Source organism: Zingiber officinale, chromosome 2B, assembly GCF_018446385.1.
Source record: "Zingiber officinale cultivar Zhangliang chromosome 2B, Zo_v1.1, whole genome shotgun sequence".
Lineage (NCBI taxonomy): Eukaryota > Viridiplantae > Streptophyta > Magnoliopsida > Zingiberales > Zingiberaceae > Zingiber > Zingiber officinale.
In genome coordinates, this window is record NC_055989.1 from 79,522,118 (window position 1) to 79,594,000 (window position 71,883).

Here is a 71,883-nt window from a genome sequence, read left to right on the forward strand (position 1 = left end):
TTTCTAAGTCAAATATATGGGTTTCAAATGAAATTGAACATGTTAAAGTTAGAAAATAAATTGAATTAGCTGAAATTGTTAAAGTTACAAATTAACGTCAGAGAGCTCAGAATGACATAAACTTAGTTTTTACGTGTCATATAGTTGTCTTGATTATATGCATGTTTTTAAAAATTAATTTGACTCAATGTATTTGAATCTGTAATTTTTTTAAACCTAAATTATATTTTACGAACACATTAGTGTTTGAAAAATCACTGTAAAACATATATAGAGTAAAAAATATATTTGAGGATATTTATATAATCAGAAAAAATAGACAAACATATAGGAACTATTTCATCTCATTCCAAGCTCTCTAAGTTTATTAACTGGCTTTGGACATATATAATAAAAGTTTGCAATGAATTTAGAATTTGTTGCAAATTTGCAACAAATTTTAGAATTCATTGCAAATATTTGTAACGAATTTTGGGATTCATTGTAAATTATTTGCAACGAATTCAGAATTAGTTGAAAACCTTGTAATTAAAAAAATATATCCAAAGGCGGTTAATAGACCTAGAGAGCTTGGAAAACAATTAAATTAGTTGAACATGTTAGAGTTAGAAAACAATTAAATTAATTAAACTTGTTAGAGTTATAAATTAATGTCAGAGAACTCAAAATGATACAAAATTAGTTTCTATATGTTCGTATAGTTGTCATGATTGTATGCGTGTCTTCAAAAATGAATTTGACCAAATATATTTGGATCTATGATTTTTTAAACCCGAATTATATTTTACAAATACATTGGTGCTTGAAAATTACTGAAAAAAATATATAGGGTAAAAAAATATTTGAGATATTTTTATAATTAGAAGAAATTGACGAACATATATGAACTTGTTTTATCTCATTCCGAACTAGTTAAGTCTATTTGTAAGATCGAAAGAGTACGATAGGGGGGGGGGGGGGGGGGAATATCACACTTTTAAAAACTTTTCTTTTAATTGTTTAAAGCAAAGTTGTGCAGCGGAAAGTAAAGAACAAGTTCGGTTACTTGGTTCGAAGCCTAGGTCGACTCATACTCCATGGCCCGCGATCCATGATCACACTGATGAACAATCCACTAAGACTCTTCTTTTCGAAAATCTCGGAAAGAAGCAGTGAGTACAATATGCAAGAATATAAGATAGTAACAACCTACTATCTTATGTGAGTTTAAGTACAATGCAAGCTTTTTAAAATAAAAGTATATTGACACTTATGTGGAAGGTAATGCTTGATCGACGCTTGAATGAGGTAGTTTCTTGCGTGAGTTGTAGAGCACGAACAGTAGCAGCTAGCATAGAGATGAACTTTGAACCAAAACAAATTTTGTTGCACAACCTCATACCTCGAGCTCACTTTTATAAGAGTCGTCAACGTTCGGTCGACCGATCCCTAGGTTCGGTCAATCGAACCAGCTCCCTTCAATCTTAGCTGAGATCTGATGCTGATTTGATCTTCGGCATTTAATGACAATTAAGTGTTTGATCGACTGATCCCATTTTTTGGTCAACCGAATAGAGAATTTCCCTATTCGCCGAGATTCGCACTTAATGTTGCATTGATAAGGTGTTTGTTCGGTCGACTGATCTCCTGGTTCGGTCGATCGATCAGCTTAGTTTCCTTCTCTGCTTCTAACCAAACTGATCTATGCTGAGTCATCTGGGTTCGGTCGACCGATCCTTTGGTTTGGTCGACCGATCAAGCTTTGATCGAACTTTGCTCTATTTTGGTCTGAACTGATATCTACTCTGAGTTGCCTTGTTCGGTCGATCGATCATCGGGTTTGATCGACCAATCAAGCCGAATCTATAAAATAGTGTTAGACATTAATAATGTAAAACAGATATTAGTACAGTAATAATATATCTAATGCATGAGTAATAGTAATAAGACAGTCCAACTGTCTTGATCTCAATTTGGAAACCCTTCCGATTTCTTCAATTGGATTAGTGATCTTAGGTTGTTCCTTTCAGGAACATGACCTCACTGTCGCTCCTCCAGTTGCTTATGTAAAATGCGGTATCCAAATAATATTTAAATAATAAGGTTATTTGCCAAATAATTTTATTAGAATTTTTAGAAATTTGTAGAAATTTTTGGGATTTAATTGGAGCTCGTATGATGTATTTTGAGGGGATAAAATTATAGGCTTTGGAAAAGGTTAATTTGAAATCCCAATTAAATTAGGAGTTGATTAATTAAATTAACCTAAAGTTAGTTTATTAAATCCTAGGTTTAATTATATAAACCTAACCTCCGCTCCTCTTGGCCCCAATCACGCCGAATTCATCCCCTCCCCTCACGGCGCCGAACTCATCTTCTTCCCCTACCTTCCTCTCTTCCTCTCTTGCTCTCGACACCGCTGCTGCCTCCTCCGTGCCACCTGTTGACCCAGTCGGCACCGACCCATTGCCCTAGCCGCCGCACAAGCAGAGAGAAGGAACCAAGATCGCCCCTTCGCGCCGACCGCCTGCAGCCGCGGGTCATTGCCGGAGAAGAAGATGCTCCATCTCCTCTTCCTCCTTGAGTTGCACGCTGCCGGTCTCCTTTTCTCTCCCAAGCCGCACCGCCGAGCCAAGGCAGCCAACCCCTCTTCCTCCCGTGGAGGTATGCCCTAACTGATCCGGCAAGTAGTTCCTTCATAGATAGGTATGGATGGGTAGGCTAGCAGTGAGGTTTGGGTGCTAATTTTGTATCCGTGCAAGGTTTTTTTTCGCTTGATTTCCAAATGGGTTTTGAAGGATTCGGTTGGGCTGGTTGGTGTTTTGTTCCTTCCCTTAGTTTTGAAAAGCTTGGATAGTTTGTTGAGGTTTATGCTTTGATTGTTAATCTTTTCACTGCTTCCTGGTTGCTTTGAAGATGTTGAACGAATTTGGAAATGTGTAGGTTCGATTCGATGATGTGCCGTTTCTTCGATAAATTGTGGTTTCTCTGTGGATTTAATTCAAAGGAGTACTGCTTTATTTCATAACTTGGGATGATTAGGAGTTGTGGTTTGACTTGGTGATATTGATCTTGCTACCTTGCGGTGTCTTTGGATTTTTGAACAAAATTGGTTAGGAATGCTTAGGATTTTAATGCTGTGAATGGTTCCCCGAGATGATTTTTAAAACTCCGTGATTGGAGGTTTGTGATGGGTTTTCGATGTGGCTTTGGTTTGTTGTAGCGGTTTGATTTCATGGGACAGATTTGAGATGTTTTGGAACCAGATTTGTCTTCCTTGCATTGTGCCCACTAGATGTTTTGGTGTGGAATAGTTTGAACAGATTCACAGTGTTAAAAGGTGTTGTTTTCTCTTGTTGTTCACCTTATCTTTGGATCTAGATCGATTAAAAGTTCCCCATTAGGGTTAGATTGAAGTTTTAGCGTGGTACTATCTTTATGGACAGATTTCGAGGGTAGGGATGTAGGGTTCGAGTTTGTGTGATTTGATTCTTTATGATGGTTTTGGAGTTTTGGATTTCGTTGTTAATGATATGAGTTTGATCAAACATTAGATTGGCTATGGAAGAAATTAGGATCAATTGAGGTAGATTATTAATTAAGGTTAATTAATAATCATTTCGATTAGGGTATTTCCTAATTAGTTGGGATGTAGTTTAGCTAGTTGTGACATATGTAATTAGCTAAATACAATTTGTGATGCAGGACTTTGGCTCGAGATGAGTACTGCGATACGGGAATTGTTTAGCTCGATCTACACATAAGGCGGGTACTTCTTGCTTTGTTTTCTTTTAGTACTTTGACCTTAGTGCATGAATTATTTTGGATAAGGACTGTTTACCTTGACTCCACTCTTACTTTCCTGCGCTTGATACTTCCACGCAATCTTTGAGAAATTCGTTCCATATCTATACAGTATCTTGTTGTTGTCCATGATCAGTAGCAGATACTAGATACCATGTTTGTATGTTTTGACTGTTATTTATTTATATATTATGTTGAGCATGCTGGCTTCATGTAGCATACCTGTTTCTGCTTATATATATATGATGACTGTTGCATTGTTTGCATCATGTCATTGCATGCATGCCGCATCCTCGGCCACTCGAGAGAGTGGTAGCTGGAGTTGATGTCGCTTGTCCTGTCGCACTCGGCCACTTGTGTGAGTGGTAGCTGGAGTACGAGCAGCAGGGACCCCATCGCAGATGTAACTAGTTAGCTACTATGCAACTGTCCCCTCGACCACTCGTGTGAGTGGTAGCTAGAGTGGTGTACAGTCTGTCACTGACCCGGCCTCTCGACCATACAGGGGTCATGGTGCAGAGAGGTGGGCGGGAGTGACCATCCGTACATACGCTGTTGTTATTATATTTGTTTTGGCTGCTGCTGTCTATATATCATGTTATTGCTTGTTTACTGCTGTTGTTCACGTATGCTGATATGCTTACTTGTGTTGAGATATATTCTCATGGTAGATGTTCAGTCATTGGAAACTTGTATATACCTTGCTTATTACCTCTGTAGTTATGAGCAGTATTGTAGCATATTAGTATCGGTTCTAACCTACTATACCTAGCCTAGGATATGGTTTCAGGTATGATCATTTATTTTGGTTCTATTGTAGTATCTGTTATTCCTCTTACGAGACTGTATACTCTTGGTCCACTTTCTATTTATATGTTATGTTCATGCACTATCTTTCTTTACCCGCTGAGTTCCAATACTCACCACCTCGCAAAATGATTTTCTTTCGCCAGGTAACAGGTAGATGAGTCATGGATGCTTGGAGAGATGTCGGCTGTCAGTCCCACGTCACACTCGAGGATAGTTTTCTTATTTTGTTTTAGTATTGTTTGGATGATATGTCGATTTTGTGTATTTTGCTTTTCAATAAGTCGATGTGAATTTTTGGAGTCTAGTCTGGTGGTTGCAGACATTTTTTTTAGTGTCGTTGTTAGTTTTACGTTCGTATCGTTTGATGTCTTCCGCTGCCGCGTATTTATTTTGTTCCAGCCGAGTGGGCTGAGGACATAAACTGTTGTATTATGTTATATGTTTTATCCATTTATGTCCAGCCGGGTAGGCTGCATATATTAATTGCGTGGTTATGATGTTTCTATTGTGTATATATTCCAGCCGAGTGTGGCTGATGTATATTTTGTATGTAGTAATGTTTCATATTGTCCGTCGTACAAGGGAGGTGCTGTCGAAATTTCTTCGGACAGGGACCCCCCGCGGCGTGACAGCTTACCTCAACCTACTTGCCAAACGTTGATCCTCCATATTTGTTTGGACTTTGCCTGCTCAATGTCTGATCGCTTGATCCATTTGACTTTTCCTGCAATACTACTGATCCTGTCCGAAAATCAGGGCAATGGACACTGGGAAGCGTGGCGCTCCTGTTGACTCTTGACGGATTCCGAGTTGAAGGAACCTGCAACCATAGCAGCGTCAGTGCCAAGCCAGGGTGGGGTTCCCAGGCGATGGCCCTCCGACGCTCAAGTCAGTTTCCGACGGTGTATAAGCGAGGAAACAAAGAAGCAGATTAACAGTAGCTACAGTAAAAGAAGCATGGACAAAAAGAAGCATGGGATCGGGTGGCTGATCGACCATCACATCGGTAGAACTCCAATCGATTCGTCGAACGATGCCGGCCGACCCTGAGACTGACCCCTGTAGTCGATCAACGCTCCAAGCATTCGCACTTTGGCTTTCTCCTTTAACGTCCTTGGACGCTTGCGGTCAACGCTGATGTCACCAGAATCTCTTCGGAATTCATGCAAATCACCCCGTTAAGCCCGAGCACGCACCCATTAAATGTGAACCATTGAAGGCATGCCACGTGTCATGGCCGCAGTCGCCGTCTGCTTGAAGCGACAAGCTTTGACACGATGGCCGACGGTTTGAATTCTACGGCTGGATCTGTGTCTGGGATTTCACGCCCTAGATCCGACGGCTCTGCTAGATCGAGCCGAGAGCTTATAACGTCGCAGCGTCGCCTTTTTCCTTACTATTGCTTTCTGCTCAGTGTTCCGGCGATTCGTGACCAGTTGCTCCGGCGATTCGCAATCAGTTACTCAGGCGCTTCGCGATCAGTTGCTCCAGCGATCTCGACTTTCCTCCTTCCGCAACAACCCTTTCTACTCTCTGTAAGCTCCTCCTATCTTGCAGGTCTCTCGGGTCTTTTCTTCTATCTCGTGTTCTTCACATTTTCCGTCCATCTTCACCCCCATCGAGCTTCTGTTCTTGTTCTCCGACCATGGCTAGTTCTTCTCGGCCATCTGACCCCGCTCTTGGTCTCTAGTACAACACCATGGAGACCAAATTTGACGCGGACGATGCCGAGAGCCTTAGGACTGCCTTTGAGATCCCCCTGACCACGAGATAATCCTGGACGATTCGTCCGATCGGCTAAATAATCCGTCGGGCGACACTATTTGTCTTTTCCGAGACCAATTTGTGGCCGACCTTCGATTCCCGATCCACCCCTTTATTCTTGAAGTTTGTAACTACTTCCGTGTTCCCCTTCCACAGCTCGTCCCCAATTCTTTTCGCTTGCTGTATGGTGTTGTTGTGTTGTTCCAGCTGCACGGCATCCCCCTAACCCCTCAAGTCTTTCATTATTTCTACTATCCCAAGCAGTCCGAGCTAGAGACCTATCTTTTTCAATCTCGGGTCAGCTTAGTATTCTTTGACAAAATGTCAACTTTCAATAAACATTGGAAGGAGTATTTTTTCTTTCTGCAACTTCCTGAACGACCGATCTTTCGGACGCGTTGGTAGGTCGGACTACCCCCTCAGCCGGATCTAAAGAAGTATAAGAACCGACCGGATTACCTTTATGCAGCGAACATGCTAGCTGGTCAGAAATACGACATCCATAAACTATAGTTGGAGGGTGTTATGTATATCTTCGAGTTGAGTCCGATCCGCGCGAGGCTCCCGAGCGGCTTAGGTATGAGATTTCTTACCCTTTTCCCTAGAATCTAACCGGTTTCTTCTTTTCTTTTGCAGCTAAAATCATGATGCGAGCACGTGCGACCGGTCTAACCAAGCTCAAGGATGCTGAAATCGAGGCAGCTACAGCAAAGGAAATTGCGAGCCTCGGCTTGACGCCGATCGACTCCCACGAAAGCACGCTGGTGGAGAGCGGGGGGACGCCTACTGTGGGCGAAGGCGACACCGGCTGGATGGCCAACATAGAGGTGGCGGGAAATCCACTCCCCTTCGGAGCGCAACCTGCCGCCCAGACCGGAGGCTCGGAGTCTTCAGGCGATGGCGAGCCACTCGTCAGGTGCAAGAGACGCCGCACGACCACGCCTTCCCGATCTGCCACCTCAGTCGTGAGGCCCTCCAAGCCAGGGGGTACATTGTCTCCTGCAACCATCCCCGAAACAGTGGAGGCTACTTCATCCGATCGAACACCCTCCTTGGTCGATCTGCCGATAGAGCCAATCATCGCGTGGCCGATCGCGTCTTTGCCTTTGTCTCGAACCCAATAGAGGCCACTGCGGTCCAGGATCGATCCAGCGTTAACTGCTGCTCCTTTCGGTCCGGCTATTTCCTCCTCATTGGACCCGAGCGCCCGGCAATCGATGACCGCGACCCTCAACCTTCCAACGGAGGACTACCTAGAGAAGTGCGCTCGTCCGACCATCCCCGAGCATAAGATCTTGATCCATGGGCCACTCTTCGGTATTTGGGAGGAAGCGAGGGCTCGAGCGGTGATGATGTTGCCATGAGCGCTCGGGAACAGTCATATGCAGATGCCCACTGGGGTACGTATTTTAATCACTTTATAATTTACCTCCGATCAGTGCTTAACATTTGCCTTTTCATCTGCAGTACTGGGTGGAGAGCGTGTCCATGTGCCAATGACTCACTCTTGTAGAGGATGAGCTGAAGAAGCTCAAGATCTCGAGTGGCGCCTCTTCCTCTCAGGGGCCATCGGTTGCCCAGCTGCATGCCGATCTGGAGAAGGCCCAGAGGCTCCATGAGGTCGAACGGAAGAAGTCCGCCGATCAGGCTATATCATGTTGGGTTTGCTCGAGGGGTAGGTGAAGACTTATGACAAGAAGATCAAGCTGGCCACAACCAGAAAAAACCGCGTCATTGCCGTCCTGTAGTTGAAAAACCTGGAGGCTTGGTCCTTCGCCCAGAAGTTCAAGGAGGTGGAAGACCTACTGGCCGCTGAGCGAGATGGCCGCTCAGCTGGGGAAGCTACTCTTCGGGGGCAAGTGCAGACCCTCAAAGACGCACTGGAGGCTTCCAGCGCTGCTCTGAAGACTTACCAGGAGGCTGATCCGAGCCGGTTTGAAATGATGAAGCAGGAGTACCTCCGCTCCGATAAATTTAATGACAAAGTCGTCCATCAGATCGTCCGAGCCTTCGAGCTGGCGATCGACGAGACGCTTGGTCAACTGAAGGCGAATGGTCACCTCCCCGAAGCCCTGACAGATGGTATAGAGCCAAAGAAGTGTTAGAATTGGTTCATTCTGATTTGTGTGGTCCTATGTCTGTCCAGGCAAGAGGTGGTTTTGAATATTTTGTCTCTTTTATAGATGATTATTCAAGATATGGATACATTTACCTAATGCGCCGCAAGTCCGAGTGCTTTGATAAGTTCAAAGAATACAAGGCTAATGTGGAAAACGATTAGGTAAAAGTATCAAGACACTACGATCTGATCGTGGTGGCGAATACCTCTTAGGAGAGTTTAGGAATTACTTATCAGAGGCCGGGATTCAATCCCAATTGTCTGCACCTGGAACACCCCAACAGAATGGTATAGCAAAACGAAGGAATAGGACTCTTATGGAGATGGTTAGATCGATGATGAGTTATTCAGAATTACCAAATTCATTTTGGGGATATGCTCTGGAAACAGCTGTATACGTTCTGAACTTAGTACCTTCTAAATCGCTCTTCTACTCCCATAGAATTGTGGAATGGACGTAAAAGACATATTTGGATTTGGGGTAGTCCAGCACATGTCTTGAAACCAGATGATAAGTTAGAATCCCGTCAGAAGTTCGCGTGTTTATAGGATATCCCAAAGGAACGAAGGTGGTTTATTTTATAGTCCTAAAGACCAGGTCATTGTTAGCACCAATGCCCGCTTTTAGAAAAGACTATATAATGGATCACAAGCCCGAGTAAAGTTATTTTAGAAGAACTAAGAGAGGACACGCCTACTTTAGTACCAACAAGACAAGATGAAGTACCACAAGAGACCGCAACACGTGTCACACATGATACACAACCACGGACAGCGTCGTAGTGGGAGGGTTGTAAAGCAACCTGAGAGATTCATGTTTTGAGAGAATCTTGGACTTGATCTCGGGTAAACATGAACCCGATCCCGAACATATGACAAGCACTCCAAGATATAGATGCAAGATCTTGGCAAAAGACAATGAATTCAAATATAGTCTATGTACTCTAATAAGGTCCGAGCTTGTAGAACCACTGATGGTGTAAAAGTCATTGGATGCAAGTGGATCTACAAAAGAAAAGAGGGATACGGAAGGTAGAAACTTTCAAAGCTAGGTTTGTTGCGAAAGGGTATACTAAAGAGGGAATCGATTATGAGGAAACCTTTTCACGGTAGCCATGCTTAAGTCTATCCGGATACTCTTATCCATCATATGGATTATGAGATTTGGCAAATGGATGTCAAGAGCTTTCCTTAATGGAAGTCTTGAAGAGAACATCCATATGAAGCAACCGAAGGGTTCATTGAAAAGGCAAAGAGCATCTAGTGTGCAAGCTCAATCGGTCCATTTATGGATGAAGCAAGCTTCAGGTCTTGGAACATCCGGTTTAATGAAGTAATCCATCATATGGATTTATTCTGCCTGGATGAGTCTTGTGTATACAAGAAGTGTAACGGAAACGTGGTGGTATTTTTGTACTATACGAGATGATATTTTGTTAATTGGCAACAATGTCAAGGTATTATCGTAAGGGTATGGTTGTCCAAACAATTTGATATGAAGGACTTAGGAGAGTGTGCACATTCTTGGGATCAAAGTGATAAGGATCGCAAGAAAAGAATGTTGTGTCTGTCCCAAGCTTCATATATAGATACAATCCTTGCTCGTTTTAGTATGCAGGATTCTAAGAAAGGTTTCTTACCTTTTAGGCATGAAATAGCTCTATCTAAAGAGATGTCTCCAAAGACATCAAAGGAGATAGAAGACATGAAAGCAGTTCCTTATGCTTCGGCTGTAGGAAGCCTTATGTATGCAATGCTATGTACGAGACCGATATTTGTTTTGCGCAAGATCGCAGATATCGAGTAACCCTGGACAAGGACATTGGACTGCAGTAAAGCATATATTAAAGTACCACAGAAGGACTAGAGATTATATGCTAGTTTATCAAGCGTGATGATTTTCTCCCGTGGGTTACACGATTGATTTCAATCGATAGGGACAAAGAAGTCTACATCGGGCTATGTGTTTACTTTAGGAGGTGGAGCCATTTCATGGAGGAGTGTTAAGCGAAATGCGTTTCGGACTCAATGAGTATGTAGCAGCCTCTGAGGCGACTAAAAAGTAATATGGCTCGGGAACTTTCTAATGGACTTAGATGTGATTCCTGGTTTGCCCAAAATCATCACAATTTATTGTGATAATAGTGCAAACTCGAAGGAACCATGAGCTCATAAGGCAAGTAAACATATAGAGCGCAAGTACCACCTGATACGAGATATCGTGAAGGGAGGAGAAGTTGTCATCGCCAAGATTGCATCAGCGGATAACCTGGCAGATCCTTTCACTAAGGCCCTTCCGGCGAAAGCTTTCGATCGACATGTGGAGGGAATGAGAATCAGATCTATGGTAGAAGATATGACAGCTTAGTCATTAGTATAAGTGGAAGATTGTTAGAGTGTATACTGAAAGCCTAAGCTTTGTAAACATTCATTATGAATAAAGAATCACATTTGGTCAAATGATCTACATTTAGTTGTAGTTGTTCAATTAATTTATATTGTAGATAACATAGTATGTGGTGTCACATACAGAAGATGATGTTATCAGTACCTTATAAATTATAAACAGTAGCTCACGACCAAAATGGAAAGGAACAAACCATTAGAAGGTCGTAGTGTAATTAGGTATCAGTTTATCTTGACTGTATAATTACACTAGTACATTTAGAGTGTATTGAGTAGGACCATTTGAGGTCGTTTCTTTTATACTGACTTTATAAAGAAACAAAGGCCTCGGTTATTATGGAAGTGTGTGCTCTTAATCCTAATATAATAACAAGCACATATATTTGATATTTATTTCTTTAATTTATCAGTGGGTGAGATTTAGTTCGATGAATCAATAAGCACGATAAGTTGGGAAATGGTATCACTTATAGTGTGTGTTGTTGATTATAGAAGGAAACTGTGTCCTAGAGATATTAGGTTGATAATGTCCTCAAGAGGAGCTCATAAGGATTGTCATGTTAAACCCTGCAGGTGGACTTAGTCCGACATGATGATAAGGTTGAGTGGTACTACTCTTGGACTAAGATATTAATTAAATGAGTTGTCAGTAACTCACTTAATTAGTGGACATTCGATATCTTAAACACAGGGAGACTAACACACTCATAATAAGAAGGAGCCCAAAAATGTAATTTGGGATTGATGTGGTAGTTTAATAATAGTTCTCTAGTGGAATGAATTATTATTGATAAAATTAAGTTGTGTGTTCGGGGCGAACACGGGATGCTTAATTTTATCAGGAGACCAAAACCAATTCCTCCTCTCGGTCCCTATACCCACTTTCTATACCCACCTAATAGGGGTCGACCAAGCTAGCTTGGGAACCAAGCTAGGGCCGGCCTAAGCATGGGTTGGTGTGGCGGCCCTAGCTTGAACCCAAGCTAGTAGGGCCAGCAATAATTAAATTAAAAAGGATTTTTAATTTTAATTTTTATTATGTGGAAGATATAATTTATTAAAGAGAATTAAAATTAAAATATCTCTCTTGAAAGGATCTACAAAAAAATTAAAGAAAGAGATTAGATCTCTTTCCTTATTTGTAGATTGGTGAGATATTTTATTTTCTCTTTAAAAATTATTCACATGTTGTAAAATTAAAATTATAGAAAATTCTTTTTATCAACCATGAAGAGATTTTTGAAGAGAAATTTTATTTTTTTAAATTTCCGGAAATAAATTAGGAAGTTTTAATTTGTTGATTAAAACTTGTCTAATTTATTTCTCTTGATGTGGCAGGCCAATAATGATTTAATTGGGAAATTTTATTTTATTTTTCTCAATTAAATCATGTCAAAGAAATTAAGAAAATTTTATTGTAATTAAATTTCCTAATTTGCCAAGGCCAAGGAATATAAAAGAAGGGGTGGGGTGCCTTCATGAGATGAACCTCTATTATTTCTCTCCCTCTTTTCCTTGGTGTTGTAGCCGGCCATCATCTCTTCTCCTCTTCCTCTTTGTGGTGGCCGAAACTCTCTATTGCTTGGAGCTCTTGTGGAGGCCGGATACTACTTGGAGAAGAAGAAGAAGAATGAGAGAAAGCTTGCATCTCTTGGATCTTGGTTGGTGTTTTTCTTCTTCCTTGGTGAAGCTTTCTTGTTTTGGCCGAACCTAGCTAGAAGGAGAAGAAGGTGCTTGGTGGTTTCTCATATCGGAAGATCGTTGCCCACACAACGTCCGAGGTTAGAAGAGGAATACGGTAGAAGATCAAGAGGTTTTTCTACAAGGTATAACTAGTAATTTTTCTTTCCGCATCATACTAGTTATTTTTGGAAATAATACCAAATACAAGAGGCTTACGATTCTAGTATTTCGAATATGTTTTTCGATGTTGTGTTCTTTTGTTTTTAGTTTTCCTTGTGATTTGATTGTTCTTTTCGGTTAACCTAAAGTTATTTTAGGAAATTAAATATTAGCTTCCCATAAAAGGTTTTGTCTAGTCGGTGGTGGTTGCTCCCATATCCAAGAAGGCCATGTACCTCGCCACGTCAGTACTGGGAACCAATTATGGAAATTAATATTTAATGAAATTAATAACTTAAGGTGACTTGGATCGAACGTGTTAAGTTCTGCAGGAGATCCAAGTCAAAACCTAAAAGAACAAATAGATTAAGTTTTGGATCAAACGTGTTAAGTTCCGCAGGCGATCCAAAATTTAATTTAAAAGAACACATGGTAGCTAGGAAAATGTTCAGACCTTTGTACAAAATTTTTGTACAGTGGAACCTCTAGGTTTTCCGAGTAGCAACCAACAGGTTTAACATCGCCGTTTGAACGTCGGTGGAGATTAGGGTTTAACGTCGCCGCTCGACGATTTGACGAAGATATGAGTTTAAGGTCGTTGCTCGACCGTCGGTGGAGACTAAGATTTAACGTTACCGCTTGACGATTTGATGAAGACGTTGGTTTAAGATCGTCGCTCGACCGTCGGTGGAGACTAGGGTTTAACGTCGCCACTCGACGATTTGGTGAACCATTCGACCCGGAACTTTGAAACCCTTGGGTACTTTTTTACTTATCCTGCAACTAGAGTACAGGGCTATCAGGGTATAATGATTGACTACTACATGAGCGCACCTCTTATTCGCCTCGGTAGGGCTGGAGATGATTTGTACTCCATGGTCGTTCCAGTCATCTCCCATTCTCATCCTCCAAGTAGTAGACATCTGAACGGAGCTTTCCCATGACCTTAAAAGGCTCGCCCCAAGGGGCTTCTAGCTTCGAGACGTCGTCGACCGGCTTTACTTTCTTCCACACCAAGTCATTGACCTGAAATGATCTTGGAATCATCCTTCGATTGTAGTTCTGCCTCATCCTTCACCAGTAGGCCATCAGCCGTACTGCCGCTTTGGCGCATACCTCTTCCACCAAGTACAGCTCCAAGAGCCTCCGCTCGACGTTGTCCTCGCTGTAGTATTGTATCCGATCGGATTCAACGCCGACCTCAACGGGGACGACCGCTTCTCCGCCGTACACCAGGTGGAAAGGAGTTGCCCCGGTCCCTTCTTTGGGAGTCGTACGAAGCGCCCACAGTACACTGGGGAGCTCATCGACCCAGCTGCCTCCCATATGGTCGAGCCGAGCACATAGGATCCGCAAGATCTCCCAATTGATGACTTCAGCCTACCCGTTGCTATGAGGGTATGCTACAGAGGTGAAAGCTTGCTGGATGTCGTATCCCTCGCACCATTCCCTGAGCCTCTGCCCGGCGAACTGTCTTCTGTTGTTGGAGACGAGCCGACGCGGGATGCCGTATCGGCAGACGATATGTTGCCAAATGAACTTCATGACCATCTGCTCGGTAATTTTTGCCAGCGGCTCGGCTTCTACCCATTTGGTGAAATAATCCACCGCGACGAGCAAGAACTTCCGCTGATCTGCTGCCATGGGGAATGGTCTGACAATATCCATGCCCTATTGGTCGAACGGGCAAGAGACCATGGATGCCTTCATCTCCTCGGTCGGCCAGTGTGAGAGGTTATGATACTTCTAGCAAGACAGACAAGTGGCCACCGTCCGGGCGACATCCTCTTGGAGGGTCGACCAGAAGTATCCAGCCAATAAGATCTTTCTTGCCAGTGAGCGGCCGCCTGAATGCCCTCCGCAGGATCCTTAATGGACCCCTGCAGTATGTAATTGGCGTCCTCCGCTCCGACGCATTTAAGCAGAGGCTTAGAGAAGGCCTTCTTGTAGAGTTGATCCCCGATCAGGGTAAATCGATAAGCTCTTCTCCTTAATGTGCGAGCCTCCTCCTGATCAGACGGTGCAGCTCTTGACTACAAGAATTCCACTAGAGCCGTTCTCCAATCACTGGGAAAGGAGAGTCCCTCCATTCGGTCGACATGAGCCACTAAAGATATCTGCTCGATCGACTGTGGTATGACGATCGGCGATAACGAGCTGGCTAGCTTGGCCAGCTCGTCTGCAGCTTGGTTCTCCGATCAAGGGACTTTATGTATGACGACCTCCCGGAAGTTGGCCTTTAATTTTTCGAAAGCTTCGGCGTAGAGCTTGAGTCGCACATTACTTATCTCGAATGTCCCGGTTAGCTGCTGAGCGACTAATTGAGAGTCCGAGTGGATGAAGATCCTGATGGCTCCAACGTGTCGGGCGGCTTGAAGGCCAGCTATCAGCGCCTCATATTCAGTTTCATTGTTTGTTACCCTATAGTCCAGCCGAACGGACAGCTGCATCCGCTCCCCCTAGGGGGAGATGAGTAATATACCAACCCCACTCCCCTGCCGAGTAGATCAACCATCCACATATATCTTCCAAATGTCTTCAGGCTCAGGATTGTGTACCTCAGTGATGAAATCTGCCAAGGACTGCGCCTTGATGGTTGTTCAGGGCTGGTATTGGATGTCGAACTCGCTGAGCTCCGTAGTCCATTTGATTAGCCGTCCAGATGCTTCTGGATTCAGCAACACCCTCCCCAAGGGACTATTGATCATTATGATGATGGAGTGACTAAGGAAGTACGAGTGAAGCCTCTAAGCGGCGAGTACCAATGCGTAAGTTAACTTCTCAAGACTGATGTAGCGGGATTCAACGTCTTTCAATATATGACTCAGGAAGTACACTGGTTGTTCCTCATCGTTCGGCCTAACTAGTGGCGAGCCAACCGCATGCTCGATCGAGGATAAATAAATTCTGAGTGGCTCGCCGATAGTTGGCTTAGACAATACAGGCAATGAATTGAGGTACTCCTTCAGTTCTTCTAACGCCCGGTCGCATTCCTCGTCCTATTGAAATTTGGTGGCTCGACGTAATATCTTAAAGAACGACAAGCTCTGATCGAATGCCTTGGAGATGAACCGAGACAGTGTTATTATCCGACCGGTGAGACACTGGACTTCTTTCAGATTTCTAGGAGGCGGCATATCCTGTAGTACCTTCACTTTGCTGGGGTTGGCCTCGATACCCCGTTCGGTGACAATGTAGCCCAAAAATTGCCCGTTTTTTTCACTAAACAGACACTTGTTTCGATTCAGCTTGATCCCGTATGCCCTAAGCGTCTGGCAGGTCTCCTTGATATCTGCACATAAGTTAGCTGCTCGGAGGGATTTGATTAATATGTCGTCGACGTATGGCTCCAAGTTACTGGTGATCTGCCGTCAGAATACTTTATTAATCAGCCTTTGATAGGTGACTCTAGCGTTCTTCAATCCGAACGACATAACATTATAACAATATGTGACATCAGCTGTAATAAACCTAACCTTTTCTTGGTCTTCCAGGATGAGCGACACTTGGTGGTACCCTTGATACGCGTCCAGTATGCATATCATCTCACACCCAACAATGGAGTCTACCATCTGATCAATCCGAGGTAGCGGGTAGAAGTCCTTCAGACATGCCTTATTGAGGTCCCAGAAGTCGATGCAGACTCGCCACTTGTTACCCGGCTTCGAGACCAGTACTACATTCGCGAGCCAGCTCGGGAATTGAACTTCCCGCACGTGTCCAACCTCCAGCAGCTTCTCTACTTCCGCCCGAATGATCAGATTTTGCTTGGCGCTAAAGTCTCTCTTCCTTTGTTTCACCGGATGAGTGTTCGGTTGGACGTGGAGTTGGTATTACGCGACGCTCATGGAAATCCCGGGGAGCTCGTGCGTCGACCATGCGAACACGTCGTGGTTTTGCTGGAGACAGGCGATCAGCTCCGCCTTCTGTTCACCTTCCAGGTCGGACGCTATGAAAGTTGTTGCTTTCACTTGGCGATGATGGATTTACACTTCCTCTTTCTCCTCATACACTAGAGTAGGTAGTTTTTCAGTGATGGCGCTTACCTCTAGTCTGGGAGCCTTTCGAGTGGATCTAGCCTCGGTCTTGACCATCTCAACGTAGTAGTGCCGAGCGGCTAGTTGGTCGCCTCCGACTTCTTCAACCCGGCCGTCTACCGGGAACTTGATCTTTTGGCAATACGTTGAAACTACCGCTCGAAACTCATTGAGGGCTGATCGATCTAGGTTGACGTTGTAGGCCGAGGGGGCGTCTACCACAATGAAAGTTGTGGCTCTGGTCTTCTTGAGTGGCTCCTCTCTGAGCGATATGGTCAATTGGTTTGGCTGATCGACTGTACCTCGTTGCCAGTGAACCCATATAGTGGGGTCGTCATTGGCAGTAGCTCGCCTTGGTCGATCTGGAGTTGATCGAAAGCCTTCTTGAAGATTATATTCACCGAGCTCCCTATGTCAACAAAAACTCGGTGGGTAGTATAGTTGTAAAATACCGGAAAATGGCGAATAATAATAAGGGAATTTTTCGAAATTTTTCAGAGCTCGTATGAACGAATTTATGGGGATAAAAACAGGACCCCGGGAAAGCCTATTTAGGCTACCTCATTTTAATGAGGAAAAGTTTTCTTTTCCTTTTTATTTGTTTTTCTTCTTTTCTTTATTTCCTTTCTTTTTCTTCCTCGCCGAAACCACCCCCCCTCCCCCCAGCGCACCCTCTTCTTTTTCCCGACAGCTGAGCCCTAACCGCCCCGGCGGTTTCTTCTCCTCCCCTCCTTTAATTTGATCGCGCCGCACCTCTTCTACTCTTCCTCTTCATCTTCTCCTCTTCTCTGTGAAGCCGAGCCCTCCCGCCTAGCGCCGATCGCCTCGGTACCCTAGCATCTCCGCCGATGCCGAGCAGCGCCGGCCTTCCCTCCTCTGCCTCCCGATCCCTCTCCTTCTCCCGACGCCGAGCAGCGCTGAGCCTAGCCTCTCCGCAGTCCCCAGCGCCGACCACCGCAGTGCTGCGGCCCTTTCCCTCTTTGGAGCTGTGCGCCGACGCCGACCCACCTTCGCCGGCCACCAGGTCCGACCCTCAGGCGCCTCCGACTCCACTGATCACCAGGTGCTGCCGCGCCACCGATGGGCCTAGTAGTGCCCTAGTTCTCCACCGCCGCAGCCACCTAGACTCACTGTGCTGCCTCTCTTTTGCATCTGTCAGTTTTCCGATCAGTTTCGATCATTTTCCCTGGCTAACGGCGTGAGCACAAGGTCGCCTAGCAGTGATCTTAGAGGTAAGGGAGTTGCCCTAATTAGTGAATAGGGTACTTGATTCTTGTGTTGTGACTGCTTGATCCTTTTTGTTGTTTTGAGCAGTGAAGTGTCCAACACGTATAGGGTGCTGTGGTTTGTTTTTGTTTTCCAGCAGCAACCCCATCCAGCAGCCCTTGCTCCAGCAGCAACAGCAACTGTGGTTGAGGTATTGTGTAAGAATTTGGTCTTCGTTGTAGATGATTGCTAGTTGTGTTAGCAATACTTGTTAACTTAGGTTTAGAATTAATCAAATGATGTAATTAGGGTTAATGAATCTAACCCTAGTTGGTCGAGGTTTATGAATTAGTGTTTTGCCCTAATTTAGTGTAAGAGATTTTATTTAGCTATTTATATGATTGTAGCTAAATAAAATATATTTCTATTCGTGACACAGGACTTTGACGCGAGAGGAGTATCTCGACGTCGTATTTGGACCAGTTTGGACTTTTCGATTTGGAGACGGGTACTTTTGACTTTATGTCTTTGATATGCATAGTAGTGAATTTAACAAATAGCAATAATTATGTTTCTTATTTGCTTCGGTTAGTCACTACCTGATACCTGTTACATGCTTGGTTGATTGCTTATTTTGCATCTCATGTTATCACTTACCTGATTATACATGCCTTAGGGGTAGTGATATAACTATGCTTCACCATGTTCAGAACCTAGGTGTGATACCTTATCTGATCTGTGTACCCTTGATATGATTTATTGACTATGGTGCACATCATATATGTATATAGATTGGTTCAGTATATTACCATGCTTAGTGTCATGCATCATTCGCATGATTGCATGCTGTGTGATAGATTGCTCCATTATTGTCGAGCACATCGCCAGTTTCATCACTGTTCGGTGCTCCATTGTGACGTTCATAGGTAGCGTGACGCAGCGTGATAGCACGTCAGTTTGCTCGTTCAGTGCTCCGTTGGTTCGCTCATGGGTAGTGTGATTGCAGCGTGGTAGCACGTCGAGATCCCTTCCCGTCATCGTGTACCGGGAGATGAGAGCATTGCGCTCCCCCATTTATGATTTGGGGTAGGAGTATGTGTGTACTCCGACAGCATCTTGTCCACTCGGTTACTCATCAGGAGTAGTGACGTCAAAGTGCACGGTTGTCACAACCCTACCCACTCGGTCTCACCATTGTGTGTGAGATGGCTGACTGACGTCAAGGGTGACCATGACTGCATTGGCATCATACGCATTGATGCATTTATTTCTTGTGATTGTGTTTGCTGCATATTGGTTGGATGCCCATGCTTGACATGCATACAGGATTTCTATACCTCTCGGACTGTTTATCCTTGTACCAGATCCTAGTTAGTACAGTATTCTCCTGTTTATTTCAGTTTGCATTTACCTTTATTACGTCAGGAGACTGTACGCATGATTAGTGCTAGATGTTACTTCCTTACTATGTATATCAGTTGTTACCCGCTGAGCGTTGGACTCACCCCATCGCTATTATATTTTCGTGTTGATGCTGTCAGGAGAGAGTTCCAATTGCTAGTCCCCTGCAGACCACGAGGGCTTATTGATCTTTTGGTTTTCTTCTTTATTTGACTATGTTTAGACTTGTTTTATTTTGATACTTGGAGCTTGTATGGATTGTACTTGTCGATGAATTTTTATTTGGATTTATTTTACTGCATGCCTGCCTAGACGGCAGAAGAGGTAAGTTGATCTTATCGTCGGATTTGCGTTTTATGAGTGTAGTTGAGTAGGGTGGATTTTGAGTCTTCTTAGCATTTCTTATTAAACTGCGTGGTTGTGTCAGCCAGAGGCTGAAATTGATATAAACTGCGTGGATGTATGTGTGATTGTTTGTCTATTGTTGTTATTATTCCAGCCGCATGTGGCTGAGGTATATGGTGATGTAGTAAAGTTTCAGATTGTCCGCCGTATAGGGGAGATGTTGCCAAAATTTCTTCGGACAAGGACTCCTCCGGGGCGTGACAAGAGTTAGCGATTACCGCTCGAATTATGTGGGCGTCGTCGTGCGGGACTACTCCCTCAAGGTCCCGGGGCTCAAAGCTGATCTCATGTCCACTTGCCTTTTCTTGGCTGCACCCCACTGCATGTATCTCCAACCAACGGGCGTACGACTTTCGGGCTCGGTTGGAGTCACCGCCGATCGACCCACCAGCGATGATGTTTATTTACCCCCACGCGGCATTACTTTTGTTCTCCTCCCGAGCGGATGACCTGATTCACTCGTGCGTTGCTCGGGAAGAATCAGTGCTTCCCCTTTGCTGATGATGTTGCTGCCGCTCAAGAGATCTTCTTTCATCTTCCCGTCGCCCGGCGGATTGATGCCTATGTCGCCGTTCTAGAGAGGGAAATCATTGACGATAGCCCCTTGGGGTCGGTCTGGCGATTGGTGTTAGACCACGACAATCACGTATGTTGTGCGACACTGACTGGTAGAAGGAACAAAACATAGGTGTCCATACCTTGCCCTTTGGTGCCTTCGACCGATCGGAAGCCATATGTTGCACGGCCTGTGCTCTCATTTCTTGGTGTCGTCGGCCTTCAGCTCTTGGCCCTCTTGGCGGTTGGTGGCTACTCGGCGGTCGCCGTTGGGTTGGCACCGAGGGTTCGGTTGGTGCCTCCTTCCTTCTGGCTACCTGGGCCTCCTCAACGTTTATATACTCATTAGCCTTCTTGAGCATATGGTTGTAGTCATGGGGCGGCTTCCTGATGAGCGACCGGAAGAAGTCTCCCTGTACGAGCCCCTGGGTGAAGACATTCATCATGGTCTCAGATGTGACAACAGGGATATCCATAGCTACCTGATTAAATCGCTGGATGTACGCTCAGAGAGCTTCTCTCGGTCCTTGCTTCAAAGAGAATAAGCTGACGCTCGTCTTCTGGTAGCGCGCGACTACTCGCAAAATGATGTAGGAAGGTCGTTTAGAAATCCTTAAAGCTTTGTATCGATTCGTCCGACAGTCTCCTGAACCATCTTTGTGGCGAGCCGGAGAGCATGGTAAGGAAGACCCAGCACTTCACCCCATCTGTGTATTGGTGAAGGGTGGCTGTATTGTCGAACTTGTCCAAATGGTCGCCTGGATCGGTCGACCCGTTGTATTCTCCAATAGCAAGTGGAGCGTAGTGTCTGGGTAGAGGGTCATGTAGTATCGCTTCGGAGAACTGGCGGTTGATCCGCTCGGGGGACACGTCTGCTCACAGTGTTTTGCCTTTCCGGGCATCCCGAATGGGCGCTTCGTCCGGAGAAGATCCTCGCTCTTGATTCGCTTACACGATTTCTGAGGGCATCTGGAACAGAGCCCGATGGAACTGTATTGGTGCGGGAGGTGTTTCTCCTTGCGTGCTGGTCGACCCTCTATTTTATCCCGAGATGGAGAGTTGCTCCGGCCAGTCCTCTTGCGCCGCTCGACCCCAGACATTGATGTTGCTTGCTGTGCCAGCCGATCGGCTAGCGCCTTTTGCTATTGCTACTCGACTATTTTGGCTGCCCGAGCTTACACGAGCATATCGAGCTCCTCTTGAGTGAGCGTCACAGTGTGAAGTCGTCCAACTTCTTCCATCTTCTTGGCTTGGATATAGGTGTATTCCCACAGATGGTGCCAAATTTGATCTTGTCCGAGAATCGGGGCGATGGACGTTGGGGGACGTGGCACTCCTGTTGACTCTTGATGGACTCCGAATTGAAGGAACCTGCAACCACACCAGCGTCTGTGCCGATCCAGGGTGGGGTTCCCTAGCGATGACCTTTCGACGCTCAAGTCAGTCTCCGGCGGTATATAAGCAAGGAAACAAAGAAGCAGAGTAACTGTAGCTACAGTAAAGTGTGCATACCTCCGTCGAAGCTTGGAGCCCTTTATATAGGACTCCAGGGAAGTGTGTGCACACTTCTCGAGGTATGCACGCTTCTCAAAGCTTCCCCTGAAAAGATGTGTCAGGAAAGCGTCCCTGACACCATACCTCAATGACCCGGGCATATCTCTGACATGACAGTGGAAGCTTTCACCGTATGATCCTCTGTCTGTCCATGCCGCCAACCATGCCGTTTGTCGATGGCGGGAGTTCCCACGAGGATATTGGCCGATCCTCCTTTTGTCTGTTAGTGAGCCGAGCGGGATGATCAATCGGCCAGCCCTTAGCCGTTTGGGTGGTCTAGCCCTTTGGCCAAGCGGAGTGGCTGCTCGGCCAACATTCCACTGTCAGAGTTCTGTTGTGCTATGATCCTTTTTCACCGACTTCGAGGTTCGATGTAAATCTGAACGAGCTAGCCGCTCAACGTATGTCTTGCTTTGAGAGTCGGAAGCTCGGTGCCTAGCCGAGCTGTGGTGATATTTGATCGGTACTTCTTTGTCCCGGTCGGTTGAGTGAGTTGTCCGACCGACCTCCTTTACATGGATGTTGACCGCTTAGACTTTGACTTCCACCGTGGCTTGAGGGGTGGACCCTTCTATGGCATGTGTACCTGCATGAACCTCCCTCCATATTCGTGGGACCGGCACTAGGGGGGCCGTTAAGGTAGCGGATCTACCTTGAGGGGTAGACCCTTATCAATGGATCAACTACATTAGCCAACAACAATAATAATACAGAATGCTATGGTAAATATAAACTTAGATTTATCGAGATGCCGATCAACCTTGCTTGGAGTTCACTCCTCCAAGACTTCTCATTAACTAAGGTAAATTTACAACGAAAATCAAAATTTGTTGTAGATATGTAACGAATTTAGAATTCGTTGCAGATCAGTAACAAATTCAAAAATTTTCCTAAATTTGCAACAAAATTATGAATTCGTTGCTAATTTGCAACAAAAATCAAAATTCGTCGCAATTTGCAATGAATTCAAAATTTATCATAGATTTGCAACGAATTCATATTTCATCGTAGATTTGTGACGAATTTTGATTTTCATTGCAAATTTGCACCGAATTTTGATTTTCATCGCAAAAATTGAATTTTCTATAGAAGGGAAGTTTGCAATGAATATATTTTTTTTGTTGCGAAATCAACGACAAATTTTGCAACGAATATCATATTCGTTACAAAATTGACAACGAATATCATATTCGTTGCAAAATTTACAACGAATTTTCAGTTTTTTGTCATAAAATTTAGGGACGACTGATTTACAACGAATTTTTTTTTTGTCGTAAATGCATTATGCAACAATTTTTTTTTTTGAAATTCGTTGCAGAATTTTTCCCAATGATGAATTTTTTTGTAGTGCAATTCGATCATACAAGATAGATCAACGTCTTCAAGTCATATACCAAATCCATCTTATTCAGCCTCAACCTCCAACAATCCGTGACAACTAGAATCACCATTCATTATGCACAACCAACCCTAGCAAGACAGTCTGCACCGAAGGTGACTACTAATTAATGGTTTGACCATAGCAAGTGTACGACTCCGCCATTGTCTCCTCTGTCGCCCTGACTTAGCTTTACTTTACACCAATGCATTTCTAAAACTCTCATGACTTTGACCGTATCTAAAATTTTAAAATTTAGATATTGTACGATCATTAGTAAGTTTTTGTCAAAATTCATTGATAATTGTACAAACTCTAAAATCTTAAATTTTGGATATGGTGAGACTCAGGAGGCTCCTCAAAGTTCATTGGTCCTAATTGATTATGATGTGTCTAAGACTGTAAGTGAGTTTGACTAAAATTAATTGATGATCGTAAAATATTTAGATTTTAAAATTTTGATCATAACGAGAGTTAGGAGAATACATTTGTGTAGGTGCAGCGGAGGCCAGCAAGAGGGGGGTGAATTGCCTGCAAATAAAAATTATACCCTCCTCGGATCTTTCAACTCAAAAATAAAGCAACTATGATAAAATTAAGAGCAGAAATAAAAGGAGACAGAAATTTAACCTGGTTATAACCAAGAGGGTTGTTAATCCAGGGCAGTAAGAAAAGCGCAGTAGAAGAACTCCTTTGCTGAAGGCGGAGAAACCTTTTACACACTTAAAACGCTCACAAGTTGCTAAGAAAGACTACAGAATTAATTGCATGAGTTGTTGTTTCTTTCCTAGCTCCAGGGGCCTTTATATAGCTCCTGGAAAGTCTATCCCGAGGGTTGAAGGCGCCTCTATAAGCCTTGAAGGCGCCTCCATGACTTTTGACCGGATAGAACTCTATCCGTGCTCGAACGACTCTTTTGACCAGGCTTGAGGAGCCTTAAACAAATTTGGAGGCGCCTCAAATGTTTGAGGTGCCTCCAAGCTTGATTGAGGCGCCTCAAGGGTTTGAGGCGCCTCAAATATTGCTTGAGGCGCCTTGAGCTATATTTCCAGCACATCTTCTCTTTTTCTTTGACTTCCGAAGCTTCACTTGGTTGGGTGATTGCGCTCAATCGAAATAGGGCTCACCCGAACTCAATTTCTGGCCTTCTCCACGAGCAGGCTTCCGTCCGGCTTCTCGTCCCTCAAACGCCGCACACGTTCTTCTCGTCCACCGGAGTATTCTTCCACAGCTGTCTCATCCTTCGGATGCACCGAGCCCGTCGGCTCCCTTCCCGTGCTGTCCTTCTCGCTAGCTGCGTCTTCCGCTCGACTTCCTGCGCTCCTAAGCTCCTACACACTCAGATACAGGGATCAAACACAAAGCAGGACCTAACCAACTTGGTTGATCACATCAAAACACCCACGGGGACCAACAATCTCCCCCTTTTTGATGTGCATCAACCCAAGTTCAAGTTAGGGTAAAAATAGACAGAAAAGTAATTTTTTTAAAAAATCACTAAACTAACATGTTAGGCATCAGTTTGCAATAAATAAAATTACAACTACTTAATTAAGAGTTAACAAAAAAATATTTTGTAATTTTTAAAAAATACTCTAAAAAAAAAATACTCTCCCCCTAAACTTGTACTTCTCTCTCCCCCTTTGATCACAGCAAAAACGGGGTAATAAAAAAAATTTCTAAAATTTTTTTTTTAGAATTTTCAATTTCTAAGTCAAAATTAATTTTGAAGATAATTTTCGAAACAAATTGTATAGAATTTTTAAGGCAATGTTTAAAAACTTTTCAAGGCATTATTTAATTCCAATTTTAATGTTTTTATCAGAAAGTTAATTAAACATTTTTATTTCGATATTTCGGCTTCCAGGTCATAGCGAGGTACTAGACCTTCTTGGTTATTAGAGCAACAATCACTTCCTTAGACAAAGCTTCCATAATGAAACTCAAAGTTTAATTTTCTCACTGTAAGCTTTTAACTAAAAGAGCAATTTAAACTAGCAAAGATTTTGGAACCCAATAAATGTTCCTTCCTACAGGGTTGGTTAAAAATCTAGGGGGTACATTAGTTTTAGGAATTTTCTTAAGTTGACCTTGATGCTTTCTAATATACCAGTTTAATTTTCCATAAATTCTAACTTTTGATTTTAGAAATCTATTTAGGCATGCATCATTATCTTTCAATTTCTTAATTTCAACTTTTAATTTTTCATTTTCTAATTTTAGATTATCATACATTTCTAGTGGGCATGCTTTTGCTAGGTTTAATTTTAATTCAGTATTTTATTTTTCTAATTTGAATAAATCTCTAGAAAGACATTTAATAAATTGAAAGGACTGAGTCGGGGTTAGGTTACATACCTTACTTACTTGACTCGGTGATTCTCCCCCTTCATCGTCGCTTTCTTCTTCTGATGATCCTCCCCCTTCATCTATGCTCATCTCTGAACTTGAGTCATCTTCAGGAAGATGGTTGACTGTCAGCGCTAATTCGGAGAAGACTTCGATGTCTGATTCGGAAGAAGACGAATCTGACCAGGTGGCCTTCAGATTCTTGTGCTTGGAGGATTATGGTTCCTTGTACTTTGTCTTTTTCCTTCTCTTTCCCCTTATTCTTCAAGTCGGGGCAGTCATCTTTGATGTGCCCTTCTTCGTTGCAGTTGTAGCAACGGACCGTCCTTTTTCTTTGCTGATGCCTCTTTGTCTGCGAACTAAATTTATTAGATTTAAAAAATTTATTGAAGCGTCTTACTAGTAGTGCTGCTTCGGATTCGTCGACCGAGGCTTCGGAGTCAGAACCGTTTATTCTTGCCTTTAAGGCAATGTTCTGACTAGTCTTTTCTACTCCATTGGGCTCTGCAACTTGAGATTCGTGAAGTTCAAAAGTAGAAAACAGTTGTTCTAGAGTACTTACCTCGAAGTCCTTAGGGTTTGTTTGGTTCAAGTCATCATGTATAACCTTGGTTATGTGATTACCAGGTAATCACATAACCAAGGTTATAAGGAATAAAACATAACCAAATGTTGTTTGGTTCAACTTAGATAATGCAACAAAAATTTGTTTGTTTGAAGGTTTTAATGAATACCCTAGTTTAATATTTTACCATATTACCCTCAGTTACAAAATCAACTATACATAATAATAATATTATTATTATTTATTTATTTATTTTTTAATGTTTTTTTACTTTTCTTTTTCTTGTATATTTTTTTACTTTTTTATGTGTTTTTTTATTTTTTATATTTTATATTATTTATATTTATATTTTTTTACATTTTTAAAATTTTAATTTTTATTTATTTATTTTATTTTTAATTTTTTAAAAAATTTTAAAATTTTTTAAAATTTTAAATTTTAAATTTTTTAAAATTTTTTTAACATTTTTAAAATTTTTATTTTTTTTAAAAATTTTTATTTTTAAAAAAAATTAAATTTTTAAATTTTTTAAATCATTTTTTTATTTTTTTTACATTTTTTTTCTTTTTTTCATGTTTTTTCTTATCGGAGGGTATTTTTGGTAAAAAAAATTCGTTAACCCCGGAATCAACAAAAACCTTAGTTTTCTGAGGTTTTCCGATTCCGGGCTACATGACCCTTTTGCTGACGTGTCGGGCATGGAACATTACTTGGGAATCATCGAATACCTAAACCAAACAAGGTTTTTGTTGATAACCTTGGATGGATAACCAAGGTTATCAAGAATAACCCCGAACCAAACGCACCCTTAGAGATATAGTATGCATATACTAAGAAGGCCCACTCTGGAGTTCTGGGGAAGGCGTTGAGCGCGTACCGGATCGAGTCCCGGTTCTTTACTTCTTCTCCAAGGTTGCTTAATTGCGTGATCAGCTCTTTAATCCTTGCTTGGAGTTGTGCTACCTTCTCGCCTTGGTTCATCCGGAGGTTCGTCAACTGGGTCCGGAGGATGTCGCGCCTTGCTAGTTTCGCTTCGGAGGTACCTTCGTGAAACTCCATGAAGTTTTCCCAGAAATCTTTCGCGGAGTCGTAGCTTCCGATCCGATTTACCTCCTGAGGTAGCAGAACACTGAGCAGGTGGAACTCAGCCTTTCCGTTGGCGACAAAATCAGCTTGCTCCTTCTTGCTCCACGTGTTTTCTTTTTTATCTTTCGGTACTGCATATCCATATTTCATTATTAAGAGTATATCAAATTTAGTTTTAAAAAATACCTCCATTTTTCGCTTCCATGTAGCGAAATCTCCGTCGAACTTTGGAGGATGAATATTTGCTCCGGCCATCGTCTTGATCGTTGTGCTTCAGTCGGCGGTTAGTCCTTCTGAGGCGGTCTGGCTCTGATACCAATTGTAGGTGCAGCAGAGGCCGGCAAGAGGGGGTGAATTGCCTACAAATAAAAATTATACCCTCCTCGGATCTTTCAACTCAAAAATAAAGCAACTATGATAAAATTAAGAGCGGAAATAAAAGGAGACAGAAATTTAACCTGGTTACAACCAAGAGGGTTGTTAATCCAGGGCAGTAAGAAAAGCGCAGTAGAAGAACTCCTTTGCTGAAGGCGGAGAAGCCTTTTACACACTTAAAACGCTCACAAGTTGCTAAGAAAAACTACAGAATTAATTGCATGAGTTGTTATTTCTTTCCTAGCTCCAGGGGCCTTTATATAGCTCCTGGAAAGTTTATCCCGAGGGTTGAAGGTGCCTCTATAAGCCTTGAAGGCGCCTCCATGACTTTTGACCGGATAGAACTCTATCCGTGCTCGAACGGCTCTTTGGACCAGGCTTGAGGCGCCATAAACAAACTTGGAGGCGCCACAAATGTTTGAGGCACCTCCAAGCTTGATTGAGGCGCCTCAAGGGTTTGAGGCGCCTCAAATACTGCTTGAGGCGCCTTGAGCTGTATTTCCAGCACATCTTCTCTTTTGCTTTGACTTCCGAAACTTCACTTGGTTGGGTGATTGCGGCCAACCGAAATAGGGCTCACTCGAATCCAATTTTCGGCCTTCTCCTCGAGCAGGCTTCCGTTCGGCTTCTCGTCCCTCGAACGCCGCGCACGGTCTTCTCGTCCACCGGAGTACTCTTCCCCAGCTGTCTCGTCCTTCGGACGCACCGAGCTCGTCGGCTCCCTTCCCGTGCTGTCCTTCTCGCTAACTGCGTCTTCCGCTCGACTTCCTGCGCTCCTAAGCTCCTGCACACTCAGATACAGGGATCAAACACAAAGCATGACCTAATCAACTTGATTGATCACATCAAAACACCCACGGGGATCAACAATTTGTATTGTTTATGAGTGAATATAATAGATTTAAGTTTAATAGTGATCTATGTCAAAATTACAATAAGTTATCCAAATTTTAAAAACCCGTAACATATTATTTAGGTTGTGACATTAAGATTTGAAGGTATGATGAGACTCAAAAGACTTGTTTAAGTTGATTCGGATATATCTAAGTTATTAGTTAATTTGGACTAAAATTTATTGACGGGTCATTAGTTAATTTTGACAAAAATTGATGACTTTAAACTTATTTGATTCGATTTGATTCAAATTGAGATCATTGTATTTAATCCTGCTTCTCCAATCTTAATTTCATCTCATATTTAGTTTATTGTTAAATTTTTTAGAGAGAAAAATAGTACTTTTAAAATTCATCATAATGTGATTTATTTTTAAAGATTTTAAATATGTTTTGATGGCTCATTATGTTTTAAAAGAGATGCATGTGTAATTTAAATATTAGCAAAAATCAGATACGGCTCAATAAAATGCCGTAATGGATATGTTACTGCTACACATTCATTTCCACAATAAATAGTTATGTGGTCGAACATTTTGGGTGGACAAGCTGAAGAATAGGATAAGGCTACGACGAGTAGACAGAGAGGGAGCTGATCAAATTAAAGGGACAAAAATACAGCTGATAGATTAAAACAAGTGTAAAAAAAATTCAATTTATGTTCTTAAATGGATATGAATATCTCAGTGATAGGTGCCAAGAATGTTCTTCAGAAGAAATTGTCCGTAGACCCCCCCACAAAAAAACAGGAGAAAAGCTAAGTTTCTGGTTGAATTTATTCATGTTATCTGGGAATATCTTTATGACGTTAATGTTTAATACTTTGCTAGCCGAAAGAGGAAGATGCTCCTCAAAAGCGAAACAATTTATAACGAAATGGTATCATTTCTGAAATATAAGGTTGATCTGCTCGATGGGGGAAAACAAAAAATTGAAGCAATTAGTGATGTTGAGTGCTCCGTGAGAGTTACCTGCACTTCCAATATTTATCCGGTGGACGGAGGGTGAGGTCGAACCATTCATCTTCAAAATTAGTTATTATAAGAGTTGCATATCTAAATTAACAAATAAATAATATTCCCTTAGGAATAGTACAATGGTAAAAGGGAGGACAAACTCTAATATAATAATTTTGGTTATGTGATTATCAAATAATCACATAATCAAGATTATGAGGAATAAAATATAACCAAATGTTGTTTGGTTTAATCTAGATAATGGAGCAAAAATTTATTTGTTTGAAGATTTTAATAAATAACCTAGTTTAATATTTTACTATATTACCCTTAGTTACAAAATCAATCATTTTTTATTTTTTTTTCGTTTTAAAAACTTTTTTCCTTTTTTTAAAATTTTTTTTTTCTTTTTTTAAATGTTTTTATGTATTTTTTACTTATTTATATTTTTTTACGTTTTTTCATTTTTTTAATTTTTTTTATTCTTTTACACTTTTATAATTTTTTTTACGTTTTTTTATTTTTTTAAGTATTTTTTTTTTACGTTTTTGATTTTTTTAAAAAAATTTTACGTTATTTTATTATTTTATTTTTTTTACGTTTTTTGTAATTTTTTATTTTTTTAGGTTTTTTTATTTTTTATTTTATTTTTTAGGTTTTTTTATTTTTATGTTTTTTTTTCTTTTTAAAAAGTTTTTTAAATTTCTTTTATATTTTCCTTTTTTGTCTTTACGTTTTTTTTCTCCACATTTTTCTCTCATTGGAGGATATTTTTCGTAAAAAAATCATTAATCTCAGAATAAAAAAAATCTCATTTTTTCATGATTTTTTCGATTCCGGGTTGTATGTCCCTTTTCTCGACATGTTGGGCATGGAACATTACTCGAGAATCATTGATTATCTAAACCAAATAAGATTTTTATTGATAACCTTGAATAGATAACCAAGATTATCAAAAATAATCTCCAACTAAATACACCCTAAGAATTTGAAACGTTGAGCATCTCATATGTTTGAAGATCGTCCCTTCTCTACTTTCTAATTAAATGATCAATAAAAAATTTTCTTTGAATCAAACATCATCTTTTAGATTAGTCAATTCGAACACTTAGATACCTGAATTGTCAAAATAATTGAAAAATAATATGATAAGAGGCAGGACATTCTCTCATGTAACAAGTGTTTAATTCTCATGTTGAATATATAATATGTTTGCCGTACTCAAACTACTTGTAATGTTGGAGCGTAGTCATTTGCACTCTCCTAATTTACGTAGTGGGTGGGGAATGAGGCTGAACTGGTTATTAGTATACTTAGATTATCAAAAAAAAAAAAAAAAAAAAAAAAAAAAAAATTAATTATTGAAGAGCAACATGTGGTGTCCATGCAATGAGCGTCCGATTCTCACACCGGACATACAATATGCCTGTGATACTCAAACTATTTGGCCCTGTTTACTTGGGAGAGTGGAAAGTAAAATTAAGGAAAAATTTCCACAGTGGAAAAGTTCTCGTCGTTTATTTCATTAAAATTTTCCGAAGGAAAAGTAACGCAATCCATCAACGGATAATTTTAGAGCCAAAATCGATCACTTCAAAATCGGACGGAAAGCAGCGGATGGAAAAAAAAAATGACGCATGTACCCCTTTTGCATTCACAAAATTACATCATATACCAAAAAAAAATGACGCATGTAACCTTTTTAACTTACAAAATTACACTATGTACCAAAAAAATGACGTATGCACCATTTTTTATTTACAAAATTACATCACAAGTATTTACCTTCCGCTATCAAGGTAAACAAGTGTGCAAAGGAAAAGATTTCTTCACCCTTTCTTTTCTTTTCCTCCAAAGATAACTTTCTATCGCTGATTCCTTTCTTTTTCTCATCCACGCTCTAGAGTAAACATAGCATAAAGTGACGTTGGGGCGCCACATTCGGAGTCATCTGCACTCCCCGAATTAACCTAGTGAGTGGGGAATGGGCCGAACTATCCACTTTTAGAATTAGGAGGCGCTTGGTTCGGGTAAGGGAATGGGAAAGGATATGAGATTGATTGCAAATATTAATGAAATGGGAATAATACTCATACTCCTCATATTAGTGGGGAATGGCCCATTCCTCTATTTAGAGGAATGAATCCGTGGGTCCCACCTTCATTTCCCCAAACCAAACACAGGTTTCATTCCATTCCCATTCCAAACCCCCCAAACAAGCACCCCCTTAGTCTCTCTTCTGGATACCTAGATTAAGAAACGATTGAAAATTAACATACATAAAGCAGTGGTAAAACGGCGGAGTTCTTTCTCATGCAGCGTGGTTTCAAATCTCATATTAGACGTTTTCGAATGTACACAGAATTCGAATCACTAGCGAAACTGGGAACCGGATCACAGTAGCTCTATACCTAGACTAGCCAAAAAAAAAAAAAAAAATTGAAAATCAAAATGATTGATCATAATAAGGCAGTTCATCCGAGATGGTGATCTCCCTCCCTCTCCGTCCAAGTCTTGTGGAGAATATCCATTCCTTCGGCGTTCTTTAGCAGCAATCGCACTTTGAATCTGTCCTTGCCGCGGCTGAAAAAGAAGAAAAGTTAGATGCCATCGCAACAGCGTAAAGAAATTAAAGCACCAAGTGGAAAGGAAAGGAAAGGATCATTTGGAAATCCTATTTAAACCCAAGAAAATCGATGCCGCCAATTCGCAAATCGATCTCGCGCAATGGGGAATTGCTTCACCAAGACGTACGAAATCCCCATCACCGCCGGCCCCGTGAAGGCGCCCCCGTCGGCCGCCAAAAAGCCGTCCTCCAAGCGAACGCCCTCGTCCGCGACGACGGCGCCGATGGGGCCGGTGCTGGAGAAGCCGATGGTGGACGTGACGACCCTCTACGCCATGGACAGGGAGCTGGGCCGCGGCCAGTTCGGGATCACGTACCTGTGCACCGAGCGGTCGACCGGGCTCAAGTACGCGTGCAAGTCGGTGTCGAAGCGCAAGCTGGTGACCCGGCAAGACATCGAGGACATGCGGCGCGAGGTGATGATCCTGCAGCACCTCTCCGGGCAGCCCAACATCGTGGAATTCAAGGGCGCCTACGAGGACAAGGGCAGCGTGCACCTCGTGATGGAGCTCTGCTCCGGCGGCGAGCTCTTCGACCGGATCACCGCCAAGGGGAGCTACTCGGAGCGCGAGGCCGCCGCGGTGTTCAGGGACATTGTTAACGTGGTGAACGCGTGCCACTTCATGGGCGTCATGCACCGGGACCTCAAGCCGGAGAACTTCCTGCTGGTGAGCAAGAAGGAGGACTCGCCGCTCAAGGCCACCGACTTCGGCCTCTCCGTCTTCATCGAGGAGAAGAGAGTGTACAAGGACATCGTCGGCAGCGCCTACTACGTCGCGCCGGAGGTGCTGGAAAAGAACTACGGGAAGGAGATCGACGTGTGGAGCGCCGGAGTCATACTGTACATCCTCTTATCCGGAGTTCCTCCATTTTGGGCAGGTAACACCCAGAGTCTATGGATCGATGAAGATTCCTGATATTGATTTAAGATCAAATAAACTTGCAGAAACGGAAAAAGGTATTTTCGATGCGATTTTAGAAGGATACATCGACTTCACAAGTCAGCCATGGCCTAACATATCCGAAGGCGCCAAGCAACTCATCAGAAGGATGTTGACGAGGGACCCCAAGAAGCGAATCACCGCAGCCCAAGCTCTTGGTGATTCCCTCTGCTCATCATCTTTCTTTTTATGGAATTTTGAATCAATATCTGTATCTATTTTTTTATCATCGCAGAGCATTCGTGGCTAAAAGAAGGTGGAGAAGCATCCGATAAACCCATCGACAGTGCGGTTCTACTCAGAATGAAGCAGTTCAGAGCAATGAACAAACTCAAGAAACTGGCCTTGAAGGTTTCTTGTGTCATACATTAATTTCGGAAGAATTTTACATGAACAAATTTCTGAAATAATTATACTAGTTTTGCTTGAGTGATCAAGGTTATCGCGGAGAATCTCGAGGAAGAGGATATCGTAGGATTGAAACAGATGTTTAACAACATCGATACTGATCGGAGTGGCACAATCACGATGGAAGAACTCAAGGTCGGACTGAAAAAGCTCGGATCGAAATTGTCTGAAGCTGAAATCAAGCAACTTATGGATTCAGTATGATATACATTCATAGCTTCTTTTAACGATCAAATGAGTCAAATCGAAGCAAAAAAATTTCAACTTTTTTTCCACTTTAATTTGCTGTTGATAGGCCGATGTGGATAAGAGTGGGACGATCGACTATCATGAGTTCGTCGCTGCTACTCTTCATCGACATAAGCTAGATAACGAAGAGAACTTGTTGAAGGCCTTTGAACACTTCGACATAGATGGCAATGGGTAAGCGTTTAGCAAGCATCTCTTTTTAACAATTTCATGATCATACTCATCGATCGACCTCATCTTTCTCGCTAGGTATATCACGAGACAAGAACTGAAACAGGCCATGGCAGTGTATGGATTGGGTGATGAAGCCACTATCAATGAAGTACTTGATGAAGTCGATACTGATAGAGTAAGTTTTCTCTTCCGTGGGTACTTTATTTACTTGCATTTATGTTTGTATATTATTATATACAATTTCAAAAACGTTTTTTTTCCCCCTTTTGAACAGGATGGTAGAATCAATTATGAAGAATTTAAAGCAATGATGACAAAAGGGCATACATGATTCTGATTTCTGCAGAGTAATTAAGTTAGAGATATCCAACATGCATATAGAGGGTCCATCACAATAAATGAAGCATCTTAACGTGTGTATCTGTTAAGCTAAATAATGATGATCTTTTCAGTTTCAAGTATAATTGTATAAATTTCAGCTCGCCATTTGCACTGAAAAGAAAAGAATACTCGAGCTTTTAATGTTATGCCAGTGAAATGTTCACAAGCAGGGAAAGCATGCAGATTTAAGCTTCAATATTTTTATAGATCTTATCTTCTAAAAAACAATTTGAATAATAGAACATGGCCAATGCTTATCTAAAAAAACATATAGAAAAGAGAGGAAGGAGCCAGTTGTTTCTGCTACCGAGAAACTATATGACTGTAATTCAGTAAGGACAAGAATGGAGAACAGGAATACCAGAGACTGCAAAAGCATGGCACAAAAGACTAAAACGTCGATCTGAACGAGTGTCAGAACACGATAGTTCTAAACTTGAAATATAAGATAGCTACAGTGACTGAACCGAATTAAGGTATTCTTATTCAATTAGGGCTGTTGGTTAATTATTGTCGAAGTCCTTTGGTTGCTTGGGGTCGCTGAAGCAATAAATTTTAGCATTTAATTATGAAAAAATAATAGGTATATAACTATGTAATCAATTCTACTAATTCTCTCTATTCCTCGCATTTTTTATACATGATAAATTAAATTGAGAATCTATTTTGAATGAGATCTCTGGAGCACTTAATTATGATAATCCAAATAGGACATCAATTTAATGATCATGGATAGTTTTTCTTTAACCATTTTTTTCTGTATAGATAATAAAGTAGATAGCCAACTCGTATAAAATGACTATAAAACCATGTTCCTTTTGTTACTCCAAACCAAGCTTCAAGGTGTCAGCAATCTCCTACTTCACTCAAACTTCAATGCTTTTCTTCTCATTTCCATTCCATATTTCGCCAAACATGGTTAATTATAATATCTTAAGTCCTCTTAAGAGAAGAACTTTTCTATTGTCTGAATTTTTGGTATATAGTTTGTTGGAATTGTATTAATTCCTTCATTATCTGTATAATTAGATTATATTATTACACTGTAGTAGTACTCCCTACATGGCTATGAGCTATCCCATTCATAAATTTGATCTCCAGTTATTATATATCTTCATCCCGATGGTCCCAAATTATTGCCGTATTAAATTTTTGCCCATCTCTCCATTCAATTCACTGCACAACATCATAAATTTCTGAATTTTTTTCTCTCTAAAAAATATTAACAATAAGCAACGTGGAAGAGAATTTGAAGCAGGAATCATGTTTCTGTGGACTACTTGGAAACCAGGTTATCAAAATAATGCATATTTGTACAGCACATCCCTGCGTGTCTTTCCTTTCTCTCGTCTCATCGATCGATCTCCACAGTTCATGATATCACCCCGCCATAAACACTTAACAGGGGGATCCACTGTTTACAACAAATCAAGGACAATATAATGATAATGAGACAATTTTATCATACTTGACACTGAAGCATCTTCTTCTCTGTCTATATATTGAATTCTTCTTTGTCCCAGTCCTTAACTTAACAACCGGACATGGATTTCCCTTCTTCATCTTCTTCTTCTTCTTCTTCTTCGGGAAGAGAGAGTTTCAGTTACAGAAGCATGGTCTCGAAGCTGCTTGCAAGAGTGATTTGTGTCACTCTTACTTGTGCCATTACTATTGGTCAGTAGCTCCTCTTCTCCACCTTTGGGGTTGAATTCTTCTTAATCTAAATCTGTGCGTTTTTGAGCAGTGGGATCAATGGCAGGTGCCATAGCAGGTGCTCTGATAGGCATTGCCACCGAGAGTGGGTTTCTGAGAGGCTCTGGAATCGGAGCCATTTCTGGCGCCGTCTTCTCGATTGAAGTGGTGGAGTCGTCTCTCGATTTGTGGAACTCCAGCGAGTCAGGCATCTGGAGCCTTCTCTATCTGGTAACAATAAGGCCTTCTTATTCTTTTCCTTCATTCAATTCTGAATTTCTGATAGATGTATTAATTTAGCTGTATGTACATGTTTTCAGCTCGACATAGTTTCCAGCATTGTGAGTGGAAGACTGGTGAGGGAAAAGGTTGGTCCAGCAGTGCAGAGTGCAATCCAGAGTCAGATGAGTGCCCTCAATTTGCCTTTCATTGAGAGTCTTGATTTGTTCGAGACTGGCGGCGCGAAGAGGCGCCTGCCATTGGAAGAGGTGGAGAAGCTGCCCAAGTGCAAAACTACTGCAAAAGACAGTGTCGATGCGTCAGGGGAGAGAAGAAGCTGCGCAGTGTGTCTTCAGGAGGTGGAAGTGGGCGACATGGCGAGGAGATTGCCCATATGTCAGCACATGTTTCATCTGCCATGCATTGATAGTTGGCTCGTAAGGCAGGCCTCCTGTCCCTTGTGCAGAACTGATATTATTTGAAGATGAACAATTTTCGATCTCTCTTTTAGGTTCTTGTGATCTTGAAAAATTGAAGAAGTAGAAGAAGAAGAAGAAATTGCTTGTGGATGGCGAAATGTAATTAAGTGTGAAGCAGTAGTCTTGAATTTGTTAATAGAATAAATTAGATATTCTTGCTTGCTTGAGTGCCAACATGATCTAATGATAGTTGTTCTGCTGAAGTGATAGTTAATGTAGCAATAATGTGAACTCGTAGTTAGATGAAGCATTTAATAAGCTTTAATAATAATAATAATAATAATAATAATCAATCTGTTTAAATGCATAAAAACCACCAGAGTAATTTATTTTTTACAATAATTGATCCAATATGCACACTAATTGATAAAATATGCATTTAACTTTTAGATTGTTGGACATATTTATTTTTCACTTTAGAACATCTTGAACCATCAGAGCTCTCAGAACATCACATCATCGTGACATCAAAGAAAGTATAGAAATTTTATTTGTTTCTTCACTATTAAAAAATCTTTCAATAATTCTTTTGATTCCTCCATATGAAAAAAAGTAAATAACTCACTCTCGTTTACCACATTTGTAAAGAGAACTCTCTTTTACCACATTTGTAAAGACAGTTCTTATTACGGATGACTCTTATCCCACCTGATCCTATCGAAAAACTAAGAAGATGGACCTGTCGATATGAGATGTCTAGAATGTTATCCGCATCTCCCTGACCCGGGTGGGGTGGTGAGTTATCTTCTACATTGACCAAGTCATCCGAAGTCCTACGGTCAACGTTACCTACAATCAACGACCGGGTCGTCCCGGTCTCTGATACCCCGATGCTCGAAGCGGATCCCACAGATATATGAGTGGCCGAATAATAATAGAACAACTAACTAAATGCAAGATAAGTACAGTGACGTACCCTGGCCCCGGAGGGGGCGCTCTCGGATGGATCGGTGAGCTGATCGTGAAGCTAATCGAGTTGTCGTGACCCGAAAGAGTAAATGCATCTGAACCGACCGAAGAGGAGCTGGGTCCGGAGGTGACGACACGGAGCCGAATACAGCATAGATCCAAGAGGTGACACACAATCGGAATACAACGGCGACACGTCCGACCTCTGATATCGGCACGCAGGCCGAAATATGACAACGGTGCGTAGGCCGGAATACACCACCCAGTCACGACTCATAAGTTGGTTAGTAGCAACAACTCACAATACCAATGGTGATACGAAGGACAAGGCACAACGGCTCGATGGCCGAATACACAGCAGATGGCCGCCGGAGACATCGGTGGATGGGATCTGCGTCTGAAATGACAGAGCCAGCGGCTATAAAGCTACTGTGGTTGGTTGTAGAGCCATCGAAGGTCGTTGGAGATGGCATCGGAGGGCAACAGTGGCCACTAGAAACGTCAGCGATGGGCGTTGGACCGGGCAGCGGCGACGGCTGGCAAAGGAGGATGCGGCAGCAGCTACTGGCAGCGGCACCCGCCGGAGGTGGTGGCGATCTTCCTCAATGGCGTCCACGCTGGCGAGGAGAGGAGCGGCGATGGCTGCGATGTGTAGGGGAGGTACGATCGCTGGCGGAGGATGATGGCAGCGGCGGTGTTGGCCAGAAGCGACCTGGAGGGACATGAACCGCCGAGATGCCGGCGATCTCTGGTGGAAGTGGCGAGGCGGCCCCAGCCGACGTTGTGGCAAGGGCGGCGGCAGAAAACCCCAACTCCTCCTGGTGGTGACGCTGGAGTGAAGGGACCGGAGGCAAAGAGGTAGAGGAGTGGAGGAGGGGAGCACCGGCGGTGCTGGTGAAGGGCGTGAGAGGGAGAAAACCCTCCCTTGGCTGGCGGCGGAAACAAGCATGAATTCGAAGATGAACAGTGCACCTTTTTAAAACAAAACCTACCTACACCAAAAGACCAAAACACCCCTTTTCTTTCCCTTAATTCCCTTTGGGCTCTCTAACATATCCGCATCACAAACCTCCCCTTCAAGTCTAGTCTAAGGAGGCACAAATCCGACTGACTGGACCAAGCCCTAAACAGAATCGCTACCGAACGCGAAATCACTGGGCTCGTCTTATCATGTTGAACAAGTAGCTATGGTGATGTTGAGCAAGTGACTCAAGTAGCATCGAGCGAGCGACGAGAAATAATGCGGTCTAGGCAACGGAGATAATGTTGATCAGGTAGAAAGACGGGCGATCGAGAGAGCGTCGTGCGGGAGATGATAGCGATGCCGAGCGAACTACGAGAAATAATGCCAAGTCGGCAGCCAGAACGATGCCTAAAGAGCGGCAGAACGCGATGCCAAGCGGGCGACAGAACGTCAAGTGAGCGACGAGTAAAATAATAGTCGACCGAGGGACACGCGGGATGACGAGCAGATCGAGCGGGCAGGTGATGCCGAGCGTGCGACCGCGAAGATGTTGACCGGATGATCGGAAGGATGTTGATTGGGTGGATAGATGCAGGGCGGAAGATGCCGAACGCGTAACCACGAAGAAGCCGACCGGGTGATCGGAAGGACGTCGAGTGTAACATGCACGTGACTAAGTGGACGATCGGGCAAAGGATCAGGCGGCTACCAACGTGTCGGCCGAGCGACGAAAAATATGTCCCGAGCGGTAGTCAGGCAAGCTCTCGACCGAACGCCGAGTGAGCGTACAGGCGAATACGGAGCGAGCGATGAAGTAGAGCCGGGCAAGAGTGGAGCCCGGAAACAAAGTGGAAGCATAGCCCGCAAAATCACATGCTCACGGAAACAAAAGTCGTGCGTCGAGCCGACACATCGCCTGTGAACTGAACCGGAGTGTAGCCTGTGAGTCAAAGGCGCATAGCAGCGAAGTCGTGAGCTGAACGGGTACATCGCACGTGAACTGAACTGGAGTGTAGCTCGTGAGTCGAAGGTGCATGGAAGCGAAAGTCGCTAGCCAAGCGGGCGCATCGCCCGTGAGATATTCTGGCTTGAAACCAGCGGAGATACTCTCGTTCGCGACCATTGGAGATAGCTCGACCCCGAACGGGGGAGATAAGCTGCTCTGATGCTCCGTGACAAATGAAGACCTCTCGACCCTGGACGGGGGAGATACGAAAATATGATATGCTGGTCTGAGACCAGTGAAGACCACTTGACCCTGAACGGGGGAGGTAGAGTATCCGATGGTGGCAATCGCTCGACCCCGAACGGGGGAGATAGAAGATCCGATGATGACAATCGCTCAACCTCGAACGGGGGAGATAGAAGATCCGATGATGACAATCGCTCAAACCCGAACGAGGGAGATAGAAGATCCGATGATGATAATCGCTCGACCCCGAACGGGGGAGGTAGAAGATCCGATGATGACAATCGCTCGACCCCGAATGGGGGAGATGGAAGATCCGATTATGACAATCGCTCGACCCCGAACGGAGGAGATAAAGGATCCGATGGTGACAGTCGCTCGACCCCGAACGGGGGAGGTAGATGATCTGATAAGCTCGACCTCGAACGGGGGAGATAGATGCTCTGATAAGCTCGACCCCGAATGGGGGAGATAGATGCTCTGATAAGCTCGATCCAGAATGAGGGAGAAAGAATATCCGACGGATTGGTCCGTGAAGGCGGGGGTTTAACGTCGCCGCTCGACGGTCTTCAAGCCTGGGATTTATAGCCGCTGGTTCGACTCTAGGGTTTAACGTCGCCACTCGACAGTATTCAAGCCGGATATTTATAGCCGTCGGTTCGGCTCTGGCGTTTAACGTCGTCGCTCGACGGTTTTCAGGTCGGGTATTTATAACCGTCGGTTCGGCTCTGGCGTTTAACGTCGCCGCTCGACGGTCTTCAGGCCGGGTATTTATAGCCGCCGGTTCGACTCTGGCATTTAACGTCGCCGCTGGTTCGGCTCTGGTGTTTAACGTCGTCACTCGACGGTCTTCAGGCCGGGTATTTATAGTCGTCGGTTCGGCTCTGGCGTTTAACGTCGCTGCTCGACGGTCTTCTAGCATAACTCAAACCCGGCCGATCGACACAGGGTCTTCGACATCGAGCCCGTGGCTCGGATAATATACGCTCGGCCGATCGGCACATGGTTTTCGACATCGAGCCCGTGGCTCGGATAATATACGCTCGGCCGATCGGCACGGGGTTTTCGACATCGAGCCCGTGACTCGGATAATATACGCCCGACCGATCGTCTTGGAGTCTTCGATATCGAGCCCGTGGCTCGGATAATATACACCCGGCCGATCGACACGGGGTCTTCGACATCGAGCCCGTGACTCGGATAATATACGCCCGGCTGATCGGCACGGAGTCTTCTACATCGAGCCCGTGGTTCGGATAATATACGCCCGGCCAATCGGCACGGGGTCTTCGACATCGAGTTCGTGGCTCGGATAATATACGCTCGGTCGATCGGCACAAGGTCTTCAACATCGAGCTCGTGGCTCGGATAATATACGCCCGACCGATCGGCACGGGGTTTTCGACATCGAGCCCGTGACTCGGATAATATACGTCCAGTCGATAGGCACTGAGTTCCTTGATCGAGGAACTAGGGCAGATCATATAACTGAAAGAGAAAAGATAACGCAAAAACTGACCTGCCGACCAGCAAAGGATCTGATTCAGTTCCTCGACTCCCAAATATCTATGGAGTGAGAAGAATGACACATTCGTCGAAACCTACCGAGATCATGAGGATGGTAGAATTTTTCGACGTCGTCCATCTTCACGTTCCAGATCAGGTGCGTCCCCACAGACGACGCCAAATATGATCCTATCGGGAAGCTAAGAAGACGGACCTGCCGATGTGACGTGTCTGGAATGTTACCCGCATCTCCCTGACTCGAGTGGTGAGCTGTCTTCTACGTTGACCAAGTCATCAAAATTCCTCCGGTCAATGCTACTTGCATCCAGTGACCGGGTCGTCCCGGTCTCTGGTACCCCAATGCTCGAGGCGGATCCCACATATATATGAGTGGCCGAATAATAATAGAACAACTAACTAAATGCAAGATAACTACAGTGACGTACCCTGACCCTGGGCGGGGGCGCCCTCGGATGGATCGGTGAACTGGTCGTGAAGCTGATCGAGTCGTCGTGACCCGGAAGAGTAGATGCATCTGAACCGCCTGAAGAGGAGCTGGGTCCGGAGGTGACGACACGGAGCCGAATACGGCATGGATCCGAGAGGTGACATACAATTGGAATACAACGGTGACACGGCCGACCTCTGATATCGGCACACAGGCCAGAATATGACAACGATGCGCAGGCCAGAATACACCACCCAATCACGGCTCATAAGCCGGTTAGTAGCAACAACTCACAATACCAATGGTGATATGAAGGACAAGGCACAACGACTCGATGGCCGAATACACAACAGATGGCCGCCGGAGACATTGTGGTGGATGGGATTTGCGTCGGAAATAACAGAGCCAGCGGCTATAAAGCTGCTGTGGTTGGTTGTAGAGCCATCAAAGGCCGTTGGAGATGGCATCGGAGGGCAACAGTGGCCACTAGAAATGTCAGCGATGGGCGTTGGGCCGGGCAGCGGCGGCGGCTAGCAAAGGAGGATGCGGCAGCAGCTACTGGTAGCGGCGGCCGCCGGAGGTGGCGGCGATCTTCCTCAATGGCGTCCACGCTGGCGAGGAGAGGAGCCGCGATGGCTGCGATGTGTAGGGGAGGTACGATCGCTGGCAGAGTATGATGGCAGCGGTGGTGTTGGCCAGAAGCGACCTGGAGGGACATGAACCGTCGGGATGCCGGCGATCTCTGGTGGAAGCGGTGAGGTGGCCCCAGCCGACGTTGTGGCGAGGGCAGCGGCAGAAAACCACAACTCCTCCTGGTGGTGACGCTGGAGTGAAGGGACCGGAGGCAAGGAGGTAGATGAGAGGAGGAGGGGAGCACCGGCGGCGTTGGCGAAGGGCATGAGAGGGAGAAAACCCTCCCTTGGCTGGCGGCGGAAACAAGCACGAAAACCCCTGCCCCCCCCCCTTTCGAAGATGAACAGTGCACCTTTTTAAAACAAAACCTACCCACACCAAAAGACCAAAACACCCCTTTTCTTTTCTTTAATTCCCTTTGGGCTCTCTAACATATCCGCATCACCACCCATTAATCACTATGGTGTCGTATTAAAAAAACAACATAATATGTTAGATTTATTATATTTTAAAAATCAATAATGATATTTGATCCAGTAGTAAGAGCGGGCCCCCCCTCTTGCAAAGTCAACGCCAAGTGGAAGTCACCGGAGTAGCCGCCCATCCGGGGAGAGTGTGGTCCGACCGGACGGACGACCATGGACGGCCGGTCCGACCGGATTGCCGGCCGGCCGATGGAATCTAATACCCAGATGGGTCCGGCCGGCTCGCACTTATGGTCGGAAGGCACCCTGTCAAATCGGGTTCCGGCCTCGATTAAAAGGTCATGGACCCGAGCTGACCTTTGGACCACCACGATCATAAAGCACCCTGTTTATTAGTCTCCACAAAGCACAAGTAAACCACTGCGGATGTCCGGTCGGATGTTGAGGGAGATGTCGCTCGGACGACAAGTTTGGAGCAAGGGAAAGGCCAGGATTTCTTCTCGACAACGGTGGGTTTCACGTGTGCCATGCTCCAAATCTTGTGACAGGGATTCTATTTGTCCCATCGAGGGCATGCTTTGACTATAGCGATATGGGTCGGTAAGCTTTCGTGACGCACCTAGGAAAGGACGGAGGACACGATGCACCTAGAGTGCGCGTGCCCAAACCCTTCAAAAGATCTATATAAAGAACCTCGGGTTTCGCTCGGGAGAGTCGTGCGAGACTTTGGAAGCCACTTTGTTCATCGTAGCTTACACGACTTGGCGTCGGAGGGGTCGCCAGGAACCCCTTCCGGCTCGACTTGTGCGAGTGTTGGCGAGCATCGTGCCACCGATGGAGGATCTACATCAAGAGCAAGGCGCCACGTGCCCAGGCCGTTGATTTCGGTTCGGACGGGATCAATTTGGCGCGTGCAGGAACGCTCCGCATTCGAACAAGAACAATGGGCGAGGCTGGACGACAACACACGGTGGCGCTTTCAACAGAAGAACTCGATGCTCTGGTCGAGATGAGGGCCGCCAAACTTATGGAGCAAAAAAAAGCATCAGCCGAGCGGCCGGAGCAACAAGCAACATCTGCGTCGGTGGCCGAGCGGAAGCACCTCAAGCCACCGTCGCATTCCATCGGGCCTTATTTCGCACCCAAGCCATACCAGCCCAAAGAGATAGAGGATCTTCTTGAGACGAAATGCCAGACGAGATGAGAGAAAGGTAAAGCTCCCGGCGGACTCATCTCCCGAGCGGATCAATCGCCAATTTTCGGAGGCTATTCTACTAGACCCTCTGCCCAAGCACTACTCAGACGATCGGCGAGTACAATGGAACAACAGACCGGATGATCATCCGGGTAAGTTCGATAACATAGCTATGCTCCATCAGTATCAGATGGAGTAAAGTGCCGAGTCTTTCTTACCACTCTCTCGGGATCGGCTCAACGGTGGTTTCGGAGGTTGCCGGACGGATCCATCACTAGCTTCAAGGACTTCCGAACGGCTTTCCTCCACCACTTAGCGGTGATCGGCGTTATCGGAAGACAAGTGTCGACTTTGCCATTAAGCAAGGCGAGAGAATCGCTTGAGCTTACATCCGATTCAACCAAGTGGCGATGGATATCCCAGCCCACCCCGGAGACGATGATGAATGCCTTCACACAAGGCCTTGTGGATGGGGACTTCTTCGGTCACTCATCCAAAGCCGCCGAGATTATGATCACATCTTGCGTCGGACCAACGAATACATAAGCGTGGAAGAAGCGCAAGCCGCTCGGAAAAACTCCAAAGCGCGCACTGTTCATGCCGCGGAAAGCGACGCGCCGCTCGGTGACCACCTAGAGGACCGAGGAAGCAATTCGATCCCCACGCGGATCGACGTACAAGAAGTGGCTACCGCTCGGCCCAAGCCAAAGAAGAGGTGGACCCTATGTTGCTCCTTCCACCCAGACGACTCACGCAACCACGAGGGATTGTCGAGTCTTCCCTTCGTGGCCAATCCGTTCCTGAAGGGGAAAGCAGCGGTCTCCTCCATCGGCGGAGACAAAGGACCCATGAAGACGGCCCGCGCCGCGAGGCGGGACATCACTGAACACCGATCGGCACGGATCTCGAGGCAGGAGAATCGCCGGGCGTCAGAGCAGTCACCACGTCTACTCGGGAAAGAAAGCAGAGCAATACTTTCGGGCGAGATCAAGCGTTATTCTTTGGCGGCCGCAGGAGACTCCAACCGAGCGGAAAGGCGGGCGTCCGGCAGTGCAGATCCACGCAATGGCTGTAGCCAAGAGCGGGCAAGTGGACCGGAAATCACTTTCGGGCCCGGAGATTTAGAAGGAGTAGAAGTGCCCCACGACGACGCTCTGCTCATTAAAGCGGTAATAGCAAATTATACTATTCACGCATATTTGTTGACACTGGGAGCTCGGTCAACATCATATTCAAGAAGGCGTTCGATCACGCAAATTGATCAAGCGGTGCTTCCATGATGACACTCTCGGGTTTACGAGGCGCAGTTCGGTACGGTCGGACAAATTCTAGGTGGCTACCTCATTGGGAGAAGAGCCGCTCGGGAGGACCGAGGCAATAAACTTCGTGGTGGTAGACTCTCCTTCGTCCCAACGTCATTTTGGGACGACCGACGCTCAATTCGGGCGGTTGTCTCAACCTTCCACCGAAGATAAAGTTTCCGTGGAGGACAAAGTAGGAGAAATGCGTGGAGATCGCACTAGCACTCGGTGGTGCTATATAGAGATGGTCCGAGCAGAAGCTTGTTCCGCTCGGAAGGCGCCCCGAATCGAGGTACACAACCGAGAAACCTCCTACTTTAATTTATGATGAAAGGAGGAGGTTCAGATCCATCCGACCCGATCGGAGGCCACTTTATCGCCTCGATCCGGAGGAGGAGCGGAAGGAGGAGCGATCCAATGCCTCCAACGAAATCATGATGTTTTCATGCAGTCGACACATGAGTTGCCGAATTTCGCGCGAGCCTAGCGCGGCATGGGTTGCATGTCCGACCGGACCTCGGCGCCATAAGGAGAGAAAAGGATTTCGGTCTGCAGAATGACATCATCCGGGCGGAAGTAAAACTTCGGAGGCCGACCACATCTGAGGTGCAGTTCCAGGGTAGCAACGTAGTATTGGTCTCCAAGTCGGACGGCAAGTGGAGAGTTTGCATCGATTTTCGGGACTTAAACAAAGCATGCCCCAAATATTTTTATCCTTGCCGGATAGATCGGTTGGTGGACTCTGGCGGTTGCGGTTGATTTGCATGCTCGGCGCATACCAAGGCTATCATCGTGCCGCTCGCCGTGAAGATCAAGAAAAGGTTAGCTTTGTGACTCGACGGCACATATTGCTACAATGTGATGTCGTTCGGATTGAAGAATGCGGGGCCACCTATCAACGCTTGATGAACAAAGTGTTCGGGAGCGGATCGGGCGGAATCTGGAAGTCTATGTGGGCGACATTCTTATCAAATCTGTCCGAGCGGCCGATCTCTTCAAGGACATGGAAGAAACCTTGAGCGCTACGCAAATATGGAGTCAAGCTAAATCCTCGAAATGCTTGTTCGGAGCAAAAGGGGCGTTTCTTGGGATATATAGTGACTGAGCGAGGAATCGAAGCAAATCTGAGCTCTGCAAGACATGCCTCCTCCAAATACAAAGGAAGTACAGCAGTTGACCGTCGGATAAGCCTGCTTTGTCAGTTCATCTCAAAACCAGCCGGGAGCTTACCATTCTTCAAGATCTGTGAGGCTACTAAGTTCGATGGGATGAAGAATGTGACCGAGCATTTGAAGAATTGAAAACATATCTAAATTCTCTACCTGTACTTGCCAAGCCGATCGGGGTGAGTCACTTTATATGTATCTGTCGACAACTGTTAGTGAGGGCGAGCGGCGAAGAACAGCCGGTGTATTTTCTAAGCCACATTTTGAAAGATGCTGAATCTCGTTACACCGGGCTCGAGAAGTTGGCCTTTGCTTTGGTTCTAGCCGCTCGGCGCCTTCGACCATATTTCTTGGCTCACACCATCATCGTCCGGACGAACAGTCCACTAGGAAGAGTGCTGTTGAATCCAGAAGCGTCCGGACGGCTCATCAAGTGGACGACAGAACTAAGTGAATTTGACATCCAATATCAGCCCCGCTAGGCGATCAAAGCGTAATCCTTGGCTGATTTTGTGACCGAAGTGCAGAGGCCAGAGCCGGAAGCTCTGTGGAGAATATATGTGGATGGGTCTTCCACTCGGCTCGGAAGTGGGATAGGAATATTGCTACTCTCACCTCAAGAAGAAAAGATGCACCTATCCGTCCGACTAGATTACAAGGCCACCAACAATGAAGCAGAGTATGAGGCCCTCATAGCCGGATTGCAGGCAGCACGGCATGTAGGAGCCGGTCGGGTGACACTCTATTCGGATTCACAGTTGGCCGCTCAGCAACTTTCTGGTACCTTTGAAATCAACAGCGTTCGGCTTAAGCTCTACGCTGAAGCCTTTGAAAAACTCAAAGCCACTTTCCGAGAGGTCCGTATTCAAAAAATTCCCCGAACGGAGAACCAGGCAGCAGATGACTTGGCCAAGCTAGCAAGTTCTATAGTGCCGGTCACCATTCAGCAACCTATTGAAAAAGTACTGCTGGTAGCGCACGTCGACCGGATGGAAAGCCTCACGTTTCCAAGCAACTGGAGGACACCCATCATAGAGTTCCTCCGCTCGGAAGCCACACCGGCCGATCGGGATGAAGCCCAGCTGCTCAGGAGGAGGGCCGGTCGGTTCACACTTATCGGCGATCAGCTCTACAAGAAGGCTTTCTCTCGCCCGTTGTTGAAGTGTGTGAGTTCGGAAGATTCGGCTTACATCCTCCGGGAGGTACATCAAGGGTCGTGCGGAGGACATCCAGGCGGACGATCACTAGCCAAGAAGATTTTGCTAGCTGGATACCTTACAAATGGACGCCGCTCGGACAGTATCTACGTGCCTTTCATGCCGAAGTATCACAACTTCTCTCACCAACCGGCAGAGGAGATGAAAGCATCAACCGTTTCATGTCCGTTCGATCAATGGGGAATGGATATTGTGGGTCCCTTTCCAATGGCGACCGGAGAATGTTGGCGCGGTCGATTATTTCTCCAAGTGGGTAGAAGCCGAGCCACTAGCCAGGATCACTAAAGATGGTCAAAAATTCATATGGCAACACATCATCTATAGGTTCGTATCCTCGCGATTGGTTTTGGCGACAACGCTGTCCGGAAGGTCTTTGGAAGATTGGTGCAAAAGCTACGGCATAGCAACACTTCACGTCCGTGGTTTACCCCAAATCAGTTCTGAATTCTCCATTCTGCCGCTCGACTCACGTGAGGAAGTCGGATCAGGCGTTTATGGACCATCCGACTCTAAGGAAGGGCAGGCGCACTTCACGGGCGTTAATGAGCGGCGTGGGCGGTCGTTCCGGAGTCAAGTCCGTCTGTTATGTTATGGAAAAGGGCCCAGAATTTGGTTGTGCCAAAGCATCCGTTCCGTCGGTATGAAAACTACTGGGCGTCATTCCCGATCATTCGGATCGGCGACCTTGTCTGGAAGAAAGTCAAGCCGCTGACGTCGGTAAGCGAAGCTCCATGGGAAGGTCCTTTCGCAAGCTCTCAGCCGCTTACGTATGGAGAGGATGAGGACGGTGCCTAGATAGGCCATCGAACCACCTCCGGTTACCGGGGTGAAGGTGTGCCTATGTAGATCATCCTGTGTACATTTTTCGACTGAATACTTGAAATGCAGAAATGAAAAGTCAAAAGAACGAATATAAGGCATCGTCATCAAGTAACGAAGGCCCCGCGCCGCTCGGCCGGAGGTGAATGGGTCGAGCCAATCGCTCGAGGAACGAAGGCCCCGCACCGCTCGGCCGGAGGTGAATGGGCCGAGCCAATTGCTCGAGGAACGAAGGCCCCGCGCCGCTCGGCCGGAGGTGAATGGGCCGAGCCAATCGCTCGAGGAACGAAGGCCCCGCGCCGTTCGGCCGGAGGTAAAAGGGTCGAACCAAGCGCGCGAGTATCGAAGGCCCTGTACCGTCTGGACGGAGGGAAATTATCCGAGCCATAGTGCTCGACGAAGCAGATCCTGAGCCGTTCGGCTAAGCGTACGTTCTCTAAGTCGGGTGAAAGGTGCGCTAAATATAAATTTATATACTTTTTGGTCGCCTATGTACTTGCGATGCAGGAAGTAGAGAGATGAAAGCACATTGAGTATTCTCTGCTGAAAGGAAAGCCAAGGTCGCTCGACCTGGTAAGGAGTTAGCCTTGAAGGCCCCTCTAGAGACGTTAAAGAGAGGCACCGAGGCTATAAATATCCGTGCGAGGGCTCGTTAAAGATCGAGACGAGCCGACGCCATAAATAATCCCGGACGAGCCGACGAGCTCCGTCGTTAAAGATCGAGAGCTGCGCCGTCCGGCTATAAATATCCGTGCCGACGAGCTCCGTCGTTAAAGATTGAGAGCCGCGCCGTCCGGCAATAAATATCCATGCCGACGAGCTCCGTCGTTAAAGATCGAGAGACGCGCCGTTCGGATATCCGCGTGACGAGCTCCGTCGTTAAAGATCGAGACGCCCGTCGGATATAAATATCCGTGCCGACGAGCTCCGTCGTTAAAGATCGAGAGCCAGCCTTGGCAATATCCGACGAGCTCCGTCGTTAAAGATCGAGAACCGCGCCGATAAGTATCCGTGTCGACGAGCTCCGTCGTTAAAGATCGAGAGCGGCCGTCCGGCTATAAATATCCGTGCCGACGAGCTCCGTCGTTAAAGATCAGTCGGCAGCGCGTAAATATCCGGCCGACGAGCTCCGTCGTTAAAGATCGAGAGTCGCGCCGCCCGCTATAAATATCCGCGCCGACGAGCTCCGTCGTTAAAGATCAAGAGCCGCGCCGCTATAAACATCCGTGCCGACGAGCTCCGTCGTTAAAATCGAGAGCCGCGCCGTCCGGCTATAAATATCCGTGCCGACGAGCCCGTCGTTAAAGATCGAGAGCAGGCCGGCTATAAATAATCCGCGCCGACGAGCTCGTCGTTAAAGATCGAGAGCGCGCCGTCCGGCTATAAATATCCGTGCCGCCGAGCTCCGACGTTAAATATCGAGAGACCGGCTAAGTTCCGCTCGGACTCGAGGTATAGGTTACGATCGGCTTATAACGAGCGATTCTTACTAGCAACACAGAATGATATGAGGCCGAACGGAAGGGCTGGGGAAAACACTTGCAAGAATGCACCTCGAATGCCAAAGGTGTGATAGCAGACGAGTGGACAGCACAAGTATTAGCAAGGGGACAGTGCAAAAAGATAGAGTACACGAAGGGAAAGCATCTCATTAAAATTAAAACCTTAGGCCGAGTGGCCTAAGTACAAAAGGTTCATGTTCAGCCAAGCGGCGATATTACAAGAATTACTCGATGTAGTCGTAGAGGTCCCTCGGAATGTTGTTAAGGAGCTCCACTTGATCGCCGGCCGGAATATTGGTGGAATCCGGAAGAAGGCCCTTCGACTTCAGGTAGGTCATAGTGGCCTTAATGGCCAAGTCGAAAGCCGAGTACATCCGCTCGTAAATTTTCTCCGAGAACTCGGGCGATCGGATATGGCTTTGTCGGAGAGCGACAACTCGGCTCGGCTCGGCATCCTGGTATTCTTTGAAGGTCGCCTGGGAGCTTGTGAGGGCCTCATTCAGATGTTCAAGCTTCTCCGCATCGGCCGAGTGACCTGCCTTCTCCCGGTCGAGCTGCTCCGTCAGCTTTCTCCGGATCGGAGATGGCTGTGTTCTTCCGAGTGGTGGCCAGAGTTATCTTTGTGTCAAGCGACTTGACTTGTCGCTCGGACTCGGCTAGGGCGTGGGCCTGGTCAGCTGTTTTCTTCTGCTCAGCAGCCAGCAGAGTTTGAGCTTTCTTCAGCTCTTTTTGCAGCTCGGAGTAGGAAGGGCCTTGGGAGCCGCTCGGACCGCCTGCCGCCCTCGTCCGCCATAGCCAGGCGGCTGGCAATCGCTATCTCTTCCACCCATCTCAAGCAAGAAGGCGCGGTTGTTAAAAGCCAGTGGAAATATTCAGTGCAAAACTTAACAACAAACTTACCCCCGTAGCCGCTTGCGTGGTGTTGGTTAAGTTCGGAGAGGATCATTGCTACAGGCCGCCCACATCTCGGCGAGGGCCCTATCAAAAATGGTGTGCTCGCCGGTGGGCGGTCGGCTCGTAGCAACTCTTCAGGAAGATGAAGAGTAACTCAGATGTGGCCGTGACTGGGATAGCCCAAGGATCGGTGGCGCCAGAAAATCGTGAATGGATGGCCGAACGTTGGACTGAACGCAAGCAGGGGGGAGAGTGTCGACCGGAGTGGCCTCGACCGGAGTAGTCAGATCGTGGAGTCCGGTCGGACGAGATGGTCTCGAACAGGCGCCTTTAGCGACCACGCCTCGGTCGGAGGGTTGGACCAGCGGAGGTAGCCGAGCCGGCAATGATTTCCACCTCTTTTGCGTGCTCTCCTCCCGAACGGACCCTTCCTCCGGGGCCGTTGGTTCCCTGGATGGGGTAGCTCACTGCTGCTCGCTATTGAGAGGAGGGCGGAGGCCGATTCACTGGTGCCGCCCTCGTGAGAACCGACCGAATACCCAGCGCCTCCATTTCCTTGGCCACCGCGGCCTCAGAACGCCGGCCATCACCGAGTCCATGGCGATGTCAGCCGCATGAAAAGAAAAAGAAATCAGTTAGTAATTAAAGCAAGCGCCAAGCAAAATTCTTACCGAGCCGGTCGGAAGTGGGGTCCGTATAGGACTCAGCCCCAAAATGTACATCACTCCCTCGTGAAGAAGTTTGTTGATGTCAAGCCGCAGACCGGCTAGTACATTTGCGGCGTGAAGGTAATCCGGTCGTGTTGAATTTCTTCAACTCGGGAGTAGGAGGTAGACCGACCCGCCACTGGGTCGGAAAGTTGGGCTGACCGGGCATGCGAATATAGAAATAATAGTCCTTCCAGTGTTTATTGGAAGTGGGTAGTTTATTGAAGAAGACCAGACCGGGCCGAGCTTGGAACATAAAGGTGCCCGGCTCGGCTTGCTTAGGATAATAGAAATAAAAGAAGACCTCCGGTCGGAGGGGAATGTGGCGAATCTTAAACAAAACGACAACGCCGCAAAGGAGACGGAAGGTATTTGGTACTAAACTTCCGAGCGGAGACGTCTGCTATAAAGGGATGCATGGGGAACCGCAGACCGGCGGTAAATTGGTCGCGAAAGACACAGAAACCACCGCGCGGCGGTCTGTGTGGCCGAGCGGCGGGACCAGCTAGACGAACTTCGATATCCTCGGGGATTTCGAAATTGTCAGCCAAAATATCAAAATCCCGTTGTTCGAAACGGGATCGCATGGTAGTATACCATGGGCCTAGGGGTTGTTCTTCGGGATGAGAGGAACTGGCCATGATCCGGATAGGAGAAATCAAAAAAGGAAGTTCCAAAGACGAAGAAAGGGAATTTCAAAGACTGGAGCTAGGGGAAGAAAGGCGAATTAGATACCAGAAAGGAAGGAGGAAAGACCTAAGACCTTACTGAGGGGAGATGGATCGAGGAAAGGCGCCGGAGAGCGTCAGGAGGCAGCAACAAGATCGCCGGAGCTCCAAAGCGCAGAGAGCAGCAGTAGAGGTAATGGAGGCGCGTGAAGGTGAGAAGGAAACGAAGAATTTATAGGGTGAGGGCCGGGCGGCCTCCACCGTCAGATCCAGGTCACGGGAATCAAAGCATACATCTAGCCGTTTATTTCGAATTGCTTCGATCACATCAAAATGTCATGCAACCACCTCCGTACTCTGGTGGCATTGCTCTACGTGGCAGTCAATCATTCGAAGCATTTAATGAAGGTATGATCGACCTTGATGTCGAAGATTGGCGCAGAGCGCGAGGAGATCCGGTGAAGGCCGTCGTTGATTCATTCAAGGATATTTCTGCGGCTGACCGAGCGGAGAGTATTAGCATGGAGGAGCCGTTCGGCTAGACTCACAGTCCAGTCAGTCGGACTATTCGCCTCCTTCGACTAGACTTGAAGGGGAGGCAAGTGATCCAGTAGTAAGAGCGGGCCCCCCTCTTGCAAAGTCAACGCCAAGTGGAAGTCACCGGAGTAGCCGCCCATCCGGGGAGAGTGTGGTCCGACCGGACGGACGACCATGGACGGCCGGTCTGACCGGATTGCCTGTCGACCGATGGAATCTAATACCCGGATGGGTCCGGCCGGCTCGCACTTATGGTCGGAAGGCACCCTGTCAAATCGGGGTTCCGACGCTCAGTTAAAAATGACCTTTTGACCGACCACAGTCATAAAGCACCCCTGTTTATTAGTCTCCACAAAGCACAAGTAAACCACTGCGGATGTCCGGTCGGATGTTGAGGGAGATGTCCGCTCGGACGACAAGTTTGGAGCAAGGGAAAAGACCCGAGGATTTCTTCTCTGACAACCGGTAGGTTTCACGTGTGTGCCATGCTCCAAATCTTGTGACAGGGGATTCTGATGTCCCATCGAGGGCATGCTTTGACTATAGCGATATGGGTCAGGTAAGCTTTCTGACAGCCGCATACCTAGGAAAGGACAGAGGACACGTATGCACCTAGGTACGCGTGCCCAAACCCTTCACAAGCTCTATATAAAGAACCTCAGGTTTCGCCGGGGAGGTACGTATTCTGAGACTTTGGAAGCCACTTTGTTCATCGTAGCTTACCTGACTTGAGCGTCGGAGGGTCGGCGCCGGGAACCCCTTCCCGGCTCGACTTCTGTGCAGGTTAGCCGGAGCATCGCGCCACCAGTGGAGGATCTACATCAGCGAGCCGAAGAGCGCCACGTGCCCAGCGTCTGTTGACTTCTGATTCGGACAGGATCAATATTTAATACGGTGCATAAAGGTGGGACTTGATAAGGTTAGATAGTCAAAAGTCAAGAGGACGTGACGGTTAATAGTTAAAGAGATATGGTAGTCAAAGGTCAAAGTGATGTGACAGTCAAAAGTCAAGGAGATGTGGTAGTCAACAGTCAGAAAAAAAAGGGAGTTGGACTGCCTTACGTTATCAACCGCATATTTCTTGGACGGTTACAGCTAGGGCAAGTCCTCCAGATATGAGGCATAAGATGGAACTCATATTAGTTCCTAACCTGCCCTCAACTGATCGGACTTCCCCAGCTCAGGCCATGTAGTCAGGCCTGGTACTTTCACTAAGACAACTCTCGGCCGGTCCTTTAGTGATCAAGGTGTGAAAGATGAGTCCCTCGCCACAGCTCATTCTCCTCATCAAGACCCGAGTCGAGTGGTACATCTGAACGGCCATCCTGAGCTATCTGTAGCTAAACTCGAGCGGGGCAGAAAGCGCTAAGCGACGACAATGTCAAGGAATCGTAATCTCCTGTTAGAGAATAACTGTCATACGTCAAGGAATATTCCAGTTGTCTGCTATCACCTGCGAATGGAACCTTCCTTCCACCAATAAGAGATTACTGTACACCCTCTCTCACCTGACATGCCTTGACATCTGACATTCTCTAACAACAGGTAGGCTCATATAAAAAGGGAGGTCCTCTTCATTAGCCAGATACGCACACATACACACTCGTCTTCAACAGTTCTTTTTCCATCATACACTGTTCTTCTGGGGGAAAATGACCTGACTCGAGTATCGGAGGGTCTGCGCTCGGGATTTTTCCTCTGGTTTCTGATCTCTAACGTTTTGGGTGCTTATTTGAGTGTGTGCAGAGTTCAGGTACTACTAGTTCTCATACTATGATCAGGGAGTTTCACGTGGGGGTTGGCTTTTTGGACGTGCATACACTGGGTGCGTCAAAGTCGCCTCTCCATCAACACCAACGCCATCTCTGTCGACCTCCGTCTAACTCAGATTTTAGACAGGATCAATATTGATTTCAACCACTATAGTAACATTTATTTTTGAAATATAACATCACGATGGTAGTGTTATTCTTTAAAGCTAAGACCTTGTCTATGAGAGGAGAGAGATAAAATAAAAAATAAATATAATTTTTAGGAAATCTAAAAGCAAAGTGAATTTTTTTAAAAATTTTAGTCTTCCATCAATTATTTTTGTTATTTTTGCTTTTTTATTGTTATATATATATATAATTTTAATTTGAAGATTGTTTTTTTCCCATGTAAATTAATAGGTCTTTTTAATAGTGAACTAATAGTAGATTTGAAAATACTTTAAATAATCACATTAAGTAAGTAAAATAAAATGGGTAACTTTGTTTCAAAGTGATTTTTTTACTTTATTTAAAGATAATATGCGATAAGAAAAGTAGGAAGAGATAAGAATGTAAATTGAGAAAAGATTATGGAGAGATTAAAGTAATTTAAGAAGGAATTGAAAGACTAAAAAAAAAGTATAAATAGTGATCCGGTGGTAAGGACAGGGGACCTTCGTTGGCGGGAGGTTAACAACACGTGGAGGTCAATGGTCAAGAAGGTCAACTCCAAGGTCGTGACGAGCGGACAGAGGTTGTGTCGAGCAGAGTAGCGGGCCGACCGAGCATCCGGCCGACCGGACATCCGGCGGCCAGGGGTCTCCCGGACCGGACGAAAGACAGCTCGACCAGAGGTCGGGTTTCCGATGCTCAGGCAATAGAGTTTATGGGCCGGGCGGACAGGCCGCTCGGCCGAGCCGCAGGACAATAAGGCGCAATTCCATCCGCGGGAACAGGTAAGAGCGCTAGGAGACAAAAAGGACAGCTGGTAACTTCATCCTCGAGACACTTGCCGCCGACAAACAGCATGGTCGGCGGTCGGAGCGGGCAGAGTATCGTACGGTGGAAGTTTCCACCGTCACATCCGGGATATGCTCGGACAATTGCGGAATGGTATCAGGCATGCTTTTCTAACACAACTCTACTGAGGTATGTTTGGGAAAGCGTGCACGCATCGAGGAGCGTGCTTGCACCTCCCCGGGGTCCTATATAAGGACCCCCAGACTTCGACGGAGGTATGCGATTCTCATCACTGTAGCCACAGTAGCGTTGACTTACTCTTCTTCTTCTCCACTGTCTGACTTGAGCGTCGAAGGGTCGTCGCCGGGAAACCCCTCCCGGCTCAGCTTCTTTGCAGGTTCGCCGGAGATCCACATCACCAGTCGGAGACAGCGGAGAGTGCCACGTCCCCAGTGCCCGTCGACTCAGCGCTCGGACAGGATCAAATTGGCGCTGTCTGTGGGAACGCTCCCGAATCCGAGCAGAGACGATGGAAGAAGCTGGACGCCAACTCATGGTGACACTCTCCCCCGAAGAACTAGACACGCTCATCCAAGCGCGGGCATCCAAGATAGTTGAGCAACAGCAAAAGGCTCAAGCCGATCGGATAGTGCAACAAGCAACGTCGACATCAAGCGGTCGGGCGACACCAGACGACCGGCCGGAGCAGCTCTCAATATGGGGCAAGAACAAAGGATCGACCGGCACTCAGGTGGAAGCCCCGCCTGCCCTGATACCGTTCCATCGGGCTTTATTCCAAACGCCCTCGGAAGTCGCGCAAGCCAACCTCGACTGGGGCTCTTCGTCCGATGAGGCGCCCCTCCGTGATGCAAGGAAGGGCAAGGCGCCACGGACAGACGCGTCCACCGAGCGGGTCAATAGACAATTCTCCGTGGCCATCCTGCGCGACCCATTACCAAGGCATTACATGCCCCCGGCGATCGGAGAATACAACGGGACCACCGACCCGGACGACCATCTGGGTAAGTTCGACAACACAACCACTTGCATCAATATATAGATGGTGTGAAGTGCCGGGTGTTCCTCACCACCCTTTCTGGATCGGCACAATGATGGTTCCGGAGGTTACCGGACGGATCCATCACGAGCTTCAAAGAGTTCCACACGACCTTCCTCCATCACTTCGTGAGTAGCAGGCGCTACCAGAAGACCAGCGTCAGTCTGTTCGCCATCAAACAAGGCTCGAAGTAGTCGCTCCGAGCCTACATCCAACGTTTCAACTAGGTGGCCATGGATATCCCGACGGTCACTTCAGAAACTATGATGAACGCGTTCACACAGGGGCTTGTGGACGGTGACTTCTTCCGTTCGCTCGTCAGAAAGCCGCCTCGCAGCTACGACCACATGTTGAACAAGGCCAACGAGTACATCAACGTGGAGGAAGATCAGATGACGAGGAAAAAGGAAACACCATCCGAGCCACCAGCTCATGCCGAGCGGAAGCCGCCTTCCAATTATCAACCACCGAGGGGACCCCGTGCAGAAGCCGCGCGGCTTCATCAGCAAGTAAGGCCCCACGCCGTTCAGCAAGTAGCGGCCAATCGGCCTAAGCCCAGGGGGAAGGTATGGACTCCCATGTTTTGTTCACTCCATCAGTCAGCAACTCACAACACCCGCGACTGTCGGAGCCTCCCCCTAATAGCTCATCCTACGCCAAGGAGTTATCGCCGTCGATCGCCTTTGCCGAATCGACGACAACGACACCAGAGCCCTGGTCGGCGTACAGAAAGGAGATCTCCCGAGCGACAACATAACCAGCAGCCCAGGGCCATTCCTCGGGCATCACATGAACGACCTCGACCATCCGCTCGGGAGGAGGAGAATAGAGGCAATGCGTCGAGGGGTGAAATCAACATCGTCGTTGGAGGGCCGACCGGAAGCGACTCCAACAGGGCACGAAAAGCGCATGCAAGGCAGCTCACGATCCATGCAGTGGGCTGCAGTCAGGAGTGGGCGAGCGGGCCCGAGATCAGCTTTGGGCCTAGGGACCTCGAAGGAGTCGAAGTCCCACATGATGACGTCCTCATCATCCGAGCGGTAATAGCTAACTACACTATTCACCACATCTTTATTGATACAGGCAGCTCGGTCAACATAATCTTCCGGAAGACATTCGACCAATTGCAAATCGACCGAGCCGAGTTGCTGCCGATGACAACCCCCCTCTACGGGTTCACCGGTAATGAAGTTTTGCTGGTCAGACAGGTCCGGCTGGCTATCTCGCTGGGAGAGGAGACGCTCAGAAGAACGAGGACTGCCAACTTCATTGTAGTCGACGCTCCCTCCGCGTACAATGTGATTTTGGGGCGACCGGCTCTCAACGAGTTCCGAGCTGTCGTCTCCACCTTCTGCCAGAAAATCAAGTTCCCAGTAGAAGACCAAGTTGGAGAAGTCCGAGGGGATCAACTGGCAGCCCGGCGGTGCTACGTAGAGATGGTCCGAGCCGAAGCTAAATCCGCTCGGAAAGTGCCACGAGTCGAGGTAAACGCTATAACCGAAAAACCACCTTCTCTAGTTTATGAAGAAAAGGAGGAGGTACAGATCCATCCTGCCCGATTGGAGGCCATGACTTTCATAGCGTCCGACCTAGAGGCAGGCCAGAAGGAGGAGCTGATCGGATGTCTCCAGCGAAACTGCGACGTCTTCGCTTTGTCAACTCATGAACTGCCGGGGGTCTCACCGAGCGTAGCGCAGCATGAACTCCACGTCTGACCGGACGCTCGACCGGTGAAGCAGAGGAAGAGAGACTTCAGCGTTGAACAGAACGTCATCATCCGAGCTGAAGTTGAGAAACTGCTAGAGGCCGGCCACATACGGGAGGTGCAATTCCCGAGCTGGCTCGCCAATGTGGTGCTGGTCTCCAAGCCAGGCAACAAATGGAGAGTCTGTATCAACTTCCGGGATCTAAACAAGGCATGCCCAAAGGATTTTTACCCTCTGCCCCGGATCGATCAGCTGGTAGACTCTACCTCGGGGGTGCGAGCTGATATGCATGATGGATGCATACCAGTGATACCACCAAGTGTCGCTCGATCGGGAGGATCAGGACAAAGTGAGCTTCGTTACTGCGGACGGCACCTACTGCTATAACGTGATGTCGTTCGGACTCAAGAACGCTAGGGCTACCTATCAACGACTGATGAACAAAGTTTTCCGTGTTGGTTAGTCCTAGGAAAACGTATTGGTTCCACTGTACAAAATTTTTTGTACAAGTGTCGAACCTTTCCTTAAATAACCTATTGTGTTCTTTAGAAGTTAAATTAGGAATCGCAGACAGAACTTAACATCATTGATTCCAAATTTAACTTATCTGTTCTTAATGGTTTAGATTTGAATTGCAAGTGGAACTTAACACTATTGATTCAAATCTACCTAAGTTATTAATTCCATAAATATTAATTTCCAAAATTGGCTTCCAGGACTGCATGGCGAGGCACATGACCTTCTTGGATATGGGAGCAACCACCACCGCCTAGGCAAAGCCTTTTAAGGAAAGCTAATATTTATTTCCTTAAATAACTCTAGGTTAACCAAAAAGAACAATCGAATCACAAATTCGAAAAAGAAAAAACACAAAATCAAAAAATAAATTCGATAAACTAGATGTAATTGCCTCTCGTATTTAGAATTCTTACAAAGAAAATAACTAGTATGATGCGGAAGAAAATTACTAGTTATACCTTCTCTTTGTAAGCTAATGACCTCAAGATCTTCTGTCGTATTCCTCGCCTCGCCTTGGACGTCGTGTGGGCGACAATCCTCCAAGATGAACACCACCCAAAAGAGTCCTTCCTCTTCCTCTAGAATTCGGCCACCACCACCACCAAGGAGAAGAGAGCAAAGGGAAAGGGAGAAGGGAGAAGGGAGAGGGCTGGCCACTAAGAGATCTCCAAGCAAGAGAATAAGAGTTGTATCTCATGAAGCCTCCTCACCCCTTCTTTTATATTACTTGCCCAAGGCAAATAAGGAATTTTTTTTTACAAAAAATAAAATCATCCAAGAGTTTTTCCTTTTTCCTTTTCTTTCCTCTTGATTGAATCAATCACTAATTTTAATTTTGTGATGATTTTAATTAAATTAATATGGCCGGCTACTTGCTTAGGCACCAAGCAAGGTGGTCGACCACCTCATCAAGGGGAAAAAGGAATTTTATTTTTATAAAATTTTACAAGAAAAACTCTTATAAAATTTTACAAGCTCTCTTTCCTAAAGTAGGAGTTAAAAAAGGAAAGTTCTAAAAAATTAAAACCACGTTTTAAAATTTAAAACTTCTCTTACAAAATTTCCTTTTTTAACATGATGATAGAAAATTTTAATTTTAAAACTTATCTTCCTTTTTTTCTTAAACCATGAGGATGGTTAAAAAAGGAAAGTTTTAAAACTTTTAAAACTCTCTATTAAAACATGTGGCCAAATTCAAATAAGGAAAGTTTTTAAAATTAAAATCTCTCTTTTAAGACTTATAGTTTTCTACAAAGAGAAGATTTTAAAAATTCAAAACACCCCTCCTATTTGAATTAATCTTGGCCGGCCCCTACATGTTTGGTCACCAAGCAATAGGGCCGGCCCCTATAAAGAGGATGTGGCCGACCCTTGCTTGGTCACCAAGCATTTGACCGGCCCACTTCTTGGACACCAAGAAGAGCTTTACATTTAGATGGACTTGAGGCTATAATGAGGCTACGATAGAGACCTAGAGGAGAAATTGATTTTGGCCTTTCGATGAGCTTGAGTATCCCGTGTTCGGCCCGAACACATAACTCAAGTTCATCGATAATAACTCATTCCACTAGTGAGTTATTACCGCACTACCGCACCAATCCCAAATTACATTATGTGCTCCTTCTTATCATGAGTGTGTTAGTCTCCCTGTGTTTAAGATTACGAATGTTCACTAATTAAGTAAGTTACTGACAACTCACTTAATTAATATCTAGCTGCAAGAGTAGTACCACTCAACTTTATTGTCATGTCGGACTAGGTCCACCTGCAGGGTTTAACATGGCAATCCTTATGAGCTCCTCTTGGGGACATTTTCAACCTAGATAATTAGGACACAGATTCCTTCTATAATCAACAACACACACTATAAGTAATATCATTTCCCAACTTATCGGGCATATTGATTTATCGAGCTAAACCTCACCCTTTGATAAGTCAAAGAAATAAATATTAAATATATATGCTTGTTATTATATTAGGATTAAGAGCACACACTTCCATAATAAATAAGGTCTAGTTCTTTTACTAAGTCAGTACAAAAATAACTTACCTAAATGATCCAACTCAATACACTTAAAGTATATCAGTGTAATTTATTAGTCAAGATAAATTAATACTTAATTACACTACGACTATTCTGATGGCTTGTTCCTTTCCATCTTAGTCATGAGCAACTTGTTTATAATCTATAGAGAACCGACAACATGATCTTCTGAGTGTGACACCACACTCCGTGTTATCTACTATATAAATTAATTGAACAATTACATTTAACAAATAAATGCAGATATTGACCAATATGATTCTTTTATTTCAACAAATAAATGTTTACAAAAGCTAGGCTTTTAGTATACACTCTAACATTCCGGGAGCAGATCGGGCGCAACCTGGAAGTCTACGTGGATGATATATTAATCAAGTCACTCCGAGCGGTCGATCTTTGTACCGACATAGAGGAAACCTTCCGAACACTGAGAAGGTATGGAGTCAAGCTGAACCCCAAAAAATGTCTGTTCGGAGCAAAAGGTGGGCGCTTCTTGGGATATATCATGACCGAGCGGAGCATAGAGGCGAACCCTAGCAAGGTGAAAGCACTGCAAGACATGCCGTCGCCCAGGAATCTGAGGGAAGTGCAACGCCTTACAGGCCGGATAACGGCATTGTCGAGATTCATCTCTAAGACAGCCGACCGGAGCTTGCCATTTTTCAAGATCTTGCGGCGAGCAACCAAGTGTTGGAGGATCGGTGGCCGGCTTGAAGGGGGGTTGGATAGACGGCACCCCCAAATACTCGCTTTCACCCTACACTTGTTAGTGCACAACGGAAATACAAACTAATACAAACAAGTAGAAAGCTAAACACTATAAGAAAGAGCAAGAAAACCGCTAACACGTTCGTTTAACGTGGTTCGGAGATTAGGGCTCCTACTCCACGGCTTGTCCTTGAGGTGGACGATCCCTATCCGTCGGTGGATTAGCCCCCGGCAAACTCCGGCTATCTCAAGTCGCTCCTTGTGGGTGGAGAAACCTCACCACAAACTCACCAAGACCTCTTGGATTACACAAGCACTTGAGAACTCTTGTGACTACTAATTAGGCTTTAACCAAGTCTAATTTCGTCGCCTTGGCCGGCCATACCAAGCTCCTTCTTATAGAGCTTGGGGAAATCAGCCTTCTTGATTTGCAGATTACCGATCGTCCTTGCACCAGTCGACCGGTGCCACCCAAACGACACCCAACGGCTATCTACCGTCGGTGGTCCTGTGACCACCGATCGATCCCACCATTTCGGCACAAACCTCTCAGAGCTCACCCCAATGAGTCCAAGGATCAAGTGTCCTGGTACAACCCTAAACTTAGGGTTTCCCATCCCGAGTACATTTCTCTCGCACTCGGACCCTCACGACTCACTTGACTCTTCTTTACAGCCTTGACCTCTTGCCTTCAAGCCTACTTCCTTTGGCTCTCGTCCCTCGGATGCATCCAAGCCCGCGGCTCGTCCCAATGTCATCCTTCGCGTATGCCTCGAAGTCGCTTCCCTCGGCCCTTGTCCTTGCTGCCTTGTCCACGGTCCCTCGGATGCTCCATCCTTCACCGGACCCGAAGCCATCAACCTGAGTCACATGTGTCACCTGCAGTCCTGCACAACTCAAGTACACATATCAAATAACAAGGGTAAACCTAACTTAAACCCTTTGCCCAAACACCAAAACACATGGTCCCACGAACTATTGGGATTGCTCCAACAATCTCCCCCTTTTTGGTGTTTGGCAATACGTTTAAGTTAGGGAAAACAAATAGCAAATAAACATGCTAATACAATGGACTTACGATGCCAAGGCTACACACTTGGACTTACTCCGCCGAATGGACTTACATTGCCAAGGCTACACACTTGGCAACCGCCGAATGGACTTACATTGCCAAGGCTACACACTTGGCAACCGCCGAATCAAAATGTAAACATGCATTGGAACCTATCACAAGGCTCCCCCTACACCTACGCTCCCCATTGAGCTAGGATTTTATCAAAGGGCTTTTTAAGAACCTATCCCAAGGCTCCCCCTACACAAAGGTACTTTCAGGTTTTCCTAACTAAACCTTACTTCTCCCCCTTTGCCTAACATCCAAAAAGTTCTCCAACAATATCCCAATTGTTGAAAACTTATCATCCAAACTGACCCTAGACTCATGTATTAATCCCCCTTGGATCTCATACATCTAAACGAGTTGACATGGTCAAGAACAGCGCTGAAAAACACTTTCAGGCTGGTATCAGTCGACTGCCCCAAGTGCCAGTCGACTGCCCCCTTCGACAGAACCTTACAGAAGCATTCTGTGGTCGAAAAACACTGTTACCAGTCAACTGGTATCGGCACCAGTCGACTTCCCTCGTCAAAATCAGCTTTCAGTGCCAACAGAAATGCACCAGAAATTCCCTAGACCTCCAAAAATTTCCAAATTTTGTGGAGAGGTCTATTGTACCCTTGTCTACTTGGGAAAAATACATTACAAAATGTATCTATCACCAATCCCAAGATTGACATAAAATCCAAAATTAGCTAAATGGTTCAATTGAACATTGACCTAAAGTCCTAGTTTTGGCTTCCTTTTGATGTATTTGCCCATACCAACCCACAATGCATCCCTAGCATTGGTTTATATGGCATCTATACATCCAAACCAATTATCATGCTATATGACCCCAAATGTCATATTTCTTGCATGAAACACAATCCATGTGTGCCAAATCCTTAGGTTTGAGACTCAAATCCGTCTCTAAACCATTTGGCACACTCCATGGCTCCTCTAGACCCCCAAGTAGAACCCACCTGAGATCCATTGGCCATGAGTCCCAATTTGACTCTTTGAGCTCCCCCTAGAGCTCTTAACCTTAGTCACCTCCTTAGGTGACTCATCTATTGTGGCTATACCACAATGATGTCCCTTAGAAGATCTCCTTATCTTCTTGACCTTGGATACATCATCCTTGCCATAATCATATGCAACCCTAGCATATTTCTTTTTATTGGCCTTGGATGACTCTCTCTTGCCCTTATCATGTGTCACCCTAGCACATGGTCTCCTTTTGATCTTGGAGGGACTATATCGGTATCCCACGCCCGATCTATCATTGTTGAGTTTTTGGCTACCCAACACCATACTTAATCCCTTAGATTCAACATTGAATCTCTTAAGAAATTGTTCTAACTTATCAAGCTTTCCCCTTAAAGCTTGATTCTCCTTCTCTAGGTTCCTAAGCCTAGAGTTAATTTGTCCACCTTGGACATTCCTAGACCTACGCTTCCTAGGCATGTGTCTCCCCTTCTTGGGATTAATGTCTTGGTTCTCCATTACCTTCTTCTCCTTAGGTAATGAGAATTTAACGTGTCTAGGTCTATCATGTATAAGTCTCCTAGGGTTATGATCTACATTAACCCTATTCTTATCATGATATCTAAATCCAAAATTTTTCATTGCTACATAATGATAATCATTATTTTTCCTAGCATGCATGGGAACATAAGAATTTGCATTACATTTCAAATTAGGGTATACCTCCCTTACCCTTGAAGCTCCCCCTTGATTTGAGCTCCTCTTCTTCTTCTCCCATTTCTTTAAATGTGCAAGCTTCTTGAGCTCTCCCTTCCTTGGGCATCTTGTGTGGTAGTGTCCCATCTCACCACATGTGAAGCATCTAATGTGCTTCTTCTCCTTCTTCTTCCTACAACTCAAGTTAGATTCTAAAGAAATTGAATTGAGTTTAGGAGTTACCTTTTTCTTACCCATAGGACATCTACTCTTGTAGTGTCCCTTTTCATTGCACCCGAAACACACGATGTGATCTTTTGACTTTGCTTCGGTGGAGGTACTCACTAGGTTGACTTCCAAGACTTCTTCTTCACTTGTCTTGGATTCTTCCTCAACCTTTGAGGATGTCTCCTCATCCACACTAATGGATGGCATTTCTTCATCCTTCTCCTCCTCCTCGGAAGTTGAGTGCTCATCACCTTCCGGTTGCTCCTCCTCCTCTTCTTGAGCTACTAAGCCCATCTCCTTGGGCTCTATCTCATCATGTGTAGGCAAAAGTTCTTCTCCTAAAACTTTCTTTACCTTGCTCCACAACTCGTGGGCGTTCTTGTATTCACCTATACGATTTATCACGTTAGAAGGCAAAATTTCAATCAATATTGATATTACCTTTGAATTTGCCTCCGATTGTGTGGTTTGCTCCTCGGTCCAATGTCGTGGTCGGAGCTTCTTCCCTTTCTTGTCTTTAGGGACTTCAAATGGCTCTTCCACCACCATCATTGTGTCCCAATCCGTCTCGAAGAAGTTCTTCATCTTCACCATCCAAAAGGTGATGTCCCATAAGCTTCCTCCTTCGAACTTTGGCGGATCTATCAAGCCGGTCATCTTTGCTTCCTTGGCGGTTAGTCCAATGGAGAGCGGCCTGGCTCTGATACCACTTGTTGGAGGATCGGTGGCCGGCTTGAAGGGGGGTTGGATAGACGGCACCCCCAAATACTCGCTTTCACCCTACACTTGTTAGTGCGCAACGGAAATATAAACTAATACAAACAAGTAGAAAGCTAAACACTATAAGAAAGAGCAAGCAAACCGCTAACACGTTCGTTTAACGTGGTTCGGAGATTAGGGCTCCTACTCCACGGCTTGTCCTTGAGGTGGGCGATCCCTATCCGTCGGTGGATTAGCCCCCGGCAAACTCCGGCTATCTCAGGTCGCTCCTTGTGGGTGGAGAAACCTCACCACAAACTCACCAAGACCTCTTGGATTACACAAGCACTTGAGAACTCTTGTGACTACTAATTAGGCTTTAACCAAGTCTAATTTCGTCGCCTTGGCCGGCCATACCAAGCTCCTTCTTATAGAGCTTGGGGAAATCAGCCTTGCTGATTTGCCCGTTACCAGTCGACTTGTGCCAGCCAAACGACACTCCAACGGCTATCTACCAGTCGACTGGTCCCAGCCATTTCGGGCACAGAACCTCTCTGTGCTCACCCCCAGTCGACTGGTACAACCCTAAACTTAGAGTTTCCCATCCCGAGTACATTTCTCTCGCACTCGGACCCTCACGACTCACTTAACTCTTCTTTGCAGCCTTGACCTCTTGCCTTCAAGCCTACTTCCTTTGGCTCTCGTCCCTCGGATGCATCCAAGCCCGCGGCTCGTCTCAATGCCATCCTTCGCGTATGCCTCGAAGTCGCTTCCCTCGGCCCTTGTCCTTGCTGCCTTGTCCACGGTCCCTCGGATGCTCCATCCTTCAACGGACCTGAAGCCATCAACCTGAGTCACATGTGTCACCTGCAGTCCTGCACAACTCAAGTACACATATCAAATAACAAGGGTAAACCTAACTTAAACCCTTTGCCCAAACACCAAAACACATGGTCCCACGAACCATTGGGATTGCTCCAACACCAAGTTCCAGTGAGATCAAGAGTGCGACCGGGCGTTCGAAGAGCTAAAAGCCTATCACAACTCACTACATGTATTGGCTAAACCAAACGTGGGTGAGCCGCTCCGCATATACCTGTCATCAACCGAGCATGATGTCGGCTCGACACTGGTAAAGGGAGGCGGAGAAGAGCAGCCAGTGTATTTCTTGAGCCACATCTTAAAAGATGCTGAGTCCCGCTATACTGGTCTCGAGAAGCTCACGTTCTCCCTAGTCCTGGCCGCACGGAGACTCCGTCCTTATTTCTTGGCGCATACTATCATCGTTATGACAAACAGCCCGCTGGGAAGAGTACTCCTAAACCCTGAGGCGTCCGGGTGGCTCATTAAGTGGACGACGGAGCTCAGTGAATTCGACATCCAGTATCAACCCCGCTCGACGATCAAGGCGCAGTCCTTGGCAGATTTCATAACGGAGGTACAAAATCCTGAACCTAAAGCTTTGTGGAAGGTATTTGTGGACGGGTCGTCTACTCGACTCGGGAGTGGGATTGACATCTTGCTGCTCTCTCCCCAAGAAGAGAGGATGCATCTGTCCGTCCGGCTGAATTATCGGGCAACAAATAACGAGGCGGAATATGAGGCCCTCATAGCCGGCCTACAGGCCGCTCGGCATGTGGGAGCCGACCGGGTGACACTGTACTCTGACTCCTAATTGGCCGCTCAGCAACTCTCGGGGTCCTTCGAGATAAACAGTGCAAGGCTCCGGCTCTACGCGGAGGCCTTTGAAAAGCTCAGAAGTAACTTCATCGAGGTTGTTATACAGAAAATCTCCCGAGCCGAGAACCAGTCAGCGGATGAATTAACCAAGCTCGCTAGCTCAATATCGCCAATCGTCATCTAACAACCAATTGAGCAGGTGTCCTTGGTGGCGCACATCGACTGGATGGAAGGCCTCACATTCCCGAGCGATTGGAGAACAACTATAATAGAATTTTTGCGTTCGGAGGCTACGCCGTCCGATCGGTAGGAAGCCCAACTACTGAGGAAGAGAGCCGGCCGGTTCACACTCGTTGGGGACCAACTTTACAAAAAGGCGTTCTCCCGCCCGCTACTGAAGTGTGTCAGCTCGGAAGACGCAGAATATATTCTCCGGGAAGTACATCAAGGATCCTGCGGAGGCCATCCGGGCGGGCGATCGTTGGCTAGGAAGATCCTACTGGCCAACTCTACAGGAAGACGCCGCTAGGACAGTCACTACCTGCCTTTCCTGTCAGAAGTTCCACAGCTTCTCCCATAGGCCAACGGAGAAGATGAAGGCGTCTACTGTGTCCTGCCCGTTCGACCAGTGGGGTATGGATATAGTGGGGTCTTTCCCTATGGCGATCGGGCAACGGAAGTTTTATTTAGTGGCGGTCGACTATTTCTCCAAGTGGGTCGAAGTCGAACCACTGGCCAAAATAACCGAGCAGATGGTCAAAAAGTTCATCTGGTAGCATATAATTTGTCGGTTCGGCATTCCTCGTCGGCTCATTTCGGATAACGGGCGACAATTTGTTGGTCAGGAGCTCGGAGAATGGTGCAAAGGGTACGACATCGAACAACACTTCACTTTCGTGGCGTATCATCAGAGCAATGGTCAAGCGAAGTGGCTAATTGAGAGATCCTGCGAATACTTCGGGTTCGGCTCGATCACATGGGAGGAAGCTGGGTGGACGAGCTGCCCGGCGTGCTATGGGTCATTTGCACAACCCCAAAGGAGGGAACGGGGGTAACACCGTTCCACTTGGTATATGGGGGCGAAGCGGTCGTCCCTGTCGAGATCGGAGTCGAATCCGATCAGATCCAGAACTACGATGGGGACAATGCCGAGAGGAGACAGCTGGAGTTGGACCTAGTTGACGGAGTACAAGCTAAAGCAGCCGTCCGGCTGATGGCGTACCTGCAGAGAATGAAGCAGAATTACAACAGGCGTGTAATTCCCAGAGCATTCCAGGTCGGCGACCTAGTGTGGAAGAAAGTGAAGCCGGTCAGCGATGTGAGTAAGATGGCAACTCCCTGGATGGGGCCCTTCAGAGTCGTCAACAAGCTCCGATCGGGTGCATACTACCTGGAAGATGAGGACGGACGGCGGCTTGATCGACCTTGGAGTGCAAACCACCTCCAGCCGTACCGTGCTGGATAAAAGGTGCACTAGTGTAATTCATTTCATGTATGTTCCGTTTGTTTGTATCCTTTGGCTGCAGGATTGAAGATAAGAAAAATTGCGAAGAGTCTTAGCGTTATTCGCCGAACGGAAAACTACATGAAGACCGTCGAGCGGTGACGTTAAACTCTAGAGTCGAACCGGCGACTATAAACCCCCCGGCTTGAAGACCGTCGAGCGGCGACATTAAACTCTAGAGTCAGACCGGCGACTATAAACTCCCCGGCTTGAAGATCGTCGAGCGGCGATGTTAAACTCTAGAGTCGGATTGGCGACTATAAACCCCCCGGCTTGAAGACCGTCGAGCGGCGACGTTAAACTCTAGAGTCGGACCGGCGATTATAAACCCCCCGGTTTGAAAACCGTCGAGCGGCGACGTTAAACTCTAGAGTCGGACCGGCGACTATAAACCCCCCGGCTTGAAGACGGTCGAGCGGCGACGATAAACTATAGAGTCCGACCGACGACTATAAATCCCCCGGCTTGAAGTCCGTCGAGCGGCGACGTTAAACTCTAGAGTCGGACCTGCGACTATAAACCCCTCGGCGTGAAGACCGTCAAGCGGCGACGTTAAATCCTTGAGTCGGACCGGCGACTATAAACCCCCCGGCCCAAGGACTACTAAATACCACTCGGGAAAAATGCGTGCGAAGAAGTAACATTAGCGAAGACGGAATTTTTTATTAACGCATCGCACAGAAATAACACAGTCAAGTAAGTTGAAAGTCAAATTAAAGTGGATAATTGTAACTCGCAGAACGGCGAGCATACAGATACACCCCAAAACACAGAAACAAAGACAAAGCTGAAAACGCTCCTCACTCCAAAGCTTCAAAAAGGGGCTCGGGGATAGTCTCTAGTAAACCGACAAAGTCTTTAGGAGGGATGGAGGTCATCTCCGGAAGTTGGCCCTTAGCCTTCAGATAAACCGTGGTCACCCGGATGGCTCCCTCAAAGGCTAGAACTAGCCGATCGCTAAATTTTTCACCGAATTCATCTGAGCGGAGATAGTTTTGTTTCATCACTTCAAAGCGGCCTGATTCACTGTCTTGATATTCCTTTAGTGCCTCTCGGGAAGCATCAAGGGCGTCTTGAAGATCTTGCTTGTCTCCTTGAAGTTTTGCTTCAGCAGCCAATCGACCCTTTTGCTCGGAGGATAGCAGATCGGCCAACTCCTGGACGCGCTGCTCCAGCGCTCGGGCCTGCACATTTTTTGCCTCCAAATCGGAGACGGCCATATTTTTTCTATTGGTCGCCAGCTTTATCTCCTGGTCATGAGACTTGACCTGAGCTTCAAGCCCGGCTACCCTGATCTCCAGGCCGGAGGACTTGTGCCGCTCGGCCGCCAGTAATTTCTCCGATTTATTCAGCTCGGCTCGAAGCGTGGCATATGAGGGCCCCTGAACTGGCGCCCCTCCGGAAAGTTAAATCTTTTTCAATTCTTCCTCCAGTGCAGCCAGACGATTGCTGACCGCGATGTTCTCCACTCAATTCTGCGCACAGAGGAAATAATATCACAAACCAAGTCAAATAGTCATGTAGTGTGTTAAGAAGCATACCCCGGTGGCTTGCTGCAAGTGACTGTCGCCGAGCTAACCGGGAGTCATCAAGGCGACGCGGGCTCTCGCATCCTCCCATATCTTGGCGAGCAGTCCGCGGATAGTAATCTGATGCTCAGGGGCGACTAGCCGATTAGCCGCTAGAAGAAATTCTTCTGTTGGGAGGTGGAGGACGGCCTTAACCACTCGACGGTCGCTCGGATCAGATTGAGCCGAGGTTGCGCGCCCGGAGGACTCGCCGAGCGGGGCAGACACTATACCAGAACGCCTAAGCCGAACGGGAGCTTGTGGCTGGGAACTGACAGGCGGCGCTCCAAGGGAAGCCATCAGCAGATCAAGCTGGGAAGGGGTTCGGTCCGAAGAAATGGCCTCAACTGGAGCAGGGGCGGGGGTGATTGCTACAATAGGGCGGCGGTCGGCTCAGTCACTGGCTCCACAGATGTAACTGACTGGGTGTGGAGATCCGTCCGACGTCGTTTGCGTATTATCAGTGGGGAGTCCTCGGTTGAGTGCCCCGCTTCTTCCGATGCTGGTTGTCCGGCAGACGAGATAGCATCACCGACCGGTGCAGTTGCAGGGATCCGAACGGACGACTCTCCAACTGCAGGCGAAGCTTCTTCACTTTCACCCTCGTGTGAGCCGACCGGGCGATGCCCAGATCGGCTATCTCCTTCGCGGCCGCCGCCTCCACCCCGGCAGCCTTCAAATTCAGCCGATCAGCGACCTTGACGCGCCACATGATGTCGGCTACATAAAAGAAGAATAAATCAGTTAGACCAAAAGGAAGGGGGATGGGGAAAACGCTTACCCATGCTGCCAGGAAGCTTCGTTCTGATCAGGCTCAGTCCAAATATATATAGCACCCCCCTCGTGGAGCATCTTGTTGATGTTAAATCTTTGCTCGGCCAACAGATTGGCTGCGTGAAGGTAATCTGGCTGGTTCTTATATTTACCGAGGTCCGGCGGACTCGGCATAGTGGTATGCCATTTAGTGCGGAAGGACGGCCACTCGGGAAGACGAAGATAGAAATAGTTTTTCTTCCAGTGTTTGTTCGAGGTCGGTATCTTATCGAAGAAAACGAGACCGATTCGTGATTGGAAAAGAAAAGTACCCCACTTGGATTGTTTGGGATAGTAGAAGTAGTGGAAAGTCTTAGGGACTAAGGGGATGTCGTGCAGCTTAAAGATGACAACCACCCCCGCATAGTAACCTAAAGGAATTAGGGACGAGTTGGCCGAGCGGGAGGCGAAAGTAGTTGCACACCTCAAGGATGAACGGATGAATGGGATAGCGTAAACTGGCCACGAACTAATCTCGAAAAAAGCAAACAGTGTCGGTCGGAGGGTCGTGTGGCCGATCGGAGGGTGTGGCTAATATCAGTTCATGGTTAGATGGAAGTTCAAAGGTTCGGGTGAAGCTCAGCGCATCCTGCTCATCGAACCGGATCTTGGTGGTGGCATACCAGAGGCCGGGGGCGAGGTCGGATGGACGAGAAGAACTGACCATTATCAAAGACAAGGAACGACACAGAGGAAACCGAAGTTTGACGAGCAGAATGGTCGGAACAGTGCCCAAACGAGCACGAAAACAACGAGAAGTGCGAAGAAAAGCACAAAAGAACTGAAAGGAAAAGGGCGAAAGGGCCTTACAAAAGATAGGATCAAAGGAGGCGGTGGTGGATCACCAGAAAGCAAAACAACGAGCTCGCCGGAGCGCTGGACGAGAAGAAGCAGAAGCTTTCGGATGCGCACGCGATATCGTGAAGCGGCCGAAGGATCCAGGTTACGGGATCCAAGGAGGGGATCTGACCGTCAAATTCGAAAAAGCCGAAGGTCACATCAGACCTGACGGCTCGAGTGAACGGTGACGAATGTGCGACCACGTGGCGCCCGCTCACAGGTCGCATTTAATGAGCACCATCATGCGAGCGTGGCCGCGTGCTCAGCATTAATGACGGTGATTTACACAAAGGC

At 46.2% G+C, this 71,883-nt stretch overlaps 2 protein-coding genes across 3 annotated transcripts; both read left to right on the plus strand.

Moving 5' to 3' along the window:
• The first annotated feature begins 32,175 nt into the window (after positions 1-32,175).
• Positions 32,176-34,429, plus strand: LOC122045994 (calcium-dependent protein kinase 12-like). The gene is made up of 7 exons (XM_042606459.1): positions 32,176-32,989; positions 33,057-33,209; positions 33,287-33,402; positions 33,490-33,657; positions 33,755-33,882; positions 33,958-34,057; positions 34,157-34,429. Exons 1-7 carry the CDS (start codon positions 32,212-32,214, stop codon positions 34,211-34,213), a joined length of 1,500 nt encoding a protein of 499 aa, XP_042462393.1. The 5' UTR covers positions 32,176-32,211; the 3' UTR covers positions 34,214-34,429.
• A 1,195-nt stretch (positions 34,430-35,624) lies between these two features.
• Positions 35,625-36,813, plus strand: LOC122045995 (NEP1-interacting protein 2-like). 2 transcript variants are annotated; one of them, XM_042606461.1, is made up of 3 exons: positions 35,625-35,937; positions 36,023-36,186; positions 36,276-36,813. In XM_042606461.1, the coding sequence occupies exons 1-3, from the start codon at positions 35,808-35,810 to the stop codon at positions 36,654-36,656; spliced, it is 675 nt and encodes a 224-aa protein (XP_042462395.1). In that variant the 5' UTR covers positions 35,625-35,807; the 3' UTR covers positions 36,657-36,813. The 2 variants fall into 2 exon arrangements, with proteins under 2 accessions (XP_042462395.1, XP_042462394.1); XM_042606460.1 differs by having other exon boundaries at positions 35,629-35,937; positions 36,008-36,186.
• Positions 36,814-71,883: the final 35,070 nt, after the last annotated feature.

What these genes read in the sequence shown, in the direction of transcription:
- LOC122045994 (XM_042606459.1), top strand. Translation starts at nt 32,212, where the DNA reads ATGGGGAATTGCTTCACCAAGACGTACGAAATCCCCATCACCGCCGGC. An exon ending in TCAAGAAACTGGCCTTGAAG is followed by an intron (nt 33,403 to 33,489) that starts GTTTCTTGTGTC and finishes TGAGTGATCAAG; the next exon opens with GTTATCGCGGAGAATCTCGA. An exon ending in TTCGACATAGATGGCAATGG is followed by an intron (nt 33,883 to 33,957) that starts GTAAGCGTTTAG and finishes CTTTCTCGCTAG; the next exon opens with GTATATCACGAGACAAGAAC.
- LOC122045995 (XM_042606460.1), top strand. Translation starts at nt 35,808, where the DNA reads ATGGATTTCCCTTCTTCATCTTCTTCTTCTTCTTCTTCTTCGGGAAGA. An exon ending in TACTTGTGCCATTACTATTG is followed by an intron (nt 35,938 to 36,007) that starts GTCAGTAGCTCC and finishes GTTTTTGAGCAG; the next exon opens with TGGGATCAATGGCAGGTGCC. An exon ending in TCTGGAGCCTTCTCTATCTG is followed by an intron (nt 36,187 to 36,275) that starts GTAACAATAAGG and finishes ACATGTTTTCAG; the next exon opens with CTCGACATAGTTTCCAGCAT.